Source organism: Schistocerca nitens, chromosome 5 (genome assembly GCF_023898315.1).
Source record: "Schistocerca nitens isolate TAMUIC-IGC-003100 chromosome 5, iqSchNite1.1, whole genome shotgun sequence".
In the NCBI taxonomy this organism is placed as follows: Eukaryota; Metazoa; Arthropoda; class Insecta; order Orthoptera; family Acrididae; genus Schistocerca; species Schistocerca nitens.
In genome coordinates, this window is record NC_064618.1 from 249,313,143 (window position 1) to 249,385,231 (window position 72,089).

Below are 72,089 nucleotides of genomic sequence, written 5' to 3' on the forward strand. Positions count from 1 at the left end.
TTGCATGTTACCTGGCGTATGTCTGCACAACTTCAGTGAAACAGAGTGTTTATAATTTGCTTCTCGAGGTCACCACAAATTATCTCAATTATGTAACAGAACGATTCTCCTATCATCTCATATATTCATAAAACTTGTCTGGTTATTCCGATAAATGAGGAGAGAATGTATAGTACTTGCCAGGTTCTTTACGAGACAGGAAAGCTCATTCACATGCGTTCGGCATCTCTCTAATAGCAAAAGCTGCTATGCAACACTTGTATGCAGGCACAGAAGCATTTTGGTATCCACCCCACCCTAAGACGTTAAAATCTAAACTGCTTCTACATCTACAACTACATTTATACTCCGCAAGCCACCCAACGGCGTGTGGCGGAGGGCACTTTACGTGCCACTGTCATTACCTCCCTTTTCTGTTCCAGTCGCGTATGGTTTGCGGGAAGAAAGACTGTCTAAAAGTGTCCGTGCGCGCTCGAATCACTCTAATTTTACATTCGTGATCTCCTCGGGAGGTATAAGTAGGGGGAAGCAATATATTCGATACCTCATCCAGAAATGCACCCTCTCAAAACCTGGCGAGCAAGCTACACCGCGATGCAGAGCGCCTCTCTTGCAGAGTCTATCACTTGAGTTTGCTAAACATCTCCGTAACGCTATCACGGTTACCAAATAACCCTGTGACAAAACGCGCCGCTCTTCTTTGGATCTTCTCTATCTCTTCTGTCAACCCGATCTGGTACGGATCCCACACTGAAGAGCAATACTCAAGTATGAGTCGAACGACTGTTTTTTAAGCCACCTCCTTTGTTGATGGACTACATTTTCTAAGGACTCTCCCAATGAATCTCAACCTGGCACCCGCCATACCAACAATTAATTTTATATGATCATTCCACTTCAAATCGTTCCACACGCTTACTCCCAGATATTTTACAGAAGTAACTGCTCCCAGTGTTGTTCCGCTATCATGTAATCATACAATAAAGGATCCTTCTTTCTATGTATTCGCAATACATTACATTTGTCTATGTTAAGGGCCAGTTGCCACTCCCTGCACCAAGTGCCTATCCGCTGCATACATTGAATAGATTCTAACATAACCTTCTTGAACCTGCCAAAAACTGATGAAACAGATCGGACACACCATGACCACACTGTCAGCCAATGTTATCAGTTGACCTCTGGCAATAGTGCCAGACGACTCTTGTCAGTGCCACAGTGAACACAGCCTTATGCCGTTGTCGCACAGACACTGCATCCGAATATTGAGCATTGAGCGTGCCAAGTTTCTGACATTATAATGTATAATGGTGTGATGGGAAGTCCTTCTGAACGTGCAAAGCAATATCTAGCACATACGATCTTGAACGCGCAATTGAATGTTGACCAATGAGACGGCAGAACGTCACATGCATGCCATCTCCCTTCAGTGCAAAGTTCTGAGGCACCGTATTGGCTTGCAGTTGAGGCCCATATGTATATATGCCATTTCGGAGCACCAGCAACTGGGTAGCTCTCAAACACACTCCTTTAATTGTATGATTCATTGTAATAAAATGACAAGAAACATCATATTCGTGGGAAAAGTGTTATTGTAACTAGTGTATTTTGAGAGTAGGCCATTTGAAATCAACAGCATGTTGGGGATCCATTAAAAATGCATTGTTCTTGATACAATTTGCTATAATTAAATTTCAATTAGTAATATAGCTATAATAAAACTTTCAAGGTATAGTAATAAGCTAGAAAGCTGGATATGGTACTTTAACAGCCATGGTTGCGGTAGTGTTGGTGGTTCGCATCCCACGACAACTAAATATATGTTTTCTTGTGACCTTCACTTTTTTAATAGGTTCTGATACTTTCTTATCAGTTTAATATACATACTTACTATAATATTCGATGCTATGTAAATATAAGGGTGCTCTTTTTGAGAGATAAGTTTGTTCAATTTGCTTAATCTATAAGCCACTTTGCATTACTTGCAGTAAGACATTTTGCCCTTTTTCCTTATAAGTTTTGTAATTCACGTGTAAAGATCCTGCTACTGTGTAGAAACAGTGATCAAATAAGAATGACCTAAAGGTTTTGCTAAAACGGGAGAATGATGAAATAATTGTTATCTTACGTTGAGAACTACTGGAAATTGGTATAGGACTATTTATAATGGAACTTTTATAAGCTGATCTCCTTACTGATTGGACACGTTACTTTCCTTTTTGCCTTATTTTCGCAGCTATTTAAATTTTTATTTATATCTACTATAGACAGAACAACTTGACTAGCATATGGACATGGGAGAAAACAGTTTATTAGATTAATATGGGAATCTTAACGCCCGCCCATTTCCTAAACAATATTATTTATGAGCCAGATACGGCCGACAACTGCCACTGGAGCGCACTGCAATCGTGTATACCATGTTGGGGCCCATGCACTGTATGTAAAGTCGCTTTCTTTCTGAGCGTTCAGCAGCACGTTGAACTCGACACGCTCAACGTTTATGTTTGACAGCACTGTCTATGTGACGACAGCTTTAGGCTGTGGTCACAATGGCACCAATATCGGTGGATTCAGCCAACAACCATCATCCGAAGACAACCAGTCTTTTCAAATCAGTAGAGCGCTACAAGCGCGGTCACAATGTAGCCTATCTTGTCGCCTGAAAATACAGATTTCACATGACAGTTGGCAAAATTCAAATCAGTATTTTTTTTTCCCCCAATTGTAACAGCTGACAGAATCATGAAAGAAGGTTGTATACATGGAAGAACCCTGGAGATACTAGAAGATATCAGATAGATTATGCCCTGTTTCAGAGGATGATTCTCAGCCTTCAAGGTCCAGGCAATCACAGAGGGTGGGCTTATTGGTAGTTGGGAGCTCCAATGTTAGGTGCATAATGGGGCCCTTAGGGATATGGTGGCTAAGGGGGGGAAGAAATCCAGTGTGCACTCCGTGTGCATTCCGGGTGGAGTCATTCTTGATGTGGAAAGGGTCCTTCCGGATGCCATGAAGAGCACAGGGTGCAGCCAGCTTCAGGTGGTGGCACATGTCGGCACTAATGACGTGTGTCGCTTTGGATCTGAGGAAATTCTCTCTGGATTCCAGCGGCTATCTGATTTGGTGAAGGCTGCCGGTCTTGCTTACGAGATGAAGGCAGAGCTCATCATCTGCAGCATCGTTGACAGAACCGACTGCGGACCTTTGGTGCAGAGCCGGGTGGAGGGTCTGAATCAGAGGCTCAGACGGTTTCACGACCGTATTGGCTGCAGATTCCTTGACTTGCGCCATAGGGTGGTGGGGTTTCAGGTTCCGCTGAATAGGTCACGAGTTCACTATACTCAGCTGGCGGCTACACGGGTAGCGGAGGCTGTGTTGCGTGGACTGGGCGGTTTTTTAGGTTAGAAGGCCTTGGGAAAGTACGGGGTGGCCTGCAATCTCAAAGGGTGCATGGCAAATACAGGACGTGCTTGGATCAAGGAACAGTCGGAATTGTAGTTGTAAATTGTTGTAGTTGTGCTGGGAAAGTCCCTGAGCTTCAAGCGCTAATAGATAGCACAGAAGCTGAAATCGTTATAGGTACAGAAAGCTGGCTAAAGCCTGAAATAAGTTCTGCAGAAATTTTTACGAAGTCTCAGACGGTGTTCAGGAAACATAGATTAGGCAGATTTGGTGGTGGAGTGTTTGTGTCTGTCAGTAATGGTTTATACGTAACAGCCGAACTAAGTTAATAATTGGCTCCTTCTACCGACCCCCAGACTCCGATGATATAGTTGCTGAACAGTTCAGAGAAAATTTGAGTCTCGTAACAAATAACTACCCCACTCATACAGTTATAGTTGGTGGGGACTTCAACCTTCCCTCGATATGTTGGCAAAAATACTTGTTCAAAACCGGTGGTAGGCAGAAAACGTCTTCCGAGATTGTCCTAAATACTTTCTCCGAAAATTATTTCGAGCAGTTAGTCCACGAACCCACGCGAATTGTAAATGGTTGCGAAAACACATTTGACCTCTTAGCCACAAACAATCCAGAGCTGATAGAGAGCATCATGACTGATACAGGGATTAGTGATCACAAGGTCATTGTAGCTAGGCTCAATACCGTTTCTTCCAAATCCACAAGAAACAAACGCAAAATAATTTTATTTAAAAAAGCAGATGAAGTGTCACTAGAAGCCTTCCTAAGAGACAATCTCCATTCCTTCCGAACTGACTATGCAAATGTAGATGAGATGTGGCTCAAATTCAAAGATATAGTAGCAACAGCAATTGAGAGATTCATACCTCATAAATTGGTAAGAGATGGAACTGATCCCCCATGGTACACAAAAACAGGTCCGAACGCTGTTGCAGAGGCAACAGGAAAAGCATGCGAAGTTCAGAAGAACACGAAATCCCGAAGATTGGCTAAAATTTACAGACGCGAGGAATTTGGCACAGACTTCAATGCGAGATGACTTTAATAGGTTCCACAACGAAACATTGTCTCGAAATTTGGTAGAAAATCTGAAGAAATTCTGGTCGTATGTAAAGTACACAAGCGGCAAGACGCAGTCAATACGTTCACTGCACAGTGCTGATGGTACTGTTACCGACGACTGTGCCGCTAAAGCGGAGTTATTGAATGCAGTTTTCCGAAATTCCTTCGCCAGGGAAGACGAATGGAATATTCCAGAATTTGAAACACGAACAGCTGCTAGCATGAGTTTCTTAGAAGTAGATACCTTAGGGGTTGCGAAACAACTCGAATTGCTTGATACGGGCAAGTATACCGATTAGGTTCCTTTCAGATTACGCTGATACAATAGCTCCCTACTTAGCAATCATATACAACCGCTCGCTCACTGATAGATCTGTACCTACAGATTGGAAAATTGCGCAGGTCGCACCAGTGTTTAAGAAGGGTATTAAGAGTAATCCATCGAACTACAGACCTATATCATTGACATCAGTTTGCAGTAGGGTTTTGGAGCATATACTGTATTCAAACATTGTGCATCACCTCGAAGGGAACGATCTATTGATACGTAATCAGCATGGTTTCAGAAAACATCGTTCTTGTGCAACGCAGCTAGCTCTTTATTCGCACGAAGTAATGGCCGCTATCGACAGGGGATCTCAAGTTGATTCCGTATTTCTAGATTTCCGGAAAGCTTTGGACACCGTTCCTCACAAGCGACTTGTAATCATGCTGCGGGCCTATGGTGTATCGTCTCAGTTGTGCGACTGGATTCATGATTTCCTGTCAGGAAGGTCACAGTTCGTAGTAATAGACGGCAAATCATCGAGTAAAACTGAAGTGATATCAGGTGTTCCCCACGGAAGTGTCCTGGGACCTCTGCTGTTCCTGATCTATATAAATGACCTGGGTGACAATCTGAGCAGTTCTCTTAGGTTGTTCGCAGATGATGCTGTAATTTACGGTCTAGTAAGGTCATCTGAAGACCAGTATCAGTTGCAAAGTGATTTAGAAAAGATTGCTGTATGGTGTGGCAGGTGGCAGTTGAGGCTAAATAACGAAAAGTGTGAGGTGATCCACATGAGTTCTAAAAGAAATCCGTTGGAATTCGATTACTCGATAAATAGTACAATTCTCAAGGCTGTCAATTCAACAAAGTACCTGGGTGTTAAAATTACGAACAACTTCAGTTGGAAAGACCACATAGATAATATTGTGGGGGAGGCGAGCCAAAGGTTGTGTTTCATTGGCAGGACACTTATAAGATGCAACAAGTCCACTAAAGAGACAGCTTACACTACACTCGTTTGTCCTCTGTTAGAATATTGCTGTGCGGTGTGGGATCCTTACCAGGTGGGATTGACGGAGGACATCGACAGGGTGCAAAAAAGGGCAGCTCGTTTTGTATTATCACGTAATAGGGGAGAGAGTGTGGCAGATATGATACCCGAGTTGGGATGGAAATCATTAAAGCAAAGACGTTTTTCGTCGCGGCGAGATCTATTTACGAAATTTCAGTCACCAACTTTCTCTTCCGAATGCAAAAATATTTTGTTGAGCCCAACCTACATAGGTAGGAATGATCATCAAAATAAAATAAGAGAAATCAGAGCTCGAACAGAAAGGTTTAGGTGTTCGTTTTTCCCGCGCGCTGTTTGGGAGTGGAATGGTAGAGAGATAGTATGATTGTGGTTCGATGAACCCTCTGCCAAGCACTTAAATGTGAATTGCAGAGTAGTCATGTAGATGTAGATGTAGATAATGGTAAGACAGAGATTTAGGAACCAGGTTTTAAATTGTAAGACATTTCCAGGGGCAGATGTGGACTCTGGCCACAATCTATTGGTTATGAACTGTAGATTAAAACTGAAGAAACTGCAAAAAGGTGGGAATTTAAGGAGATGGGACCTGGATAAACTGAAAGAACCAGAGGTTGCACAGGGTTTCAGGGAGAGCATAAGGGAACAATTGACAGGAATGGGGGAAAGAAATACAGTAGAAGAAGAATGGGTAGCTCTGAGGGATGAAGTAGTGAAGGCAGCAGAGGATCAAGTAGGTAAAAAGACGAGGGCTAGTAGAAACCCTTGGGTAACAGAAGAAATATTGAATTTAATTGATGAAAGGAGAAAATATAAAAATGCAGTAAATGAAGCAGACAAAAAGGAATACAAATGTCTCAAAAATGAGATCGACAGGAAGTGCAAAATGGCTAAGCAGGGATGGCTAGAGGACAAATATAAGGATTTAGAGGCTTATCTTGCTAGGGGCAAGATAGATACTGCCTACAGGAAAATTAAAGAGACCTTTGGAGAAAGGAGTACCACTTGCATGAATATCAAGAGATGTGATGGAAACCCAGTTCTAAGCAAAGGAGGGAAGGCAGAAAGGTGGAAGGAGTATATACAGGGTCTATACAAGGGCGATGTACTTCAGGACAATATTATGGAAATGGAAGAGGATGTAGATGAAGATTAAATGGGAGATATGATACTGCATGAAGAGTTTGACAGAGCACTGAAAGACCTGAGTCGAAACAAGGCCCCCTGAGTAGACAACATTCCATTAGAACTACTGACAGCCTTGGGAGAGCCAGTCCTGACAAAACTCTACCATCTAGTGAGCAAGATGTATGAGACAGGTGAAATACCCTCAGACTTCAAGAAAAATAAAAGAATTCCCATCCCAAATAAAGCAGGCGTTGACAGATGTGAAAATTACCGAACTATCAGTTTAATAAATCACAGCTGCAAAATACTAACGCAAATTCTTTACAGACGAATGGAAAAACGGATAGAAGCCAACCTCGGGGAAGATCAGTTTGGATTCCATAGAAATGTTGGAACACATGAGGCAATACTGACCCTCCGACTTATCTTAGAAGAAAGATTAAGGAAAGGCAAACCTACATTTTTAGCATTTGTAGACTTAGAGAAAGCTTTTGACAATGTTGATTGGAATACTCTCTTTCAAATTCTGAAGGTGGCAGGGGTAAAATACAGGGAGCGAAAGGCTATTTACAATTTGTACTGAAAGCAGATGGCAGTTATAAGTGTCGAGGGGTATGAAAGGGAAGCAGTGGTTGGGAAGGGAGTGAGACAGGGTTGTAGCCTCTCCCCGATGTTATTCAATCTGTATATTGAGCAAGCAGTAAAGGAAACAAAAGAAAAATTCGGAGTAGGTATTAAAATCCATAGAGAAGAAATAAAAACTTTGAGGTTTGCCGATGACATTGTAATTCTGTCAGAGACAGCAAAGGACTTGGAAGAGCAGGTGAACGGAATGGACAGTGTCTTGAACGGAGGGTATAAGATGAACATCAACAAAAGCAAAACGACGATAATGGAATGTAGTCGAATTAAGTTGGGTAATGCTGAGGGAATTAGATTAGGAAATGAGACACTTAAAGTAGTAAAGGAGTTTTGCTATTTGGGGAGCAAAATAACTGATGATGGTCGAAGTAGAGAGGATATAAAATGTAGACTGGCAATGGCAAGGAAAGCGTTTCTGAAGAAGAAAAATTTGTTAACATCGAGCATTGATTTAAGTGTCAGGAAGTCGTTTCTGAAAGTATTTGTATGGAGTGTAGCCGTGTATGGAAGTGAAACATGGACCTCAAATAGTTAAGAGAAGAAGAGAATAGAAGCTTTCGAAATGTGGTGCTACAGAAGAATGCTGAAGATTAGATGGGTAGATCACATAACTAATGAGGTGGTATTGAATAGAATTGGGGAGAAGAGGAGCTTGTGGCACAACTTGACTAGAAGAAGGGATCGGTTGGTAGGACATGTTCTGAGACATCGAGGGATCACCAATTTAGTATTGGAGGGCAGCGTGGAGGGTAAAAATCGTAGAGGGAGATCAAGAGATGAATACACTAAGCAGATTCAGAAGGATGTAGGGTGCAGTAGGTACTGGTAGATGAAGAAGCTTGCACAGGATAGAGCAGCATGGAGTGCCGCATCAAACCAGTCTCAGGACCACAACAACAACAACAACAACTGACATGACAAAGCATGGACTGGGAAACTGATACGTTTAGTCAAAGAAACAGTTTGTGGCATCCTGAGGATGAAAAATATTATAATCAGGATACAACTCTGAATATTTGGATTGAAATTTCAGGTTTAATGGAAGCCACAAGTAGGCAAAATTTTAGGTTTAGATTATAATGGTGTATCTTATGACTAAAGGTATTGTAGTGGATCTTATTGGGTTGTGGTAGGTGGGCATTAGTTGTCTGGCGTTTTTTATGCCAGAACTCTGGTAATTCTGTTCCATGAAATGGTTTGCAAATGTAGTGCACATATTTTTTTCTACTTTACAGTGCTTCAAGTGTACAGAGTACCTTATTCCATACTTTTGTCTTTCACAAGTACGGTTTGCTGAATAGCAGTCATTGAAGGTTAACTGACAAATTTCTGCAGAACTTCAAATAAATTCAGCAAAACAGATTTCTAGTGCTTGCCTAGAGGTGTGATTTGAGCCCTTTTAAGAAATCCGATACTCACATTAAAGATGCAATTCTGCAGATCATGTCTTTCCAATGATTAGGTCTTTAATGTGTTCTAAAACGCACAGTTTCAAAGTTTTTTGTGATATGTTGGATGTTATTTACCATGCTCTAAATAATAATTTGAAAGTTAATATTTTCAAATCTTGAACCTCAAATATGATATTTTGACACTATGCTTCATACAATCCCTAAAAGACACTGTAATATAGTTGAGTTTCCTTATTAAAAGTAAAACTCAATCTGAAATAACCACCAGTAATCTTGTTTCATCCTTTCTCAAATCCAGTGGGCAAGTGGTTAAAGGGCAGTGACATTTCCAGTACTAGAATCTGATTATCTGAATACCATATTTACTCGAATCTAAGCCGTACCTGAAATTTGAGACTCGAAATTCAAGGGAAGAGAAAAGTTTTAGGCCACACCTCCAAATCGAAACAAACACAATTTAGGTAGAATAAATGACGATACAGCTACAGTGGTTTGGTTTGAGTTGTAAGCTTAGCAATTAAGCTTTACCAGGTAGCCATTGCTATGCGTCAGGCGTGCTTCGTCTGGTTTGAATCTGTTGCTTATTTTTCTTTGATCTGATAAGTGTCGTTCTCTTTGTTATAGGTGTTTACGTCACTATAGGCTGAAAATGTATTATTGTACTGTGTCATGCATTGTTTGTTGCATTCTGATAATAAGTGTTTAAGACCTGTCGCCGCTCGCGGCATGGCTTGCTTTTGTGCGTGCTACCGCCGCTTTAAAAAAAAAAAAAGAGAGAAGAAGAAGAAGAAGAAGGAGGAGGAGAAGGGGGGGGGGGAACTGTCTTATTAGCGAAACAATGGCAAGAGACTGCTATTTGTTGTTACTTACATTGCTGCTTTCTTTGATAATGATCAACAAGAACCAAATAATAGATGTTCTGAACGAGAGTTTAGCTAAAAAATTTCTCCGTTTGAAAATCTTTGCAGACACCTCTTTTGTACATTAAATTCTGCACAGAAATTAGAGTCATCTTAGATTTAAAAATCTAGTCAATTGCCGTGCTTCATTTCTGACTGTATCATTAACATGCATAAGAATAATACGAATATAAACATGACATGATATGTATATTCTTCCGCATTTGCTGCTGTCTCACACTAGTTTCGTAGGTTATTAGGCAGATGGGATTTAAATGAGATAGCAGCAAATGCATGGCAAAATGTTTATATTTGTATTATTCTTATGTTGAAGAGAATACTGCATGTGATTCGCAATTCATAAAAGTTCCTATTAGCAACCATCTCTTCTCACAGGTAGGAAAATATTCAGAATGTGCAGTTGGCCATATTGACAAACATCCCAAATAGTCTTGCCAGTCAGATTTTCGTAGTACATTGAAATGTTGCCACATTCGAAGATGAACAACACGGAATTTGTATTTACTTTGTTGGATAATGTATGAAAATGCAGTGGTCGAAACTTGGGGCGGAGAAAAAAGCTCGTCTTACACCTTTTTTTTTTTTTTTAATTTATTTACTGACGCAGAGGTTTTGGCGCCAGTATTTATCTTTGTGCCTGCAAAGCATGCCTGTGTAGCACTACATATATACGATGCAGCAGTTAGTTCTGGTGGCACCTGCCAACATTTTTCAGAACTTCCGCTTACTTTGCACTTGATTCTAAACCGCAGGCGGTTTTTTGGATTACAAAAACCTGAAAAAAAATGCGGCTTAGATTCGAGTAAATACGGTATACCTACTACCAGTACTGCATTAATATAAACCGTTTTTAGAATAAAGTGAGCTGCTGTGAAATCACAAACCTATTTTTCATTAATGATTACTTACATACAAATTTAGTCCAGTCATCGTATACAAGGAACGGCTATTTTCACAAAGTAAATTAAGGATTATGTGCACATAACATCATTGGCAAAACCTTTATACACCGAAGTCACCACTGTAGCATAATATATCACATTCTGAACAACTTATTTTGGAGAGATCCTTACTGTGATGTATCATTGAAATCACATATTTTCGTAATACGTGAGTATTTCATAAAACTTCTCTAATAACTGAAGACAGAGCATACAGTACTCAAAACATTCTTTTCGAGCCACATATAGCTCATTAGTCATCTTTTTAATAGCAAACGCCGCATTACAGCACTCTTCTCCAAGCATAGTATCCATCTCACCTTTTGGAAGTTTCAATTTAACTTACTTCATACATAGACTAGATTCTAGCCTCACCTAACCTGCTCAACCCAGCCAAAAACTGACAAATGAGATCGGATGCACCATGACCAAGCTGTCACCCAATACAGACGACCTCTGGTGATGGCACCTGACGACTATTGTCTGTACCACTGTAAATGCAGCCTTAAACTGAGTGACCTAATAATTAATGTAAAGAGGGATGATAATATACAGGGTGAACCAGAACTCCACAGGCAAACTTGAGGAGGCGGTAGTATGGACAAAAACGTGAAAAAAGTCTAGTAAAAATGCAATCTTATGTTTATATATTAGGAGCTATAAACACTTGTTCTTCTTCGTTAGTGTGAAACATCTCTTCTAGTGAATAAGTACACACAGCTCTTAAGGTATGCACTTTCAAGCCCATATTTACTAGACTTTTTTTATTGTTCTGATTCATACCAGCAACTTAAGTTTATCTGTGGGGTTCTGGTTCACCTTGTATAACAGAAAACTAGACATTTCTCAGAGTGCAATTCACTGTCTGGTTTTAAGAACAGCCGTTCAACTGATCATGCAATAATGCCACATAATGGACGGTAATCATAAAAATGGCTGCCACTAGGTACCTTCATAACAGAACAGAAGCTGCTTCTATGAGATTTGGGGTAAGGAATACAATTAATTTCAGTTTTAACTGGAGGAAGCAAAATACATCTTTACACTGTTGTATAACAGAAAATGAGTAATGGGACAGTAATGTGTGGTGTTCTGCAGCATTCCATGTTAGCAGCATATCTTTAAAGATACATTAACAACTGTATCACATTATTTTACAGACTTTTGGTTGTAGATCGTACAACTATAATTGTTAGAGACTGAGCGGAAAATGTGTAATACAATGAATTATGTGCTTTGGAGAAGCTACAGCAATAAAACACAGTACATCCTGTTCTTTACACACAATTCTGTATGTAAGAAATTTGTGGCAATTACTGATGTAAAAGAAACCACATTTTTGGCACTGGGGAAAGATGGTAAGCTTTGTAAAATGCAGATATTCTCAGTCTCTTGCTGAAACTGAATGCAAAGTAACTTTACAATAAAAATAAAAATCTGCAGTTAATGCTACTAAAACTGAATCTTATATACTTCACATATTTTCATTTCTTAATTCCCTACAACATAATACTTTTAGGCTATGAAGGATTCATTCTGATAAATGGTGGTATTAAGCTAAAGGGGCCTATTTAACAAGCTAGCGACTTAACTGAATATGCTTACATTTCCAAAATTTGAAGGCAACAGCAGGAATTTGAACTTTTGTGGAAGTTAAGACTGTATGCCACGCTGCAACCCAAATCAGGATCCCTAGATTTTGTGGACAGTGTGCTATTGATTAAGCCATCCAGGCATACCCTATGGATAAACTCAGCCTTAGCGAATTACTGCACTAAATTGGACAAGGGCTCCTCTGATGGTGTAGGATTAGCACCCTTGGGAAAACGTATATAAAGGACAATTCAACTAAATCAGATACATGCAAATGTTACCGAGATATTTTTACACTTAATGCAGCTTTGTGGATCACCCTCTGCGAAGTTTAGAGGAGAGATGTGATGGTGATCTGAGTCCATTCTTTAGGTTTGCTTGGTTTTTGTACTGGTAGCACATAGTTTTAACTTGTCATCAATTTTCAGTATTACGCCCGGATTTCTTTTAACAAGTGAAAGGTACCTTGATGAAGTTTCAAGTTTCACAACCTATTGCGATTTTTGCTTGATTTTCTACATACTGCACAAAGTACAATCAATAAGTTGTCCTAAAAATAACATTTTATATACTGCAGAGAAAGCAGATTACGATGCATGGATCTGAACTTGACAAAATAATAAGTTTCCTATTATGAACTCGCCAAAATGTCAAAGGATAGAGAAATAGTCTTTTTACAGAAAATCAATGCAAAATGTATTCAACAAAGAAATATTCATATAATTTGTTCACAACTGTTTCTCACACAAACTTTACTGGTTTCTTTTCTTTTTTTCCAATATGTGATAGTGCAATATCATGCTATAAAATTACAAATCAAAGCACACAGAAGTGTCACAGCATGTTTTTCAATAGAGTCTGTTCCGCAAAAAGAATTTTTCCGTTAAATGGTTCCATAAAGTGCCACGTAATTACAAAATCTTTTCTAAACAAAATATTACTGGACTCTATTATAAATAAGAGGAAGACTGTTTTACACAGGAAGTTATGATGATCTCACTCAAAATTTGATAGGACGATTCAGTTTGTCTCAAAAAAAACCTAAAAAATAATTTATTGTATCTGCTACACAAAAATCCAGTTTGAATATTTGTAAATGTAGTTCAATGAGAAATGAATACTTCCTCCATTCCCGAAAATTTCAAGTGGTAACTTGTTGGAATACACATATAGGGCTGTCTCTGCACTAATAGCACAGCACAATGTTTCCAAGAAAGTTGGACTGTTATTAAACTTTTATTTAGTTGTACAACAAAAACATCCCACTGCAGGGGGTTTTTAAATTTCGTTATATGGCAGGTAAAATTTTGCACAACATGGTTTTATTTTTCTATGATGTGATACATTCTGGAGAAAGCAATCACAATCTGCTAGAAGTACTGTTATGTGGAAATGCTACTTACTGGTAATTACACAAAATTAATTGAGAAATGAGATATTCATACCCAAATTAAAGTGTGTTTAACACACAGCCAGAACAATACTGACAGATAATTTATTCTTTTATGTACACAAAAAGGGAATGTTATTACATCTGAAATTGACGATATGTATCAGTGTCTGGATGCACAGTTATACGAGCATCAGGAGATGATTACAATTTACAATACGTTTGTAATACCGGTCTTTGCACTTGCAGTTAAATCTTTCCATTATAACTGATGGAACTCACATAAAACACTGGAAAATTCACTAAGAGAAACAGATTGTATAAAACATTAGCACAAAATATGCTTCTTTATATCCGCTCATCACAGATCATAAAAATGTTGAGCTTATGACTGTGCATATAACAAGTAAGTACCTGATTACACCACTTAGCAATCATATGTAGCAGCAGTGACTCCACAGCCACTACGAAAATCTCAAGCAGGACTGCACATATTTACATGATAGAAACATGAATATGTGTCAATAGTGAGAAATGTTCAACACTCCAAAGGAATGTCAAAATTAACACTCCCAAGAACACTCAGGAAGGCAAGCATTTTCAAGTGTCATTGTGAACGGCTTCACATTGTGTTACACCACTGCTTCACCGTTATTCAATGACGACACCGTGCATCACACAAAAACCTCCACACATTATCACACAAAACTTCCCACACTTTCAATGTGCTGCACATTGCAAGTTGCTCACTGCAAAGTTAGTCTTGCTGTCAAACCATTGTCCTTGAGGAGTCTCCTGCCAGCTTGTCAATAATCTGGAAAAATGATGCAAAATCATCAGTATGATTAAAATATATAAGCAACAACTACAATTTTAATGTTCAACACTTTTATTTTCAAAGGACATATTTTGGCCACAGAATGATTCACTCTTAAAATTTGTTTGCATAAAGTATTTATCTAAATTGATTAACAAAAAGTTTTCAGCATGATGAAAGTGTTGCACATCATCATGACATACATTAATAATTTGTTTCAGTAAACCAAAATGAAAACATAGAACAGTTCTTCCTGAAAACATTTAGTTCTATCTTTAATCAGTGATGTGTACAAGTGAGCAAGATCAATGAACTTGCTATTTTAAAATGTTCTGTGTAAGATATAACATTATTCCGCTCTGCAACTTCTCATGTAAACTACTCATAGCATTCCTTAAGTAATTCTAAAGGGAATACAGTTCCAGCAACCAGTTTGAGTGTTAATTGAGGGGCAAAACTAACAACAAAGAAGAATGTATATCATGAGATGACTAAATATGCTTAAGTTGTGATCCTTATTTTCTATTTCCCTCTTTCTTTTCAGTGCATGTGTAAAGAAAGACCTGAGAATTTAATCCATGACTTTCTTGTTGCAGTAATTACATTTATGTCTAACACAGCCAGTGTCTTGTCTTTGGCACACCAATAACAGCGTAAACTGTAACAGTGTTCATACACAATGAATGAGTATTAATATTGAAAATACTATTTTGTAAGGACCAAATATAAAAAAGTAAAATTTTACGACCTCCCTGAAAATGAAAAATCATGTACTTTTAATACAACAATAATTCTTTTTTAAATAGGTAGTTGTCATGAGTATGTTCTATGCTTTATGAATTCTTTTACACAGTAGACAATGGTTATTTTGGTTTTTAATTGCAGCCACAATCCCAATAATATTTTAAAAATTAAATTTTCCATCTGTACTGTTTTGAAAGCAAAGTAAAAAATGTTGTCTTTTTATAAGAAAAAGTTACCCCAATGATATCTGAATGCACAACCATTCATCATAAAGGAGAAAGTATAAAAATAAATACATACATAAACAAAGTGTTTGACCCTGTGGTTCAGTTTTTGAGCTGGACGAACACAGGAATTTTTATACCAAACCAAGTGTCAAAAAATGCCAATGAACCTTTTTTAATGCTGTCTGGAGAGAATGTACTTTCAATATTCCTCGCATAAGAATTTTTTTATGTCCAAGTGTTAAGTCCCACGACTACTGAAACTCAACATTTGGATGCTGTGCATTTACTTGTAACACAAGTACCCACTTATGCCAGGTCAATGACACCATCCTGGGGTAAATTAACGAAACCACAAAAAAGTGACTGATCAGATAAATGTTCCTCTAGGCATGTGCTCAACATTTTGGTGCTTCATAGTTTGCTAATAAATTTTCTGTTATATCCACTATCATCGACACTACATAAAAGTAAGATTACGTACCAACACATTTTCAACAATATTTAAAATTTCACACACATTTTTAATCTTAAAGATTAAAGCACAACAGATGTTAAATAAAGAGAAACAACGTGATTATTCAGCTCCACATACCCCTCTAATTCCAGGTAGATTTAATACTGTTCCAAGAACTGGTACCCTTCGTAGGAAATTGATTGCAACAGGAAAGAAGCCACTGAAAAAAAAACAGAAGAAAGTGAACACTATAAAATAACATGTAAAAACTTTGTTTTATCCTTTTGTAATACTTTGAAATGAAACTAACACAAATATGTAATGATAGCTCACCTAAAAGAATAAGCACTCAATAGCAAACAAAAATAACTTGCGCGACTTCTTAGCCAGGAAGTGCAACAAACTGCTCACATTGCTGACAAATAAGTTATCAGTTAAATTACTTGGTTAGTGTTAGTAACAAAGAGAGAAAAAATTAAAGGAAGTAATGGGGGTGGATAGCCAAGACTAGTTGCTCCTGCCCAAGGGTGAGATGAGGAGCACCTATCTCTATGGGGCAGTGTTGGAACAGCCAGGTATATAGGATAATCAAACATACGCAAGGAGAATTTGCCATGCAACAATTTCTCTGTTTCCTTGGTGGGATGTGGGAGTACATTATCACATATGACACCAAATTCCTGCAAAGATTTGCTTCTGTAGTTGTTCCAAATGGTACGCCAAAAATTATGAAGTGCGATAATGCATGATGTGTTGTGGTGAAATGAAGTCAATGAATATAATCCTTTAATTACAACAGAAGACAAGTATCATTAGCTTTGAAATGAGGAATTTTGTTTGTTGGTCGCAGCACTTAAACTTTCAATCACTGTTCCTTTGTTTGCATCTCAAATGTTTTCTCTGTCACGATTTCATGTTATAAAGGACAGAAGATAGGATTTAACACACTATCTATGAGGTGATCATTTGAGATTAACAACAATATTAGGTTGGGTAACAGAAACTGTCACATTCCATTCAAATGGAAAATCTTGGAATTTGTTTCGAGCAATTTTAGGGAAATTGTGGAAGACTTAAATCTGAATGGCTGTGTAATGATTTTAAATTACATGCTCTCAAATAAGGATCAAGTATGTTAACCATTATGCAACATCATTCACTTTCATGTCAGTAAGATGACAGTCAGTATGCAGACATACATGGAAGTATTCACTCAATAATTACTGTGAAGTCATCAAAAACAACATCATGAGTAACTCTTTCCAAATACATTGCTGTAAGTGTTACATATTTGTACTATCAACCAACACAGTTTAGCAGAATTCACTGAAACAACAGTGTGACATGTAGCTTTTATCCACAACTGCAACTCAACATTTAATATTTAACGTAAGAAGTAAACATCTCATAATAAACAGAGCATACCCAAATGCAAATCCTATCCCCAAAAACTAATATTATGGATTCTGTACTGTCACTTAAAAATAATATATAAAGCTAATCTTTCAGGGCTACCACCACCCGCATAGTACTGTAGAACACTAAGACACATCTGACAAACAGAACAATGGAACTATGTGATGAAGGGAATAGATAAATGCTGACAAAGAAAAGACTGTTCACATTTTTGTGGAACTATTTGTTATCTCATGTATGGGCACAACTGTTTTTCTACTCTTGAATTGTGTCCTATCACTACGACAAGTTTCATCAAATGGGGATATTTCAAAGCAGTTAAATAGTTTTCTTTAAAACACATTCTTATCTTATGCCAGAAAGCAGAAATTATGGTGTCCCTGCAAAGCCTCGAGAGAAACAATATGCAGAAATTTAAAATGTATCCTACATAAGGATATTTAAAGTATCAGTCACAATAGTTCAGTGTTCTCTTAAAAGATATTTTATGCCGGTGCACCAATTTCACTGGAAATTAACAAGTTACGCTTAGTAACAATGTTATTGTCGTTAACGCAGTGCTTAGGACCCAATTACAGTGAACCATTATTTGAGAACAATTGCTAGTGAAGTGAAACTCTCGCCTAGTGACTACATTTTATTGTGTTCAAGACCATTAAAATTTACAACTACTAGTCCAATAGACTGTAATTAAATTTACAATAGCATAAGGGCAACAGAGAAACAGATGCACATTAATACCTCATGTTAAATAGTTACTGTCAAAAATCAGATTAAAATGTCATGATTGCAAAATATAAATTACTTACAGAAAAATGGAATGACTTACAGAACTTGATTTCAGACAAGACTGGTCTGGGTTCAGGATAAATGTAAGAACAAGTGAGGCAGTACTGACATTACAACTCAAAGTAGAAGACAAGTCAAAGAACCATAAATTGACATTTACAGCATCTGATTTAGAAAAAGCTTTTGGTAATGTTGACTAGAAAGTACTCTGAGATTCTGAAGTTATCGGGGAGTAAAAATTCCCTCCCAAAACACACACACACACACACACACACACACACACACACACACACACACACTCTCCAAAGGTTTTCCAGCATGATGGAAACCTGTTCAATACAGAAACAGCCACAGTTGCAAGTTTCACTTCTTATTTCACTGGAGACTAGGAAACCCAAAACTAGTCATCAATTAAATAAAAAGTGCATCTTGCAACTTCAGCTGTTTCTATACCTAAATGTCCCAATGTTAGGCCATCTGTACATAGAGCAAGTAACAACAGAAAGTTTTTTTTTTTTTTTTCCCCGTCCTATGTCCTCAATTATTTGTTGGATATAATCCAACCTCTGTCTTCCCAACAATTTTTACCATCTACAGCTCCCACTAGTACCATGGGGGTTATTCCCCGATGCCTTAACACATGTCCTGTCATCCTGTTCCTTCATGTGGTCATTGTTTTCCACACATTACTTATTTCACTGATTCCTTGGAGAATCTCCTCATTCCCTACGTTATCAGTCCACCTAATTTTCAACAGCCTTTTAGAATGCCTCACCTCAAATGCTTTGATTCTCTTCTTCTTAAGTTCTCCCACAGTACATGATTCACTATCCTACAATGCTGTGCTCCAAACATACATTTCTAGAAATTTGTTCCTCAAATGAAGGCAAATGTTTGATCCAGCTGACTTCTTTTTGCCAGAAGCACCCTCTTTGCCTGTGCTAATCTGCTTTTTATGTCCTTTTTTATCCATCCATCATGTGTTATTTTGTTTGAATGGTACCAGTATTCCTGAACTTTGTCTATTTCATGGTCCCTACTGTTTTGTTAGGTTTATCAATAATCTTATTTCTGCTATTCCTCATTACTTTTGTCTTTCTATGGTTTACTCTCTACCCATATTCTCTGCTTATTACAGCTGTTCATTCCATTCAACATGTCCTATAATTTTTCTTTACTTTCAGTGCGGACAGCAATATAATCAGCGAATCTTATAAATGATATCCTTTCCCACTGAATTTGAATCTCACTCCTGAATCTTTCTTTTAGTTCCATCACTGTTTCTTCAATATATAGACTGGAAAGTAGTGGCAAAAGACCACAGCCCTATCTTTCACCCTTTTTAAGCTGAGCACTTTATTATTTATCTTCCATTCTTATGTTCTTGATCTTCCATTCTTGTTGTTCTGTCATTGATTCTTTCATAAATACAATATTACCCCACTTTCCCTATGGCTTTGTGCTAGTTTTCTCAGAATTTCAAACATCTTACAGCATTTTACATTGTCCAACATTTTTTCCAAGTAGACTAATCCTATTAACATGTCCTGAATTTTTTTTTTTTAATTTAAGTTTTGTTTCCACTATTAAGCACAATGTAAGAACTGCCTCTTTGGTGCTCCTACCCTTTCGAAAGCTGACACAATCTTAATATAAAGGATCCTCACTTCTCTATTACATTCTTCTTGATATTATTCTTGCCAGTACTTTGAAGTATGAGCCTTTAGGCTGATTGTGTAACATTCATCACACTTGCCTGCCCTTGCTGTCTTTGGGATTGTGTGAATGACATTTTTCCAAAATGTCTGACAGTATATCTTTAGGCTTAGATTTTACACAACAACTCAAATGGTAGCTTTGGTTGCCAATCCCCCCCCCCCCCCCCCCCCCTCCTCCCAACAATGGTTTTAGGGATTCAAAGCAATGTTATCTATCTCTTCTGCCTTATTAGATCACACGTCTTCCAAACTTCTATTCAATTCTGAGAGTAATAATGGATCCCCTGTGTCTTCCATATATACTCCCATTTCTACCTCTATCACATAATCAAACAAGTTCTCCCCTTGTAGTGCAGTTCAATGCACTGTTTCCACCTATCCCCTCCCCACTGTATTCTTAATATTGCCACCCCTGGATTTTATTTGACTAAATGTTGTTTTGAGTTTTGTATATGCTGAATCAGTCCTTCCAATAACCATTTCCTTTTTAATGTCTTTACTTTTTATTCCTGCAGCCATTTTGCTTTAGCTTTCCTGTAATTCCTATATATTTCATTCCTAAGTGACTTACATTGCTATATTCTGGAATTCCCTCTGAACATTTTTGTCCTCACTTCCTTTTGTCAATAAGTTTGATTTTTTCTATTAATTAAGGTTTTTTCACAGTTACCCTATTTGTACCTACATTTGTCTGTACACTTTCTGTGATGGCCCTTTTCAGATCCATCTATCTCTCTTCAACTGAACTACCTACTGCAATATTCATTATTTGAGTAGCTATAGCCTCAGAGAACTTCAGACCCATCTCATTCCTCAGTACTTCAGCATCCCATTTCTTTGCACAATGAATCTTCTGGCTGAGTCTCCTAAACTTCATCATTACTAAACTGTAGTCAGAGTCTGTATCTGTTTCCGGATACACTTACAATCCAATATGTTACTTCAAAGTTTGTCTGAGCACGATGTGATCCAGCTGGAATATTTACGCATCACCAGGCCTGTTCCAAGTATACCTCCTCCTATCGTGATTTTTGAAGAGAGTATTCACTATTACTAGCTGAAATCTATTGCAGAACTCAATTTTCCGCTCCTATTCTTACTACAAAGTCCATATTATCCCATAACTACTGCGTCTATTCCTTTCCTTACTATCATGTTCGAATCACCCACGACTATAAGATCATCATCCCCCTTTACACACTGAATTATACATTGAATATCTTCACATATTTTCTCAACCCATTCAGCTTCTGCTTGTGACACATGCATGTATACCTGAGATATTGTTGTTGGCATTGATTTGCTGTCAATTCTGATGACAGCTGTGTCAATGAACTGTTCACAGTTACCCACTATCTGCCCAGCTCTCCTATTCAAATGGAGCTTTGCTTTGTTATACTATTTTCTGTTGCTGTTGAGATTACCCTATATCCATCTGGTCAGAAATTCTTACCCTTTTCCATTTCACTTCACTGACCCCCACTATATCTAGACTATGCCTCTGCATTTCCCATTTCTGATTTTTTTGGCTTCCCAAGTTGTAAAAGAAATTAGATCATGGAGCACACATACAAACAAAGATTTGGTAATGACATAATTCTATCAGAGACAGCAAAATACTTCAGAGATCGGTTGGAAGAAAAAAAAGGTTATAAGATTAACATAAAAAAGCAAAACAAATGGTAATAGAGTGTAACTGAAGAATAGAGTGTAATTGAATCCTGAGCAAGAACATAGGCTACTTTAGCAAGTCTACATTACAAGATACTGATTTGGAAACTATTACCCAACTAGGGAAATTATTTACTCTTTGAAAACACTATTTATTTTCAGCTTTTGGTCTATCATATATGTGAAAATGCTTTTATTGGTTGACATATGCTACCTGATATTATTCAAAGCAATGAATACAGTACTTATAAATCTTCAATGTTTTTCAACCATAATTCCACACTATGTGTTATATAATGTGTAGCAGGTGTTCCCTGACAGAACACTGAGAATGCTGGTACTTTGATGGACAGCTTGTTTATATTGAAGGTAAATATTGTTAAATTAAAAAAAAATGAAATTTGTTCTGCTTGGTAATTACCTTAATAACTAATGACACGAAAATCATAAAAAAACTTTAAAAAATTAAAAACATTATGAGGGACGATCAATAAGTTTCAATCTGAGGGCACTGCTGCAGCACTTATGGAATGTAATGTGACTCTGATGCAGGTATATAAGCAGCGACATGTACGCAAGGGATATGTGTGTCTTTCCAATGTGCATGCAGTAAATGCAGAAACAATAGACTATGACAACATTATTACCAAATGTGTCCAAACAGGACCAATGTCCTGTTATTATTCTTTTTTTTTGTGCAGAGAACTTATTCATTTCCTGCAGAATGCTAGTGTTCTGTGTGACACAATTTGGGAAACCCTGATGTATGGCTACTTCAACAGCACAATGCACAGAAGCACCTGCCCATGCCCCTCTGGATGCGCTGCTTGGCAGAAATGCTGCACATGACGAATCTTGCTTTGAGACAGCTTGGGATGGGGGAGAGCGAGCCACAGATCAAACTATGTTCTTGTGAAAAACTGGCAGACATTTGAGGGCAGCTGATGCAATCTCTCTCTCTCTCTCTCTCTCTCTCTCTCTCTCACACACACACACACACACACACAGTAGCTTGTTTGCTCGCCATCGATCATGACAACAAAGCTACTGACATGCGAGCATAGCCGTGGGTAACAACTAGTGTGATGATGATGATGATGATGACGATTATGATTTTATTTGATTTGGTTATCACATTAACTTACTGCCAATTGAAGATCTAAGACTAAGATCTGTTCAATGACTGAGTAACCTGTTACCTACAGAAACCTCAGTGTGAGGATGCACAGGCATGAGCCTGTGATGATTGTTTTCATATGAGAATATTGATATTCACAGTTCAGAGAATAGTTCTGTGTCATGTATACAACTCTGTGGAATCAGTATTCCACAGTGTACAATGATACAAGACTGCACCACAGACAAAAGTCTCCCACATGCAGTGATGTGAAACAGTGGGTCCCACAGCAGCCGTGGTATTAATTTCAACTATCGAGAGGGTAGCACCGAAATCTCATCGCCATGTGATACTGTCCATATTCGACAGTCTTAATGACCCAAGTGGATGGAGTCAGTCAAAAAAATTGGTAGGTAACCCCCAAAATCCAGGTATTATCAAATACCATTTGTATATCACAGAACACAGCAAACAGGTGTTAGCAACAGTACAAGATATTTTCAAACTGCAGATTCCAGCCAAATCAAATCGCCTGTAATGGAACAGATTTCTCAAAAGTAGCTTGAAATCTGGGAACTGTCTGCTAGCTTCCAGGTACTAACACAGTTGTTAACTAACAATTGTGTCAAACAATATACGTATTCCATTCAATAACCATATCGGTCTGCAGTTATTCCTGGATTCAGGATAGAAATGATAATACTCTTCTTTACTCTGATTGAAATTTTCCTTTTCACCAAATATAATTATAAAATCTTAAGTATGTCATCTTTCAGAATTATTGCTAAAGTCATTTGTGGATTTTTATCATATTTGGGAAATGTGGGTATACGCTGCTGGAGCAACAAGGAGTTCGCAGTCATCAAATGGGCCTTATATGGTACCAGGTACTGCATATGGAATGGTTCTCTCTCTCTCTCTCTCTCTCTCTAAGTGTTTAAGAGTCAATGAAGTTTATCAACTGTACAACAGGAAGTTCAGAATCACAAAATGATCAGTGCTACTGCCACCATTGCAGCAGAGCTTTGTCAACACTTTGGACGATGTTGTGCACACTTTTACTGCTCCCCCCACAGGGAGGATTGTGGTCACTGGAGGACCCCAGCAAAAGTGAAGGCATGGATATTTATTCCACCAGGTTACTTCTTTACCTGGACAAATATAAATGTTGCATACCACCATCATTAAAGACAGACAAATACTGACAGTTAATGCTTCTAATGAGATGTTTAGGGGTACTAAGTCACTGAAGGGATCTTCAGGAGTTGTGATATTTTGTGACAATTAGGAGTTATTTTCTAAAAACCTCACATTTTGTACTGCCACCATGAAACACAGTGTTCCACAAATTGGCAAAGCTCAGACAGGCGACCGTGGTAATCACTACAATACCACTAAATTTCAGGTTTGTGTCTGAAAAAGCAGCAAGGGGGAAAGGAGGTAAAGGTACTTGCGAGTGTAGTAAAATATCAGTGTTTGTACACTCAAATTTATGTGGAGTGTGATGGGGTCATATAAACTGTAATACAGTGTGGGTTCAATGGTCTGTTTCACTGAGAGAGGGTAATTCCATAGCAGATTTCTTTCTCCCTGGTGGTACCAGAGGAAAGTGAGACTACTCTGGCTGTACCAGTGTAGGCTACCAGTAGGATGATGTGTTTGGTGAGACAATGAGGATGAAGTACTTTTCTCTCAACAGGAAAGTTAGCATACAGGTGGAGCTGAGGTTGTGAGTTTAAGAGTTTTAGAGACCTTGTCGCCATTGTATCAGGTTTGAGTTTTGTTACTGTCTTAGTGAATGTGATGTCTTACTGATACAGTGTATCCTGTCATATTTCTTTCCGGCATCATTAGCCGTTTGGCAGTCAAGTGTTTCACATAAGTGAATATTTTTCTCTTTCATGAATATGATCAGTAAACAAAGGAGAGGTGGTGCAATGTTAACTGGGTAGTTTATACATATAGGGAGTAGTCTCATGATATGCCACTCTGCAGTCCCCCTGCAGTAGTTGCATTAATGCAAAAGAAGGGCATACATCTGCACCTGAGGCATCTAAAGAAGAACATGATGCAAACCCTTATACCACTTCCTGTGGAAAGTGGTATAAGTGTTGGCACTGTGCCTGTATATCATAGTCTTAAACTTGTTAGGGAAAACATAACCTTTGATATACAGAATAAAATCACTACTATCAACCTGTTATCTTTTGATCCTCTCTGATAACAACAAACAAATTGGTTTTGCACTGCTCCAGGTTAATGCACAGTACTTTGCAGTTTTTAGTGTGAAGTCTAGGATTAGACCTAGGGCAAAATTTGCTATGACGAGTGATCAAGAATCATATAACATATAGTTTATAACTGGTCTGGAGTGGCAGTAATTGATCAGCATTCAATACTTTCATCGATTAACAACGGCTTCATTATAGCAGAAGATTTTCTATTTGCTCTTGAGCACATGAGGTACTTTGAGGACTGATTCCATTTATTCTTGCCAGACTACCATTCCAGTGAAGTCAAATATGGCAACACTATTATGTTGTAATTCTCAGCATTAAATTTTTGATGAGATGGTCATCTCAACATGGGTACTGGGGTTTGGGTATCTGAACCATTTCATTGCAGATCACAAACCCTGATTCCACCCAACAATAGCAATAGGTACTTGGCACAGTAGCCAGTATCTGGAGTCAGTGCACCAGACTGGTCATGCATCTACTACTCATTGTCAGCAGTTTGACCTCTGAACAGTTGGGGGGACAACTACGATTATGTGGGTACATGACATCTCTGTTTAATGGAAGGATTACAAGGCTGTTTTAAGCATCCACTACATGTAGACCTAACATGTCAGTAGAGAAAAAGATAAATGGTGACTAAAAGAATACCAATGCCTCTCCTTCAAACAGCTTTGTTTCATCATATGTGTGCTGGTGATATCAAGAGGCATGAAAAGTACCACCTAGTCAGTTTTATTTCAAGTTGTTTAAGTGTAACTGTGACCAGATAAAGAGGTCGTTCAAAATGTTGATAGTTATGTTACCTGTATCACAAAAATTAATTTCTTTGTCACAATATTTTAATGTCTGTTAAATATTATCACCAAAAACCTGTTTTACATTACTATTACTCAGTACACACAATTTCCTGCTGTGCACTAATTATTCCAACACAAATTTTTCAGGACAAAGTAGTGATAGTTTTCAAATATTTTTTTCCAATTAACTGAGAGCCAGTTTCATAAAGGTAAAAGAGGGTTCACATTTTTTTCTCACCTACAAATATAAAGTGGCACAAAAGAATACATAATATACAGCCTATCATACTGTAGGCTAATCCCATTAATTATGATCAGGGCAAAATATAAAGCCTTCAAGCCTGACAATTAAATACAATGCTTTTGAAGTTAAAAATGCGTCTATTTTTTGAGCTGCCTACATGTGTATGGCATTGTTGGCTAGGAGCCTCCTTTCGTGGAGATCAGCTGCCGGGTGAAGTCTTTATTTGACACCACTTTGGCATCATGTGTGTTGTTGTTGATGATGATGATGATGTTGATGATGATGATGATGATGATGATGACAACACAAGACCCAGTCCCTAAGTGGAGAAAAATCTCTGACCTGGTCAGAAATCGAACCCAGGCCCATGCATGAGCAATATTCTAGACTGAGTTGCAAGAGTGAGTTGTAAGAAATCTTTGTGGATTGACTGCACTCCCCCAGCATTCTACCAATAAACCAAACTCTACCATCTGCTTTACTGCCAACTGAACCTATGTGATCATTCCATTTCATATCCCTACAAAGTGTTGCACCCAGGAATTTGTATGAGTTGGCTGATTCCAACAGTGACTCATTGATATTATAATCACATCAAACTACATTTTTTGTCTTGTAAGTGCATATGTTTACATTTGTGAATATTTAAAGCAAGTTTCCAATCTTTGCACCACTTTGAAATCTTATCATCGAGGTCTGACTTAATATTTATGCAGGTTCCTTCCGGTAGTGCTTCATTATTGATAACTGCATCATCTGCAAAAAGCCTGTGGTTACTATTAATATTGCCTGCAAGGTCATTAATATACAATATGAACAGTAAGGGTCCCAACACACCCAAAGTTACATCTACATCTGACTATGGCTCTCCATCCAAGATAACACTTGCCCTCCTTATCAAAAAGTCCTCAGTCCAGTCAGAAATTTCACTTGATAACCACATACAATTGTACTTTTGACAGTAAGCGTAGGTGTGGTACTGATTCAAATGCTTTTTGGAAATCAAGAATTATAGCATCTACCTGACTGCCTTGATCCAAAGCTTGCAGTATGTCATGTGAGAAAAGTGTGAGTTGGGTTTCACATGATCAATGTTTCTGAAATCCATTCTAGATGGCATTGAAGATGTCAATCTGTTCAAGATACCTCATTATATTTAAGCTCACAATATGTTCCAAGAATCTACAACAAATCAATCTCTAGGATATTGGATGGAAGTTTTGTGGATCGCTTCTGCTATCCTTCTTGTAGACTAGTGTGACCTGTGCCTTTTTCCAAGAACTAGGCATATCTTTATCAGCAGTGCAGCTCAGTCTCTCATGGTGCACTTTTTCTAACGTGTTTTATTCTTGTTCTCTGTATTTTATAATAGGCCTTTAGGACGATTTAAATTGTGCTGTTATTCTGGACCAAATGTTTATTGGACTTTCTCACGTAGTTTTACTTCTGGGTTGACACTAGTTTTGTGCCACAATAATAATTTGTTTCACTAATCGTGGTCTGTTTGCTGGTGAGCAAATTCTGTCTGCACTAAGAAATTATTGTCGTCTTGCAAACTTCTAACACTACCAAACTCTTACTGCTCATTAAACAACTGCAGGTGTGAGTCATTCTCTCACAAACCTAACAACCACAAATTAATTTAATTCTACTATACGAGGTGCATTCAAGTTCTAAGGCCTCCGATTTTTTTTCTCCGGACTGGAAAGAGATAGAAACATGCACATTGTTTTAAAATGAGGTCGCGTTCATTGTCAATACGTCCCAGAGATGGCAGCACCGTACGGCAGATGGAATTTTACCGCCAGTGGCGAGAATGAGAACTGTTTTAAATACTTAAAATGGCGACGTTTTCCTTACTTGAACAGCGTGCAATCATTCGTTTTCTGAATTTGCGTGGTGTGAAACCAATTGAAACTCATCAACAGTTGAAGGAGACATGTGGTGATGGAGTTATGGATGTGTCCAAAGTGCGTTCGTGGGTGCGACAGTTTAATGAAGGCAGAACATCGTGTGACAACAAACCGAAACAACCTTGGGCTCGCACAAGCCGGTCTGACGACATGATCGAGAAAGTGGGGAGAATTGTTTTGAGGGATCGCCGAATGACTGTTGAACATATCGCCTCCAGAGTTTGCATTTCTGTGGGTTCTGTGCACACAATCCTGCATGACGACCTGAAAATGTGGAAAGTGTCATCCAGGTGGGTGCCACGAATGCTGACGGACAACCACATGGCTGCCCGTGTGGCATGTTGCCAAGCAATGTTGACGCGCAACGACAGCATGAATGGGAGTTTCTTTTCGTCGGTTGTGACAATGGATGAGACGTGGATGCCATTTTTCAATCCAGAAACAAAGCGCCAGTCAGCTCAATGGAAGCACACACATTCACCGCCACCAAAAAAATTTCGGGTAACCGCCAGTGCTGAAAAAATGATGGTGTCCACGTCCTGGGACAGCGAGGGCGTAATCCTTACCCATTGCGTTCCAAAGGGCACTACGGTAACAGGTGCATCCTACGAAAATGTTTTGAAGAACAAATTCCTTCCTGCACTGCAACAAAAATGTCCGGGTAGGGCTGCGCGTGTGCTGTTTCAGCAAGACAACGCACCCACACATCGAGCTAATGTTACGCAACAGTTTCTTCGTGATAACAACTTTGAAGTGATTCCTCATGCTCCCTATTCACCTGACCTGGCTCCTAGTGACTTTTGGCTTTTTCCAACAATGAAAGACACTCTCCGTGGCCGCACATTCACCAGCCGTGCTGCTATTGCCTCAGCGATTTTCCAGTGGTCAAAACAGACTCCTAAAGAAGCCTTCGCCGCTGCCATGGAATCATGGCGTCAGCATTGTGAAAAATGTGTACGTCTGCAGGGCAATTACGTCGAGAAGTAACACTAGTTTCATCGATTTCGGGTGAGTAGTTAATTAGAAAAAAATCGGAGGCCTTAGAACTTGAATGCACCTTGTATAGTACCGTTTCAAGAAAAAGAGATTGTTTTTACTCTGTGTCATCATGTTAACAGTTAAAAAAAAAATAGACCTACGATTTGATCTGTGGACAACTCGTTGTTCAATTAACAATCTGATTGCCCTTTGTTACATCTGTGTTAAGACACCTTGCATATGTCTTCTAAAAGTTCCCGGCTCTTGCAGTACATGACCAGTGTGTGCTGTGGCATGTCCAGACTAGTGGGTCTGTATGTCACCGGAGGGCATGCCTATTGTTCTCGAGAAGCACCTGGTCTTTGTAACTGCATTGTCGAATAATTACTCTGTCTATTTATCGCACCAGTGGGAGTTCAAATAAACTGTGTTTTTTGCTATGAATGATGTTCCATTTCCCATCATTGCCTAGTCCTTCCACTGCCCAAGTAACCATTGACAGCTGGCCACATATCAGGTACTTTTGTCTGACTTAAAGATCAGCAACCTTAGCCCAAACTACTGGTAGTATTTGTTTGTTATTTTTTGAAGGTAGCTAGCTATTAAACAAGAATCTGTTTTGCATTCCAGGAAATATTAATCATAATCTTTCTAAGAAAAAGGATACCTATTTTCTTACTCGTATAAGGTGGTAGGCCAAAATCTTGTTGACAGCAACAGTTAATACAAAAAATCATCTGGAAACATTGCAAACATTTGTGAGATTCTGGCGAAAAGCCAATTAAAAACAATTGTGGCTTCCACTTGCAAGAAGCTGTCTCACTGTTATCCCTCCATTCAAACAGTACTGTAATTTTTCTTCCATTACACCCAGTAACTACAGCTATTTTCTGCACCTCTGGTATCCCTGGTGGATATCAAAATGGGCTCCAACAATGAAGAACTCGAAAAGCTACAGAAGATGTCACCAGCATCTGGTGGCAATCTCCAATGTAAGAGTCAACAGCAGTGGGTGGTGTGCAAATCACCACTGGAGATGGCTCATGCTTTCAAGCACTGCCTAACACTTCAGGTGTACTGCAAGTAGTGATCACACCCCATATTCTGAAATTGGGCTTTGATTCTCTCCCAGCTTTATGTTTTTTGACTGTCGATTGCCTACTGAAAGACTTCACATTTCTTTCAGTTATTGCTTGGCTCAAAATTTGCACTGCCTTACTTACAATAAGCCTCTGTACTGTGAGTAGTGATCACACCCCATATTCTGAAATTGGGCTTTGATTCTCTCCCAGCTTTATGTTTTTTGACTGTCAATTGCCTACTGAAAGACTTCACATTTCTTTCAGTTATTGCTTGGCTCAAAATTTGCACTGCCTTACTTACAATAACTTGGTTTGAAATTTAATTCTAGATCATGTACTCCACACTAGAGGTATCTCTTATTCAAGTTTCTGTTGGCAACGATACAAAATACATCTTTAATCACAGATTGTCCAACAACACATTAGTAATTTCTCGATTTTTCCACTGAGATTGAATATCTGTAATGTCTATCACACAGATCTTCTTTAAAAGAAATTTGACGTGAATTTTATAACTGTTAAAAATGAAGCAGCAGACTCATTAATATTGGCATTCTTTCCAAAGGGTATAATCTTTACAAAAAAAGAATTTTATCATAGCATCCCAGTTCATCAGTTTGAACAAAACACACACTATGGGACAACATTCAAAGTCATATAAACTGTTCCACAGATAAAATTGATAGTTATAATGTCATTAAACTACCTCGCAACCTTTGGCAGTTTGGCCCAGTGGACGGAACATGCGATTGTTGCCCAGCTAACAACAACGAGCCAGCTTCTCCGATGCCACCAATAGCTCAGCAGCTGTCGCAAAACCTGTTGCCATCTCATTGGTAAATGGTAGCATGTTGTGTTGAGCAATTGTTTCCAAGTTTCTCATTTCTCATAATAAAGTATAATTTAATAAAGTATTGAAGAGTTTCACATTTTGTCACATGCTGTTATGAGAGAGTTTATATAACAGCATTGTTTTAGTAGCAGTGTGAAATATCTCAACATGAGTTTTGGTGTAGTATTGCAAGCTGAATGGAAAATTCCAACCCACAGACACAAGTCACATACACATTACATTTCTTTCTAATGTAAGAAAGGAGAGTTATTTAACAGGGCATCAGTCAGATCTTCAAAACTGTCATCGTGAGTTGGATTCTGGAATGAAAAATTTTCTATGTCTAGAAGTTGATCACCAACATAACTAACATATCAGCAAGAGGATGCCAGTACAGACATCTGTATGCAATGAGGAGCATTTTGTTCAAAAACAAGTTGGTGCTTGCCAAGACCTACATCAATGTGTGTCACGCACTGACAATGGCTGCGTTCATTACACCTGAATGATTAACCATAGCCCCCTACTATGCTCTAACAGCCTCAGCACTTTCCAGGATCATATAGCAGTGAGCTATTCAGAGTATGCAACTTTTTCCCCCCACATCTGACGCCACTTGCCAACAATACCTCAGGCAGTCCTTGATTAAGGAACTGTTAATGTTGAAATCACGTGTGCTTGTGTAGGCTGTGAATAGTGAACATGTAATATATGATTTGCTGGATTTATTTGTTTGGAGATTATCACCTAATTGCTGTCATCTTTAAATGAAAGTAAGCAATACAGAAAGCCTATAATGTTGAAATCATTGTTGTAATATTTGCATTCATGTTACGTGTGTGTGTGTGTGTGTGTGTGTGTTGCAGATTGTGCTTAATATCTGCACTGAAAGTAAGTTGATACTATGTAAGTTGATAGTATGTTTCTGTAACATATAAAATCTGAAATATACTCATTATTTATTACAGCTGCCTTACTGCTGTATGCCGCTGTGTAAGAATGAGAAAGAAAAATCCAGATGCATCAGTTACTGCAAATTTCCAGTTGATAATGACCAAAGAAATACTTGGTAAAGTGTGATCTCTTGAGAAAACTTCATGCCAAATACAGTGTAAAATTCATCAGTAGTTTGCAGTCAACATTATTGGTTGTTATAAGTTTATCCCCACGAGAAAGATTCAGGAAACAGTCAGCATTACCAGCAGATTTCCTAACTGTATTTTCTTAGAAACGTAGAATTTAAATTTCCCATAAGTAAATCACTTTTAAATAAACTTAAGAATCAATCAATTAGACATAACAAAATTTTAAACTAAGCATCCTCATGGAAGATTTTGTACATTTTTTCAGATACACAGCTTAATATTGTTAAGCTTTCTTCATCAGTCTAAGTGGATAGGTCTTAATAAAAGTACTGAAGGAAATACCCTCTTAAACATGCAAACATCTGATTTCAACCAATGTATATAAATCTCAATCAATGGATTTGATACATTCCCATGACATCACGTTAATTCAAGAATTTGCAAAACATAGTGTCAAATTTTGTGGCAAGCACTCTCCCACACTTGCGAATTTGTGATGTAAGAGAACAGTTGGAAATACACATATCACTAGAACTAGAAAAAGCAGCTTGTCTTTTTTTCTTTCTTTCTTTCTTTTTATTTTAAATGCAACAGTGGGGAAAACCATCTCATACTGCTTAGTGCTTTTGTGTGTAAAATTTCCCATCAGATGTAATGAAGCAGACAGCTTCCTTTGCTACAGGAGCTCACAAAAAATTGAATGTTTTGAACTCCAGACCACTGAATTGAAAGGTGATGCATGTTTAACACCATAAACTCTCCATCCGGTATCATGTAGTAACAATCGACAGTCAGTGTTCTGCAGCAACTGGCTGAACTTCATGTCATAACAAGTGCTGGTAAGGAGTTTTGAGGCTGCTAGAGCATGTTAGCAAGCTATGGAATAACAAGAGCACCAACAGGGAAAAGTGGCAGGACAGAAGCTATAGTCCACTGTTGCACACGGTTCTTCCCCAGTTGAGTCATAACAAGAATGTACTTTCGTAAACACGGATCCAAGAGACATTGCTGGAAGAACAGATTGAAGTGAAGCTCATTTCTATCTGCTCCATGCATAGTTCCTGGTCTGTGGAACAGAACAGTGATTCTTCTGCTGGAGGCATGCCCCTTACATCATAATATTGTAGCATTTTCAAAATTTTCACTGATGGCCAATTAACAACCACATGCTGAAAGTAGGCAAGGTGTGCACAGTGCAAGCTAACAATGCACCTCCTCTCTTCCTGCTTTGCATAGAACTGTCAAAAGTCACAAGTTATTTTAATTGCACAATAACTTGCGTTGTTTCACACATTCAGCAACATAATAAAAACAAGATGATATTGTTACCAATGCTCAGCCAAGAACATTTCATCTTGCACTATGTACCAAATAACAGTTAATCTCGTCTTCCCCAAACCCAGTCTTCTCTCTTTGCTTCTTAAGAACCTCATATAACATGTTACAGTAAAAACTAATGTTCCAAAATAATACGAGAAATTTCATAACTTATTCCAACAAATAAAAAAAATAGTTCAAATGGCTCTGAGCACTATGGAACTAAACATTTGAGGTCATCAGTCCCCTAGAACTTAGAACTACTTAAACCTAATTAACGTAAGGACATCACACACATCCATGCCCAAGGCAGGATTCGACCCTGCGACCATAGCAGTCGCGCAGTTCTAGACTGAAGTGCCTAGAACTGCTTGGCCACACTGGCCGGCTTCCAACAAATAGACATATTTAGTCAATAACAGCCCCTATGCAATATTTAATCAATACCAAGTTTCAATTTTAAATGGCACCATACTTAGCATTTACTTACAAGTTAATTCAAATCCTTTTATGACAGACAAAGTACAGAAATTACAGTTTTAATGCATGTAAGTTTTAATGCATGTAGACATGTCTAAATTTAAGTGTTATTTCCTTGATTGTAGCCTTCAAATAACAGGACAACAATAAAAATTTAAAGATTTACAAATTCACGCAAAATTTCAAACCTTTAAGTAGAAACAATTAGGAGTAAATTCAATCACATCACATAAACTTTCTAGGATTACAAACCTGAACAACAACACAAATCCATACGTCTCTATCAGCATACCCACTAATGGCCAACCAAATAAAACAACAAGAATGCCTGCAAAGAAGGCAACAGACGCTCGAACTTTGTGTCTCTGGAAGAAGAATCTGAACGTCCGTTCTAATCCAATCACACATGCTAATCCTGAGATGAAAAGTATCTGTAACAAATGGAGGGATAATTGCAAAATGTTATACCAGAAAGTTTTAGACAGCAGTAAAAAACATATTAAAGGAAAATTTAGTAATAACGAAGTTCATTGCAGTCAGTTTCACACAGAATGTATCAAGGTTGCATCATAATACGTTGAAAGAAATTATTTGTGAAAAAGTAAACTGAACTTCATAAAACTGCAAACAGCTGTTAAGCTGTTTAAGGCTTTTCCCAGTAGAGTGCTAGGAGAAACATACAAATGGTGAGTCAGCATACTTCACTGCAGCCTTAGACAAAGAATTAATCATGAGCTCTTGAAATTATTTATGCAAGTATTTGATTGCAATAAACTTTGTTGTCAAACAGGGTGGCAACTTTGTTGCATTAAGAGAGTTCCCAGTTTTTCCAGGTTGAAATTCTCAACTCCCTCTGATCTGATTTTTGTTGTATGTAGGACCAAATTTTACTTCACTAATTTTCAGAGCAAATTATATTTTTTTAACTACCATGTCACTTGTTAGCGATTATGACGATTTCAGCTAGGATTTACAGTTTCATCATTAACTCTGTAAGTTAGAGGCTCTTCCTGCCTCTGGAAAATTCATTGTTATAGTTTTCTGTCACCATTCCATGCCATGCTGTGTCACTGTATGAAAGCCTCAAGGCTATGAGAAAGCCTCACAGCAACATGCTTCAAACTGTTGTAGCTGGAATGTACCTATAGACACCGATAGCAAAGATGTATCATGTTTCAGACTGGACACTTTTCACATTATAGTCACAGTTAACCTTCAGCATGTCATTGCAAGAAAGCAGGTAAAGTACTACTTTGCACTGAAATTAGTAAAAAAAGAACTGAAGCCTAAATGTTTAATGTGAGCTACAATATGTGTGTTCAAATATAGATCCATTTTTATATCTTATATAGAATTAGGAAAAAGCCTTTGCATTTGTGGGAATGACAAATTCACTGCTACATGATAGATTCTCACGCACACCTTACACACTGTCACACCCACAATCACGCAATGCGTAACTGACCTGGAGCCCGACAAGCCAGGAACAATAATGATGATTCCTGAATTGACAAGTGATAAACACAATATTTCAATGCTCTTCTCAGACTTTCCTTACACAATTCACAACAGATTACTTCTGAACCAGAATCTTCAAGCAATTCAAAACAAATTTCCTCTGAACTCTTCTTTCCATCAACAAACCGTTCAACTCCCCCTAGGGGAATTTCCAGTAATTCAGTTTCCCTGAGAATTCACAATTTTCCGTATTTTTTCAGAAAAGTCACTACCCTGTCAAAAGAAATGTGCTCGCTGATAGTATCTGCTAGTAACATGGCGAACACCGGTGTTTTGCTTTTCATCAACATCAATGTAAAAGCTGTCCATTACAATAGTTACAAGTAATTTGAGGCAATATAAAAATGAAAAATTCATATCACTAATAATAAATTTCCATTAAAATTTTAGTCTCAAAAAACTGCAAGAAATGCCAAGTAAAGCAGCACATTAATAAAATGCACTACTTCTTTTCATTATTTACACTCATTCATATTATGATTACTTTGCCTCTCTTTTCTTCTTCTTCTTCTTCCCAAGAATTTCCCAGGCAATATTTTGTGGACAGTGTAGAATAACAAGATGATAGGAGTTATTTTGAATATATCATCATTATAGTATAAACTATACAAAACTAAATGAAGACATCATTCTCTACTCCCTACAATCATTTTATTTTTGGAGAGTACCGAGTTTTCCTTTCCCTTATATTACACACGAGGAAAAAAAAAAAAAATTAGTTCATCCTTTTAGAGGTTTCCATTTCACTCAATATTTCTTGCTGCAACATTGCATAAGGTACACATGAAATGATTACATTTCGACATCACTAGCACATGCGATTCTGAGGTAGCACCCATGCTGAAACACCCATATTAGTACGTGACGTAGCCTGCACGAGTGGCAATACAGGTACTGACTAGCATCCAGTTTATCGTAGATACGGCCAATACTGTCCTGGGAGGCATTATACCATGCCTGTTCAACTGGTTCTCTTAGTTCTGTAAGACATGCCTGCTCAACCTGTCCACTTAGTTCGGTAACGGTGTACGAATGTTTGATTGGAGACAAGTCTGGAGATTGTGCTGGCGAGGCAAGTTGCTGCTTGTCTTGCAGAGCACACCAAGTTTCAGGGGCAGTGTGTAGGTGAGCATTATCCTGTTGGAACACCACATTACCTTCCTCTTGCAAGAACAGCAAAAAAGAATGGGTCTAAAAACATTCTGTATGTACTTAGCACTGGTTAGCATCCCGCCAGGAACATCAAAGATGAACGAGAGCTGTGGCTTATCGCAACCTAGACCACGAGGCCTGAGGTGGGGCCAGTGTGACTGACGAATGCACTCTATGAGACAGTGCTTGCAGGAAGAATCTGCTTTCATTGCTTAAGGCCACGGCACACCATTCCATCAGCCAAATGATCCTCTGATGGCACCAGTCACGCCGCGTACGTCGGTGTTGTGGCACGAGTGGAAGACGGACTAGAGGTGTGCATGCCTGGAGTCCACTGCTAGTAAGCAGTTCGCAATAGTTCACGTTGACATGCCTGGGCTCACAAGCCCTCTTATATGTGTTGCAGCTGTACGATCTGCCACTGCTGCGCTTACAATATAGGCACCTGTGCTGTGTGGATGATCAGAACCTCATCTGCAAGTGTGAGAATGTTCACCTGACCACTGATACCAGCACCATTGCACAACTGATCCAGCACATCCAACTTGTGTGGCAATTCTCCAAAAGGACCATCTCATTACTCAGAAGACCATAATTTGACTGCTTTCAAACTTTCTCAGTTGGCTGTAGGAAGCAGAGTGTGGCTTGATCGCTTCACATGTTTGTACCACACTGGTTCTTCTAGCTGTTACCATTCCCTATCTAAGGCTGGCACAGATGATGCTGTGGTGCTATGCCAATATGCTATCTTTTGATGGACGATAAACTATTATCAGTATATCTACTATCTGCAGGTGGCATATGCTGTCATCAGATAAGAATCTGATGTCGTTTGTCCAGGTGGCCTAATTTTTTCTGATAGTGTATTTGCTTTCTGTATTTTTTTCCTTTTTCTGAAGAACAAAGTAGTCGTTTTAAAACCTCTTTGATCTCACTGTTAGGTCTGCTATGTGTCATAATTTCAGTAACACTGATGCTATCGGTATTTGAAGTATCCATTTCCTACAGGGCCTATATAATATTTCACCGTATGCAATAATGCTAAGAACAATTAAAACCATAGCTCAAACAACAAAACCAAAGGAAGCAGGTGCACAGGTTTCAAACTTCGCTTAAAATCATCCAAAAATCATTAACTCAACTAAATTTCTCTGTGTGGTAATGCTGTCTAGAACGTATGTTATCAAATTAAATACTTGATTCGTCTTCTTTGCACTTTCATTTCCAAATTAGTTACAGTGGAAAAAATGAAAAGATCATATTTGCATCACGTGAGGAAAGAAGAAAACAATATTAACACTATTAGTATTTGTGGGATCATTGCAGAATGACTCACCTACCCATACCACAAAATTACGCATAGAAACCCAGCTGATTCCAGAAGTAACAGGGGTGTCATTATCTCTTATTTGAATCATACCACTGAAAATGAAAGACGAAAATCTCTAAAAATGTGATTTAGGAACATCACACTTGCTTGGGGCACAGATAACTAGGGCAGTAAAAACAATCCGCAATATCATGCTGTGGAAAAAATATAACCACATAGGCCTAGTTTAAGATTATACTGAACCTATAACAACTGCTTTTAAGTCACTGAATAGGGTATGTCGTTTTGAGCACCATAATATGCTGGTCCATTTTTAACACACCAGAGTGGTTTTGACATGCATAACACACACAGCTAAATTTCAGCTAGATCACACTGTGAGCCTGAGGGAGAGTACATAATCCATCTGAAGAATTTCACCGTAAAGTGGATATAACTTCAGCTGTGTTAAGGCCTGTGGAATCCAGGGAATTTACAAGTTCACCAATTCCATGTCAGATGACAGTAGCAAAAATTATGATCAATGCTGCACCCAGAGTGACAACCAAGAAAAGTAGTCTGGAAGGAGGACAAAGAGCAAGAACACCGCTTGCCAAGCTTCCTTTTACATCTTGGCATTTTGCAGAAAGCATCTGATGGTGTGAACATTGGAGGGGTGTCTGGTGCAGGAAGTGACCTTTTTTATAAAGTAAGCAGATTTTGCCTTCAAGTCCACAATCATCAGCTACCACAACAGTATTGAAAAGTTAATGAGGCTGTGGCATACAGAGACCTCAGATATAAAAATTGTGTGGGGAACTGAACACCACAATCAATAAAAAATAGTTGCAGGAACTATGAACAGTGCCTATTCTTTCATAACCTACCTACTCTGTTGCTATTTTGCAATATCAGAGGTGTTTTCCAGTAATACACATAGCCTGTGTAGTCTTCTCATATTACCCTGCAATCTAAGATAATAAATTGCCCTGGCTGTCTTGTGCACCACATGTGACCACATCTGGCTAAATACATTAGTGTGAAGATCCTTCCAACAGCTTTGACAACAGATGGTGGATAAGAAAAACTTCTCAAGACAAATTCTCTATGCTTGATGAAATGACACTGCAGGTAGGAAGTACCTACAAAACTAAGTTATCTACAAAAATCTGTTCAGAGTTCCACAGCAGTGTTTGCCCTTCTTCAGAGGGTTTTTGCCTTAGTTTCCTTGTGTGTTTTCTTCTTTTAACTACACTTCTCTAAGCAGATGACTAGGCAGCAGGGCAGAAATAGCTGTTTCTGGGCCGAGACTCTCAATGGCGTTGCTGGTTTGTAGGGGGCTGTAGCATAAAAACATATCTGTTTTTGATAACTTTCCATACCACACAATGTTGCAGTGAAAGAAGGGGCAAATTCCAGAGATAACAGTGGCTTTAAAGTTTTGTAAGTATCAACATACAAATTTCTCATTATCCTGTAACTCTGAATTCTTTATTCATCAGCATCTCTGCTCCCCACGTTATGACTGGCTATGCAATTAACACCAGTAAGAAGCTGAATTAGTTGGTACTGTTTCACCTATCACTGAGCCGCAGTTATTAATGTAGCTTCACCACTGTATGAAACAGGACTTATTTGATACACAACACATGTTCCAAACAACCAAGTCTTCCAGTCAGTTCTAAGACACTGAGCAATAAGACCCATCCTGTATCTATAAGCTATTCTGTACACAATTGTCGACAAACATACGGGGAAACCAAGGTGCACAGATGCCTTAGGTATTGCACATTAACAAGAGAACACATTTTATTTATATGATATTTTGGAGCCTGTCTTGTTCCAGTATGATGCAAAGTTTCTTCAGACATGCATGCATTCTGGTTGAAACCTGAAATGGATAGCAGTGAGATTTTTGGGGAAAATTTTAGTGTTTATCAAAAGGATAGGCTAATGGGAAATCGAGGTGATGTATTAGTCACACTACACAAGAAACCCAAATCCATCAAGATAGAAATTGAAGCTACATGTAACAATGTTTGGACAAAAATCAATATCAGCAGTGAACATAAATTGGCAATTGGATCCTCCTATTGCCCACCAGAGTCATCTCTGGATGTTAGCAAAAACTTGACAGAAAACCTCCATTCATTTGTACATAAGTTCCCCAATCATAATCTAATCATCAGGAGACTTCAAACATCCTGTTTACTAAACGCATTCTCTGCACTACCTAAAACAGATGGTTGGGAACCCCACTCATGATGGAAACATATTGGACCAAATGGTAACAAATAGACGACACCTCTTTGAGCATGTCCATATCAAAACTGCTATCAGTGATCATGTTGTGGCTGTGGCAACAATGATCGCCAAAGTACAAAGGAAAACTAAAACAAGCAGAAAGAGTCGAGTAGTGGCACCTCTCAATGAGGAGTTTGAAACCTCCAGCACAGAGCAGGAGCAAGCAGACGAACTATGGCTCAAGTTTAAAAGAATAGTTGACCAAGCACTGTGTGTGTGTGTGTGTGTGTGTGTGTGTGTGTGTGTGTGTGTGTGTGCGTGTGTGTGCCCAGCAGAACAGTCCATAACGGGAGGGAACCTCCATGGTATACAGTCACTGTAAAGGAACTTCTAAAGAAACAAAGATTACTGAATAATAGATGAAAAGCAAAGTTTAGGACTACAGACAGAGAGATGCTGCATGAAATGTGTTTCACTGTCAAGAGAGCAATGTGTGATGCCATCAATGACCACTACAGCAAAATATTGTCAATGATCTTTCACAGAACCCAAAGAAATTCTGTTGTACGAAAAGGCTGTTAATGACATCAAAGCTAGCATCCAGTTGCCTAGCGAATGAGACAAGAACTGAAGCAGAGGGTAGCAAAGCAACAGCTGAAATGCATAACCCTCTATTCAAAGGTTTCTTTACAAAAGAAAACCCAGAAGAATTGTCCCAATTTGATCCTCATACAACTGGAAAGATGAATGAAACATGCCAACTAGCATCAATTCCGAAAATACTGATCATGTGAAACCCAACTCGCACTTTTCTCACGACATACTGAAAACTTTGGATAAGGCAGTCAGGTAGATGCAGTATTTATTGATTTCCGAAAAGCATTTGACCCACTACCACACTTATGCTTATTGTCGAAAGTTCCACCACATGGAATATCAAGTGAAATATGTGACTAGATTAAGCACTTTGTGGTAGGGAGGGCACACCAGATTGTTTTAGATGGAGAGTCATCGTCAAATGTAGAATTAACTCCAGATGTGCCCCACCGAAATTTGTTGGGACACTTGCTCTTCATTTTGTATATTAACATCCTTGTAGACAGTGTCAACAGTAACCTCAGACTTTTTCCAGATGATGCAGTTATCTTTAACAAAGTACTATATAAAAGAAGCTGTACAAATATTCAATCAGTTCTTGATAAGATTTCAAAGTGGTGCAAAGATTGGCAACTTGCTTTAAATGTTCATAAATGTACTAGGTCTACAACTTTGCTTCCGCCATTTTTTTCTCGAAGTTCGGGGGTTTATTGTGATAAACTTACAAAAAAATTATTATTCATAGCATTGCCCATTACTGGCCACTACATTCTCCCATCTTGAGGATAGCATACGAATCCTGTAGCGGAAGAACTGGGCATCTTTTGTGGGGATCCATGAATCAATTCAATTTTGCATTTGTCCATATGATCGGAATTGCTGGTCAACCAGACTGTATGCCACTGATTGAAAAAGGTGGTAGTCAGAGAGAGCAACATATGGAGAATACGGCGGGAGGGATAGGACTTCTCATTTCAACATCTACATGTATATTCTGACAGGTTCTGCTACAAGGATCGAGCACTGACCTGCTGCAAAATTATCTTTACGTGTCTATCGCTGTATTGTGGCCGTTTGTGTTTCAGTGCTGGGCTCGAATGCATCAATTGCTTTTGATAATGATGTCCTGTGACTGTCTCCGTTTGTTTCAGTAGCTACGAAAACTTTCTATCTTCCATTGCCACGCCAATCTTCGACATCAAAATCACCGTTCTTAAGGCGTTGAAAACATTCTCTGCATGTTCTTCCACTAATAGTTCCCTCACCATTGGTCTTGCCCAGCATTTTAAGAGCCACAGCCACAGATTTCTTCATGTTTAGGCAGAAAATTAAAACTTCCCGCAAATGGCAAGAAATGGGTTCGTAAGCTGACTTACTTAATTGAGAATAACCTTATGATGCCATCACAAATCAACTAATATTTTTATGGCATTATGTTTACAGATGCCTAAGCTTATTGTATTACACCTATGACCAACCACTTGAACCCCACTTGCCGCTACTGCTGTCTATTGCAAAACGGCGGAAGCAAAGTTGTAGACCTAATAAAACTATGCACTTCATGAAACGAAAGAATGTAGTATCCTATGACAATAATATCAAAAAGTCACTATAGGAATAGGCCAATTCAAACGGATACCTGGGTGCAACGCTTTGTAGGGATATGAAATGGAATAATCATATAGGTTCAGTTGTGGGTAAATCAGGTAATAAACGTCGGTTTATTGGTAGAATACTGGGGAACTTCAATCAATCTACGAAGGAGATAACTTACAAACCACTCTTGTGACCCATTCTAGAATATTACTGAAGAGTGTGGGATCTGTACCAAATACAAATAACAGGTGACATTTAACATATACAGAGGAGAGCAGTACGAATTGTCACAGGTTTGTTTGATTCGTGGGAGAGTGTGATGATGAAAAAAATTAAGTGGCAGACTAAGACAGACATGAACTAACCCAAGAAAGTCTACTAAAATAGATTCAAGAACCAGCCTTAAATAATGATTCTAGGTTTATACTAAAACCCCATAAGTATCACTCACACAGGGATCATGAGAACAAGATTAGAATAATTACAGCACGCACAGAGGCATTCTAATAATCATTCTTCCCATACTTTATATGTGAGTGGAACGGCAAGGAACCCAATAACTAGTATGACAGTATTCTCTGCCATAAACTTCGCAGTGAGTTGCAGAGTATGGATGTGGATGTAGCTGTAGCTGATGTAGGGGCAGACATTGTCATGACAACAGTCATTATGAAATACATGAAATGTATTCACATTTGCAAATATGGACTACCATCAGCTGTATAATGGAATGACAGTAACAAAAATTTGTGCTGGACCAGGACTCTGACCCAGATTTCCCACTTATCATGAGCTATCTGAGCACGACTCACAGCCAGACCCAAACTTCTGTATGTCAACAACTATGTCTCTACAACCTGCACTGGTAAATTCGCTATGTATAGTCCCATATAGGCGAGACATCTGAATTTAAAGCCATCTGCCTGGTGTCGTGATTCCATTAGCAGATGGTTGCCCATATTCACAAGTGCTAATACATTTCGTGCATTTCATTTATATTTTATTTTCACATGCTGGGCACTGTTCACATCCTCTACTTACCATAGTTGAAAATATGATTTTCTTTTTCAAACTATCATGGACAGACAGGTAATATGCACTGTAGTCAACAGAATCATAAATAGGCTATTGCTTCTCTAGTTTAATTGATAGGGGACTGCTTGATTGTTCATTACCAGTACCCAAATAATTAAGGTGGGGAAAACACACTACAGCTGAACTGTGTCTTTTCCAAAGTCTACTGTTACATTTATTTTTCACAATGAACACTAGGATGGTTAAGTCCTCTACTTGACCCCCTTGCATTTTACATCATTTATGTATGAAATAGGTACATTATAAGCACCAAATAATTGTTTGAGACTTGTCCATATTATATTTGAACCCTCAACCTCTCTAGAAGTTTGTTTTTCTACAGCAAAAAAAATGTGTTAAATATAGTAAAGCATGTCAAATATGAAGCAAAAGAGGACATCAAGCTTTGCTAGAGATTAAACTGTTTATCACCATCTATTCTGCATTCACATTCATTGGCTTAATCAAGTCACAACCAAATAATCACCTTTAAATGTAATCCAGACAGTTAAGTGGGCTATATATCAGTGTCAACACAATCGGTTTTTCTGAGAGATCACAATCACACTCAACACTGAGATTTGTGTTGTTACAAAACATCTTCAGAGCAATTTATTTCAAGTCCTGGACCCGTTGTTGTTGTTGTGGTCCTCAGTCCTGAGACTGGTTTGATGCAGCTCTCCATGCTACTCTATCCTGTGCAAGCTTCTTCATCTCCCAGTACCTACTGCAACTTACATCCTTCTGAATCTGCTTAGTGTATTGATCTCTTGGTCTCCCTCTACGATTTTTACCCTCCACGCTGCCCTCCAATCCTAAATTTGTGATCCCTTGATGCCTCAAAACATGTCCTACCAACCGATCCCTTCTTCTAGTCAAGTTGTGCCACAAACTTCTCTTCTCCCCAATCCTATTCAATACCTCCTCATTAGTTACGTGATCTACCCACCTTATCTTCAGCATTCTTCTGTAGCACCACATTTCGAAAGCTTCTATTCTCTTCTTGTCCAAACTGGTTATCGTCCATGTTTCACTTCCATACATGGCTACACTCCATACAAATACTTTCAGAAACGACTTCCTGACACTTAAATCTACACTCAATGTTAACAAATTTCTCTTCTTCAGAAAAGATTTCCTTGCCATTGCCAGTCTACATTTTATATCCTCTCTACTTCGACCATCATCAGTTATTTTACTCCCTAAATAGCAAAACTCCTTTACTACTTTAAGTGTCTCATTTCCTAATCTAATCCCCTCAGCATCACCCGATTTAATTTGACTACATTCCATTATCCTCGTTTTGCTTTTGTTGATGTTCATCTTATACCCTCCGTTCAAGACACTGTCCATTCCGTTCACCTGCTCTTCCAAGTCCTTTGCTGTCTCTGACAGAATTACAATGTCATCGGCGAACCTCAAAGTTTTTACTTCTTCTCCATGAATTTTAATACCTACTCCCAATTTTTGTTTCCTTTACTGCTTGCTCAATAACATCGGGGAGAGGCTACAACCCTGTCTCACTCCTTTCCCAACCACTGCTTCCCTTTCATGCCCCCTCGACTCATAACTTTTTTTTTTTTTTTTTGTTTGTGGTTTTAGGGCGCAAAACTGCTATGGTCATTAGCGCCCGGTCCGTGACTGAGGAAATAATAAAAACCGAAAATGGAAAACAGCAAAAAGGGAACGAAACTCAAAGAATTGGAGACACTAAAAGCAGAAACAAGGCTTAAAAGACTCTTATAACTGCCATCTGGTTTCTGTACAAATTGTAAATACCCTTTCGCTCCTTGTATTTTACCCCTGCCACCTTCAGAATTTGAAAGAGAGTATTCCAGTTAACGTTGTCAAAAGCTTTCTCTAAGTCTACAAATGCTAGAAACGTAGGTTTGCCTTTTCTTAATCTTTCTTCTAAGATAAGTCGTAAGGTTAGTATTGCCTCACGTGTTCCAACATTTCTACAGAATCCAAACTGATCTTCCCTGAGGTCCGCTTCTACCAGTTTTTCCATCCGTCTGTAAAGAATTCGCATTAGTATTTTGCAGCTGTGACTTATTAAACTGATAGTTCGGTAATTTTCACATCTGTCAAAGCCTGCTTTCTTTGGGATTGGAATTATTATATTCTTCTTGAAGTCTGTGGGTATTTCGCCAGTCTCATACATCTTGCTCACCAGATGGTAGAGTTTTGTCATGACTGGCTCTCCCAAGGCCATCAGTAGTTCTAATGGAATGTTGTCTACTCCCGGGGCCTTGTTTCGACTCGGGTCTTTCAGTGCTCTGTCAAACTCTTCACGCAGTATCTTATCTCCCATTTCGTCTTCATCTACATCCTCTTCCATTTCCATAATATTGTCCTCAAGTACATCGCCCTTGTATAAACCCTCTATATACTCCTTCCACCTTTCTGCCTTCCCTTCTTTGCTTAGAACTGGGTTGCCATCTGAGCTCTTGATATTCATACAAGTGGTTCTCTTCTCTCCAAAGGTCTCTTATTTTCCTGTAGGCAGTATCTATCTTACCCCTAGTGAGACAAGCCTCTACATCCTTACATTTGTCCTCTAGCCATCCCTGCTTAGCCATTTAGCACTTTCTGTCGACCTCATTTTTGAGACGTTTCTATTCCCTTTTGCCTGCTTCATTTACTGCATTTTTATATTTTCTCCTTTCATCAATTAAATTCAATATTTCTTCTGTTACCCAAGGATTTCTATTAGCCCTCGTCTTTTTACCTACTTGATCCTCTGCTGCCTTCACTACTTCATCCCTCAGAGCTACCCATTCTTCTTCTACTGTATTTCTTTCCCCCATTCCTGTCAATTGTTCCCTTATGCTCTCCCTGAAACTCTCTACAACCTCTGGTTCTTTCAGTTTATCCAGGTCCCATCTCCTTAAATTCCCACCTTTTTGCAGTTTCTTCAGTTTCAATCTGCAGTTCATAACCAATAGATTGTGGTCAGAATCCACATCTGCCCCTGGAAATGTCTTACAATTTAAAACCTGGTTTCTAAATTTCTGTCTTACCATTATATAATCTATCTGCTACCTTTTAGTATCTCCAGGATTCTTCCATGTATACAACCTTCTTTTATGATTCTTGAACCAAGTGTTAGCTATCATTAAGTTATGCTCTGTGCAAAATTCTACCAGGCGGCTTCCTCTTTCATTTCTTACCCCCAATCCATATTCAACTACTATGTTTCCTTCTCTCCCTTTTCCTACTGACGAATTCCAGTCACCCATGACTATTAAATTTTCGTCTCCCTTCACTACCTGAATAATTTCTTTTATCTCGTCATACATTTCATCTATTTCTTCATCATCTGCAGAGCTAGTTGGCATATAAACTTGTACTACTGTAGTAGGCATGGGCTTTGTGTCTATCTTGGCCACAATAATGCGTTCACTATGCTGTTTGTAGTAGCTAACCTGCACTCCTATTTTTTTATTCATTATTAAACCTACTCCTGCATTACCCCTATTTGATTTTGTATTTATAACCCTGTAATCACCTGACCAAAAGTCTTGTTCCTCCTGCCACCGAACTTCACTAATTCCCACTATATCTAACTTTAACCTATCCATTTCCCTTTTTAAATTTTCTAACCTACCTGCCCGATTAAGGGATCTGACATTCCACGCTCCGATCCGTAGAATGCCAGTTTTCTTTCTCCTGATAACGACGTCCTCCTGAGTAGTCCCCGCCCGGAGATCCGAATGGGGGACTATTTTACCTCCGGAATATTTTACCCAAGAGGACGCCATCATCATTTAATCATACAGTAAAGCTGCAGGTCCTCGGGAAAAATTACGGCTGTAGTTTCCCCTTGATTTCAGCCGTTCGCAGTACCAGCACAGCAAGGCCATTTTGGTTAATGTTACAAGGCCAGATCAGTCAATCATCCAGACTGTTGCCCCTGCAACTACTGAAAAGGCTGCTGCCCCCCTTCAGGAACCACATGTTTGTCTGGCCTCTCAACAGATACCCCTCCGTTGTGGTTGCACCTACGGTACGGCCATCTGTATCGCTGAGGCACGCAAGCCTCCCCACCAACGGCAAGGTCCATGGTTCATGATCAATGTAAAAGGAGTCTATACAATCCTAACAGTTAATGATTTTGTCAATCTAAGATATTCCTTAAACACTTGATCAAAATTATACAATGACTCAACAAATCAATTCCTAAATATTCTTACACACACACACACACACACACACACACACACACACACACAAATCAGCAACAGAGAAACATGGAAAGTCTGCAAATAAAGTAGTGTGACAATGTTTTACAGTTATAGACGCAAATACTCACATTTCCAAGGGCTAACAGGCCCTTGTCAAATAGGAGCAGCACGCCAAGGAACAGAAATGCTATCCCGAAACCAGCCAAACCAACACCAATTTCTGAAAATGAACAATATTTCATACGAAAATTGAATTCACAGCAGAGCATAATATCCCATTTCACCAGCTTTGCAACATGTAGCTATTAACACCTCATATTATTAATAAAAAATTTAATAAAAACTGGGCCGAAACTTTTCAAAAAATGGTTCAAATGGCTCTCAGCACTATGGGACTCAACATCTGTGGTCATAAGTCCCCTAGAACATAGAACTACTTAAACCTAACTAACCTAAGGACATCACACACATCCATGCCCGAGGCAGGATTCGAACCTGCGACCGTAGCAGTCGCGCGGGTCCTGACTGAGCGCCTAGAACCGCTAGACCACAGCGGCCGGCGAAACTTTTCAGAATAGTAAATTAAAGAAAGAACAAATTAGGCCTAGTAATATTCTGATGTGTCACTTTTCGTAGAACATTATTCGATAAATAGGGGTAACCTGTTGCTTCCAATTGAAAAAATGCAATATAGTAAGTTATTCCAAAAACATTAAGCGAAATTAACAAACTGGACCGCAAGCTATGTCTTTTTCCATTTTAAAGTATGCAAGTCTATTAACTGTTAATTTCTGACGATAAACGCGCTGAAAATGTTCGTATACATGTAACACCCATATAACATATTAGCAGTTACAGTTTACTATAATGTATTCGAATATTTCGACATCTCGTAACAACTTATGAAGGAAGTTAGTATTACATTTAAATGTTCTGGATTTGTGTTATGCTTTCTGACATTCTCCAGAACCACGAGAATCGTATCATTTTTTAGGCCTAGGGAACCAAAACTGAATATAATCTGATCTTTATTGACCCATTTCATATGTAGCACTCTTATGCCGAATAACATCTACAAACTACTGTTGAAGATGGGATGAAGCAAATTACTTTTTCTAATATTGTCCAAATAATTCGGCTCTGAAAGAATTCCAAGCTATCATGGTGTATTTATAAAATATAACACAATGTCATATATTTGTCTAGAGAAAATTTAGTGCGGATCACTTACTTTGAACATCCGTGATTTCGAACATTTTCTATTTCTATACGTGTATTCTGCAGTGAAAACACTTCTCACAAATCCAGACGGCGTCTACACCTCCACGTCATCCGCGCATTGTCGGCGTCTCGCAAACTCCGAATTTCGGATAACAGCGAGCAAACTACAGTTGTGCATCACCCGTATTTATTCACAGCGGCTAGTGTTGATAGACCCATTTATCACACAAATATCATAAACACTATTCATCACTTATATGTCAGAGATGTGCCAAAATTTCAACTACATTTCGCGCACTGCGCAAAGAGTACCAAACATCACATAGGACCGCGAGAGAAAAACTTTCGCTGGAATGCGCGAAGTGACGATAAAAAAGTACCTTTTATTAATGGATTTCTGCAATCCGAGTAGGTACTAGTTAATCAAATGCCAGGATTATTGCATTTATCTTAAGTTTACTGACACTTCCCGAACGATTTCAGTGCCATTACTCCTGACATACGAACAGTAGCTTTATTTTGAAAAGTGCTGAACTATTGGATTAAGAGGTGGACGAAATATCCATTTAATAGAAGCAACGACACTAGAGGTATGTTCCCTTTGTACAAAATTAAAATCTACTTTTAACAACGTGTCTTTTTCAATAAACAGTTCTTAAAAAAGTTTGTTTTCATAAATAAAAATAAAGGTACAGAATTTGCTGAAGGGCAGACCATAAAAGCAGTTTAAAGGTAGTAGATAAAGAATAATGTGTAACATGTCTCTTATAGCGTATCGCCAAAGTGTCTGCGCAAGTAAAGCATGCAAGAACGTTGAGACCAACAGGATACCTTGGGATTAAGCGTCCCCTAGATAGTCAACAATATTGCGCAGGAATATCGTGATTTGAAATGTTAGGCAGACGCTCCAGACCGATACTGCTGCAAGCAGAAAACAATGTGGATAAAAAATTGGTTCGAAGAGCGTATAAGATCACTCATGTAAATTTGTCAAGAGAACTGAATTGAAATTGAACGAAAAAAAGATTGATTTTTATATGTTGATGGTCCAACATCTAACACACTACTGGAAATGCTTGTGCCCCTATATAGACGCACCTCCCGCACCGGACTCATTAGCAGATGTATATTGGAGTCATTGAGGCATTTTATATAGAAATAATCGAAAAAAAATCAAAAGCTCCAATTTTTAGATAAAGAAGAAGGCGACTACGCGTGCGTAAAATGACATTTTTAAATATAAATAACCGCATAAATGCAATTTACACACTCACCCCGCCCCATAAGCGCATATAAGATAGCTGAAATTATACTTTTAACTATTTTCGAAGTATAAAGAATATAAATTACAGGTATAAATTTAATAAAGTAGCTGAAATTTTACTTTCAGCTAGTTTCGAAGTAAAGTAATGCACAGTCAGATTCAGAGTAAAAATTCCACTCATTAAATTCAATATCATTATTTATAAGCTTCTTCATTCCTTTATATCTCAATCTAATACTACCATAATCAAAAAACTGAAATTCCCAACCAGTACTCAATTTATAGTACCTATCTGGGAAAATTATCTTACACACATTATTAAGCTCCATACAAATTTTCTCCTCTATCTAGTTTCTAAATATTCACAACCTGTAATGTAATACAATTCATTTACTTTTAGCTCGCTAATCTTTTGAAACAAATTGGAGTCGCTTGCATTCTTAAGTTTCTTCAGTAGAGTATCCATTTATATAGATTAAAAATGTAATAAGTTTATAAACTTTTAATCTTATAAATATGACTGATGAGTAGGATGAATTTCCAACTTCGAAAGCAGATGAAAGTATAATGTCAACTACCTTATTAAATTTGTTGTTTGTTGTTGTGGTCTTCAGTCCAGAGACTGGTTTGATGCAACTCTCCATGCTTCTCTATCCTGTGCAAGCTTCTTCATCTCCCAGAACCTACTGCAACCTACATGCTTCTGAATCTGTTTAGTGTATTCATCTCTTGGTCTCCCTCTACGATTTTTACCCTCTGTGCTGCCCTCCAATACTAAATTGGTGATCCCTTGATGCCTCAGAATATGTCCTACCAACCGATCCCTTCTTCTAGTCAAGTTGTGCCACCAATTTCTCTTCTCCTCAATTCTAGCCAACACCTTCTCATTAGTTATGTGATCTACCCATCTAATCTTCAGCATTCTTCTGTAGCACCAGATTTCGAAAGCTTCTATTTTCTTTTTGTGTAAACTATTTATTGTCCACATTTCACTTCCATACATGCCTACACTCCATGCAAATACTTTCAGAAACGACTTCCTGACACTTAAATCAATACTCTACGTTAACAAATTTCTCTTCTTCAGAAACGCTTTCCTTGCCATTGCCAGTCTACATTTTATATCCTCTCTACTTCGACCATCATAAGTTATTTTGCTCCTCAAATAGCAAAACTCATTTACTACTTTAAGTGTCTCATTTCCTAATCTAATACCCTCTGCATCACCAGATTTAATTCGACTACAATCCATTATCCTCGTTTTGCTTTTGTTGATGTTCATGTTATATCCTCCTTTCAATACACTGTCCATTCTGTTCCACTGCTCTTCCAGGTTTTTTGCTGTCTCTGACAGAATTACAATGTCTTTGGCAAACTTCAGAGTTTTTATTTCTTCTCCCTTATTAAATTTATACTTGTAATTTATATTCTTTACACTTCAAAAGTGCTGAAAGTATGATTTCAGCAACCTTATTAAATTTATGCCTGCCAGTTTTCGCTCATAGGGTGGGATGGGTGTGTAAATTGAACTTTTGCATTTATTTATACATAAAAATGTCGTTTTATGTGCACATAATTGCCTTCTTTTTTATCTAAAAAATTGTTGCTTTTGATTTTTATAGGCATTTGTGTGTATAATGCCCCAATTTGTAAATGTGTGCCTGTGACCTCAATATATATCTACTCTCATTCCTTTTTGGAATATGGAGTACAGAGCTTTATGCATTATAAAATTATCATATACTTCTAGAAGTTATTTCCCATAATTCCACTAAGTCTTTCGTTTAGACAAATTTATCACTACATGGAAGTCACAGTGAGACAATACTATGGCTTTAGCAGTTGTGGCGTAGTTGTTTGTTTGTTGGCTGAATTATCAAAGTAATGTACCTATGACAAATATAGAGTAGATAACCATCAGAGAGAAATTTGTTAACATCGAGTATAGATTTAAGTGTCAGGAAGTCGTTTCTGAAAGTATTTGTATGGAGTGTAGCCATGTATGGAAGTGAAACATGGACGATAAACTTTTTGGACAAGAAGAGAATAGAAGCTTTCGAAATGTGGTGCTACAGAAGAATGCTGAAGATTAGATGGGTAGATCACGTAACTAATGAGGAGCTATTGAATAGGATTGGGGAGAAGAGAAGTTTGTGGCACAACTTGACTAGAAGAAGGGATTGGTTGGTAGGACATGTTTTGAGGCATCAAGGGATCACAAATTTAGCATTGGAGGGCAGCGTGGTGGGTAAAAATCGTAGAGGGAGACCAAGAGATCAATACACTAAGCAGATTCGGAAGGATGTAGGTTGCAGTAGGTACTGGGAGATGAAGAAGCTTGCACAGGATAGAGTAGCATGGAGAGCTGCATCAAACCAGTCTCAGGACTGAAGACCACAACAACAACAACAACAACCATCAGTTCTCAGGAGTATAATGAGTTTTTGTGTCACCTGTAAACTTTAGTTTATCTGGCGTAACCCACCTCGAAACCGACCAATTCATTTGTATAAAAAAATAACAGTTAAACGTCTTGCCCCCCTCCCCCAGCCCCAAAATGGATAAGTTTCTACAGGCATCCATATTCTTGTAATAAAAAAACAAAGTACCTCAATAATGATAGACTCAGTTGTGCCAAATAAGCGCTTATTTGTTATGCTACAACACCTTGCTGCTGACAGTTCCTTTGAAGACTTGAAATTTAAAAGTGCAGTTTCATCTTAAAGTATTCGAGACATAGTTATTCATAGCTAGCAGCAGAGCTGCCTACATACATAAATTAAGTGTCTATAGAACCCTCAGAGCACGAGTCCTACTCGCACTTGGCCAATTTTTGTGATATAATTATTCGGTTATTGATTTTTCACTTTTCTGTATTCTTTAATTGCTTTGCTTGAACATGCTATGCAATAAATGTTGCAATAAAATTAATTTCTTATGTCTTGAAACACAGATTTAGAAAGATGTGTACACCCAGTGAAGTGAAGTGGTATCTGGGAACCTGGGAGGATGATTTTTTTCTTTATTTAGAAAGGCGACATTTCTAAGACAGAACTCGGACTATAGCTATCCTTCTTACGGGGACCATGTACACTTGTGGTAGTTTTGTCATTCAGTCGATCAGCAGCTTCATATATTTTTATTATAATTTATTATTAAAACCTGGAGTTTGTTGACATGTAATCTTTCTTTTCTTATGAGCTACAAATGTTTCAGAAGATCTAAAATCCTGTGCATCCTGGCCATAGAAATGTAAATTTAATTTTGCGATGTAAGTACCACACTCTATTTAATTTTTCAAGGATGACGATTTCATTCTGTACATGTTTGTGGTTAATAGTCATTTATAACACAATATTTCATTCTTTAATGTGGGAAAGAACTAACAATGCATGAGCCTCTAGGAAAAATTCAACAATTTTGCTATAGGATATATTTGTATACATTGAAAGTAAATTGATGGTTCATCTGCTTAATGTCTTGATAAACAAGGCCAATTCACACTGGCCGTCACATGATGTGACGTCATGACACCTCACATCACATCAAAACATTTCACAATGTAGCATTCACACAGACTGTCAACGTCACGTCAAGGCTTCTTGTGAAGAATGTTTTGACAGCCATGTCGTCAGCTAAGTTAACCTATTTTCGCCGTGCTCATGCATGTCATAGTAGTGAATTTTGTATATTTTTGTTTATTCAATCCGTATTATATTATTCTGCTTTGTTTTTGTGGCAAATTGCAAATGTTTCATGGTGACTTGGACTTTTTCTTCCTTTGAGTGTTCTTCCACAACTGGGGGCAGACATATCAAATAAAAAAAAAAATCATTTAGGTTTTGCAGCAATAGAATGGAGCTGACGCCCACACTGTATACTCGTAAATAAGAATATGACTTGATAAGGCAATTTTCACTACATTACATTTTCCCTGATAAAAACAACAGCTCTGATGAACGAGAAAAACACAGTCGTTTATGACGTTATTAATTATGTAACGGAAAAAGACAAAGTGGATAATATAAACAGTCTCTATTTATTCTACTGTAAGTATTGTTTGATGTATTTGTATGTAGATATTTTCACTAGCAAATAAATCTCGATGTTTAGAAATATTGTTTCATTTCTCAGCACTTTACTATTCAAAATTGATCAGGAACGCACATTATTATGTATGCTTTGCTCATTCATAGATTTTATCACTGCAAGTTCCTCAAATATGGCACTATATTCCGACTTGGAATATGGACAATAAATCATCACTTCATTTGCAACGTTGAGTACTGGACTGAGTGAACTGACGTGATGTGACGTGATGAACAGTGTGAACACATCCTAATGTGATAGTGCTATGACACAATGTGGCGTGATGGCCAGTTTGGATTGAACTTTACTGTTGTTAACTTGTATTAGGTATGGGCACTGAAACAAAAATATCGATATTTCGATATATTTTAGCGCTATTGTACCAAACATAAATCTGTGTTTCCACAGGCATAAATTTCATACAAATACTCTCCGCCCCCCCCTCCCACCCACTACCACTACCATTAAATGTGCATTGGAAATGCTACTTACCTGACTTTCAAGATGGTGACAAGTGAATTTATTCATACAGGGTTACACAACTTTTAGCAGAAGAGTTCATATTGACACTGATGAAAAAAAATTTGACACAATAGATGTTAAATATTGGAATGAGAATCTCATAGGAATCATTTGCGAACACCAAATACGCTCCTAAACAAGTATGTGTTTGCAGTGAGAATGATGTCAGATGTAGGAGCTATAAGTAATAAAAATATTGCTTATTTTGCTTACTTTGGCTCTATTATGTCATATGGGATTATGTTCTGGGGTAACTTGTCAAACTAAGCAAAAGCTTTCAGCGTGCAAAAGCATGTAATGAGAATCATTTGTGGCGTAAATTCAAGAACATCATGTAGGAACCTGTCCATGGAACTTTGTATTCTAGTCACTGCTTCTCAGGCTATATTTACTTCTTAATGAAATTTGTTGCAAGTAATATATCTCTATCTCCAACCAAAAGCTAAATACATAGTATCAATATCAGGAATAAGAACAATCTACATAAAGACCTAAAATCACTTATCTTTGTCGAAAAAGGGGTCCAATATTCGGAAACACACATTTTCTATAAATTGCCAGCGACCATTAAAAACTTCGTTCTGATAAAGCAATTTGAAAAGAATCTAAAAGACTTTTTGATGGGCATCTCCTTCTACTCTATAAATGAATATCTTAGCAGGGCCTGTTAGACCAACTTCAGTAAAAATGCCTGTTACATTTCAGTTTTGACAGTACTTGATTACAAAAGTCAAGATCAAATATTTTATGTATAATAAATTCATTAAAATGCATAACTATATTTCATTCTGACAGTATATTAATTCTGTAACTGTCAGCAGTTACCGTTCACAGTAATGTATTCACCTACTTCGATAGTCTGCTGACTAACAGTCAGGGTAGTGAGTATTATATTCAAATGTTTTATGATTTTTGTGTTATACTTTCTGACTTGTTGCACACCCACAAGAAACATCTCATTTTTTGGTCTATGCAGCGAAAACTGAAGCTCATCTAATAAGGGAGTTATCTGATGACTGAAATCAACTTCTAAATCTTTTTGAGACATATTTCCGGCTCTGTAAAAAAGTCTAATTCAAATTTGGAAGATAACACCCCAGCTCGCATTAAATTACCAGTAACATTGAAATATCTGGCATGTGGAGTCAATGTAATGTACGTATTGCATTCCAAAGAGCACTGTTTCTAAATTTTTATGTTATTTCCAATAGCCTGAAGTGACATCAGAGAGTAAGGTTTTTGTCTAGACAGTTCAGTTTTTTTTTTAGAATTAGTCAAAATTCTGATAGGTTACACGTGCTATAACTATGTATTTGTTATCATGGTATCATACATCAGCAAACATTGTACTACCATACAGAATAGTCATTATTTAATGATAGCACCAAAAAGAACAATGCCATATTTACATAAGATTTTAATGTGAGTCAAGAATTGTTTTAAATTTTAAGTCACAAATAATTTTCTATTTCATGGTAATATTTACCCCCAAGCACAAAAACAAAAAATTGTTATTATTGTACAGAACTAAAAAATATATTTACAGTATTGCTTGTTCTGCAGTAATATGAACCTCAGCAAGTTCACAGTCTCAGTTCAATACTTTTTAATCCTTTTCGTCACTTCAAAGGATGGTGTGTTACTGTGTTGCAAATAAGTGTTCATAAGGAGTTGCTTAATGCTAGAATGATATTCCTATCACAGTGTTTAAGAACATTTTGCCATTTTAGGAAATGTTTATTTACTTAGTTGAAGATTACGCCCCTCATTTTTGCAGACATTATTTTCCTACATACACAAATAAAAGATTCTAGATCTGTTCTGTCAAGGAATATAGAGCAGAATGAGACCAGATCCACCTATCAGCAGCTGCTCAAGATCATACAAGATAGTGGGAGATGTGACATTGTGCAGGAAAGTAGAACGCCTTTCAACTTTAACTTATGCATAAGTTGACGTGAAAGTGCACAAGTTGGATGTTTTCACTTGTAAGTTCTACTTGTAAGTTGACATATGGAAGTGATGGTGAAACATGCCCATGTAAGAAATTCATGCCTGTGGAAACCCAGCTTAATGTCCATCTGTGAAATATCGATATTCATATACCGATATCTAAATCTGTTTCTGAAACTAAAGAAAATGTCAGAGTACACATTACAGTTATTTTGGCAGATGTTGAACGATTTTATGACTGGAAGCACATGTTGTCAGAGAACAGCCTTTCCCTCACTTTCAGGAACCTCTGTGTGCTGACTGTCATACACTGCAGTAACTCTAAGATAGTTATGCAATAAGAATCATATGTCTTAAAAAATATCTTCTCTTCAAGGGAAACACAGAGATTTTAAATTAATTATTCTTTTCGTAATTTCAGTTACAACCTCAACTAAAAACTATATTGGAGTAACTGTGTCGTTAAGAACAACGATGTAATGTTATCCTTGCTTGCATGTCTGAAGGAACACAGTGTTATTCTTCCCAACAACACAGGCACTGCAGTATCATATTTATACGCTGATAAAAGGCAGCGACTTTCAATTAAAATATCCTCCCCCATAAAGGAATTACACAATGCATGTATGGGTACAGATTGTCACACAGGAACGATGAGATATGGAAATTTGGGTCTGGTAATGAGTCATGCATGGATAGCCAAAGAGGTTAAGGTGACTGCTCACATAAGGAGGGGAAATCTGGGTCTGGATCCTGGTCGGGCAAAAAGTTTCATAGTTGTTCCCTTAGACAGCTGATTGTTGTTCGTATGTGTAAGTGTGAATACATTTCATGTCCTCCAATAAAGTTTTCCATGAATATAGATCATATTTTAACACACTATACATATTTTTACATCATTTTTACGTCCTATTATCGATTTTTTATTTACTTATAACTTGGCAGATATTTTAGGTCATAAGAATCTGATCTCTGCTGTTACAGGTCCTTTTTATATTCATAAGTGAAATGAATTCTTACTGGGGACAACTACTCCCTCTGACTCCCATTCCCCACCCCCTGTGGGCGCCGCTGTACTAATATGTAGTAAAGTTGTTTTTCCAGATCGTGAGTCTACCATGTGCCCCAAATTACTTCTTTAGATCTGCCCCACATATAATTTCCGCTCCTGAGGTGCACGGAGCTTAAATTATAATATTTTGTGCTAGTAGGGGTTGATGTCATATACCGCACTTTGAAGGAGGAAGGTTTGGTGCACCTGGACATCTGGTATTGCGCACTGCTGGTTGTACCATGTAGTTTGGAATCTGATGAAAACTCTGCATCGTTATGTGTTCCATTGAATGGTCTTCAGCGTAATATCATTTCAGCAAATAAATTACTTTTTATATTGTCTTGCAGTCACTGATTCTCAGTTCACACCACTTCTCAGCAAGCACATGGGCTATGCTGAGCACTTATTAAGTGTACTATGGTGCCACTAGTTCTAGAACATATCCCTATCTCTTTTGCTTATTACTGGAAGGAATTAAAAAGTCAAATCACTGAGGTGGAATTTTCGACCAGACAGCAACCTCATGCCACATATACATTTAAGGAAATTTATGTAACAGTTGGCTGGAGTTTAACTTGTATACAGGCCCATGTGGTGGACATCCTATGTCATTGAGTGCACACATTCACATTGCACTTGGCCAGATTGAGTGCACATACACAAATCAAGCAAAGGTCAGTGTATGGATATGATACATGTATAATTGTTTATCTTGTGACAAAAGTGACAATAGGAGTAACAGCATATGTGTTTTATGTGATAGTTCTAACTAATTTTGCAATTGGCTTAGTAGTTTGGATGCTGGACTTGTATTAAATCCACTGTCTGTCAGCTGTATTTAGTTCTAACGTGGTTTCTCTAAATGTATTAAAATGAATATCAGGGTGGTTCCTTTGGAAATATCACAATTATTATCCTTTCCCATTATTACTATATCAGAGACTATGATTGCCTCTAATGATCTCTTCATCAGTGAAGCACTAACCATAATCATACTTCTTTCCTTTTCTTCTTGCAGTTAGTTTTTGACACTAGTTTTAATTGAACTTCGAGTACCCTTACCTATAAAGCTTTTTGATATGTAATATACTAAAAATGATAGAAAGCTCTATTCTGTTGGATGTGAGTGTTACTTAAAACTTAGTATGAGAGAAAACATGTAGTAGACTTGCTGGAATGCTTATGTACATTTACTTTGGCCAGTGTTTGAGATGTAAACGTAAGTACTCTAATATACACTGATGGAAAAGACTTGCAACACCAAGAAGGAATTGAGCGACAGAAATGGAAGTTGATAGGTGTGTTTCTATAGCTGAAAGATGATATTTATTCGAATTTCGTACTATTCCTGTAGGAGTGGCGCTAGCAGCACCACTGTGAGGATGCAAATCAGGTTTGCTTTAAATACACGCTCTTAACATCGTGAGCACTAGTCACCTTTGAGACTGGACATGTTGAGCTGATGTTTGTCGAGAGTACCTTTAATGTGACAAATACGCCATCATTAACACCTCACTGAATTTATATGAGGTGGTGTAATAGGTCTATGAGAAGCTAGATGTTCCCTCTGCGATATTGTAGAAAGACTGGACAGAACTGTAGCCACTGTACATGATTGATTGCAACGGTGGTCATGGAAAGTACGGCCCCAAGAAGAGTGAGCTCTGGACAGTCACATGGCACGACTGAGAGGGAAGACCAGCATGCTCGGTGTATGCCCCTGGTGCACCATACAGCTTCTGCAGCTGCAATTTGAGCAGCAGTTGGCACCACAGTTACACAACAAACTGTTACAAATCGGTTACCTCAAGGACATCTCTGAACCAAATGTCCTGTAGTGTGCTTTCCACTGACCCCAAACCACTGCCACTTGCAGCTTCAGTGGCATCAAGTGAGAACACATTGGAAGGCAGGGTTGTGTTTTCTGATATAAGCTGGTTCTGCCTCAGTACCAGAGTTGGCTGTGTGTTGGTTAGTAGGAGGCCGTTTGAGGGCCTGCAAACAACCTGTCTGCATGCTAGACGCACTGGACCTACGGCTATCGTCTGGTGTAAATTCTTGTAGGACAGCAGGTGCATTCTCGTGATTATCCCACACACCATGAGCGACAATGTGTACGTCAGTCTGGTGATTCGACCTGTTGTGCTTCCATTCATGATCACCATCCCAGGGAGTGTTTCGCAACAGGTTAAAACTCGCCCACATACCGCTGTTGTAATCCAATATGCTCTACGAAATTTGGACATTCTGCCTTCGCCTGCTCGATCACCATTTATGTCTCCAATCATTGGGTGACAACTCCAGCGTCATCCTTACCCAGAATTAACCGTCCCTGTATTGACTGACCAAGTGCAGCAGGCAAGGAAAGCCATCCCACAAACGGACATCCTGCACCCATACAACACAATACATTCACATTTGCATCTTGGATCAACACTGCAGCTGTTAGACTCGTTATTACTGTACCAGCATTTCACATTTACAATGGCTTGTCTTGTGCTTACATTCACCTGTGATCTTGTAGTGTTAATCACTTACATATGTCACTTAGACGAATGTATTCGAGAGATTTCATTACTCTACATTTATTAATTTTGACTGTAGCGACTTTTTTCCATCAGTATATTTTCTTTCACTAATGTTGTAAAGGATAATAATTTCGAATATCACCTGCCTTGGGCAAAAAGTAAGAGTGTTTAATGGTTAATACAGTGTTTGTATCTTCTCTTGGTGAACATGATGGCAATAACTAAAATGAATTTTACCGTTTGTTACAGCTTATTTATACCTGTTAGGCTGCCTTACTAGACCTATGTTGCTGCACTGTGAATCAGTATCTAGTTAAATTGGACTGGGAATAGTAAACATCGCCAGGAAATAACGCAGACGAATATGAAAATATTTTATAAAGTCACCATTTTATTTATTTGCTCACTACTATTTCACAAATGTTATAGGCTACTGCTTTTAATGATGTCAGACTTCTTGCCAGTGCTGACCAACCCAAGAGAGATTCAGTTATATTCAACATTTTCACATGGCAACATCTTCCTCTTTTCATGACATATTAAACTGAGATGGTAGCATGGGCATAAATTCTCAAGCGAAGCGCTTAATCAGTATCAAAATATGTGAGGTGAAAAAAATATACTGGTGTGCAAAACTTGGAAGAAAGTAAGTTTAGCGTATATGTCACTGCCAAGAAAGATACCTCGATGAAACTAGGACCACACAAAGAAGTATAATGCAGAAAGTAACTGAAAGAAATACCCACTGAGACGAACACAAAATGATACTTCTACTCAAAAACAATAATTACACTGAAGTCGCTACAATTAATGATAGTCTCCTGGATATTACAAAAAGGAGAACACGGTTCTTAATGTGGTGTGTGAACACAACAGACAGCAGTGCATCCTCTGCAATGGGCTCCCAAACTGACCACTTGGTTGGCATGGAGTTCTTGTGGTAGGGCAATCCATTCCTCCATCAGTGCGGTAGACTACTGCTGGATGGTCGATGGTGCATGTGGACAGGCTGCAATACATTTCCCTATTACATGCTACACAGGCTGAATAGGATTTAAGTTGGGAGAATGGGCAGGCCAGTCCATTCACTGATTATCTTCTCATTCCAAGCCCTCTTCCACCTGCACTCTTTGATGCGGTCACACATTCTCATCCACAAAACTGAAGTTAGGGTTGAATGCACTTCTGAAAAGATACACATGGGGAGGGAGTGCAGAGTCATGATAACATTGACCGATTGGTGTACTGTGTTCAAATTTTTGGAGGTCAGTATGCCCATGCAATAGCATGTCACCCCGCATCATAACACCTGGAACATGGACCACCAAAACGATCATGTTCGACAATGTTCCTGGGCGATTAACATGTTCCCATCTCTCGCCATTTAGGGGTATGTCCAGCACAATATCATTTTAATGTATGACAATGCCGACCGCATCAATCTGTGCTCGTGGAAGAGTTTTTGGAACGAGAGAATATTAGGCGAATTGACTGGCCTGGCCGTTCCCCCCGACTTAAATCCCATTAGGCGTGTGTGGAATGCAGTGGGGCGATGTATTGCAGCGCATCCACATTCACCATTGACCGTCCAACAGTTGTCAACTGTGCTGGTGCAGGAACGGAACGCCCTAACGTAAGAACTGCTTATCAACTTTTTGGCCAGCATGGAAGCACACTGCGGAACAAGCATTGCCGTCCATGGTGACCACACACCCTATTAAGAACCATGTACAATCTTTTGTAATATCCACGCGACCATTGCAAATCACAGTGGCTTTAGTGTAATTATTGCATTTGAATGAAAGTGTTATTTCTGTTCGTCTCATAGCGTATCTCTTTCAGTCATCTTCTGTATTATGCTGAAGCAGTTCTTTTATGTATAGTCTAAGGTTCGTTGAGCTGTGTTACTTAGCATGGACACCACTTTCTAAAGTTATGTTCGTCCTTATTTTCCACAGCAGTGTATACGCAATACTGTAAACCAAGAACATAAATGGATTAATTTACATCACAGTCAGGGCAGGTGTAATGTGATAATAACAGAAAATACGAGTAATTATACTAATGTATGAGATTCATACCGTTGAGCCTTCAAGGCCTGTTCAGATAGTGTTTTTTAGTTTAGTTTTATGAGATTCATTAATATAGGCACGTTTTTCAGCAGTGAAACTATTCAAAAATTAATTTCATGAATGTACACTTAGTGAGGTGTACAGCTGGCACATATTTGTGTCCTCAATTTCTTCCACAGTTTCAAAGGTACATCAAGTAACAAACCAATAAATTGGTTAATTATGTTAATGTGACTAACAGTTGCAACATATTATTCTTTACTTCAAGACCGTTTCTTTTCTTTCATACCATCCCTGGCTGTGACATTGATCAGTTTAGTTTCGTAATTTACAGTAAAGTCTGTGCTTTTGTCTTGACGTATTTTGTTACTGATTAGGAAGAAGTGCACACATGAAAATAAGGGGAATAATTGAACCCTACATGGGTTAGAATCCGTACAGGCAGGAAGTCCAACACCATTGTAAACTAACGTTTGTGAGTTAAGAAAACCTTTGTACTCTCGTATATTATTTTACGACAACAATTAACACTCTCACTCCATTTTATGTAGATCCAATTGCAGAGTACAGCGACACAGGATTAGTGTGGCTGCCTATTGGAAATGAAGTGATGCTACGTTAAAAGAAGAGGCAAAACTTACTCTTTTACATTAACTGGAAAGGAGGAAATAAATTGCAAATGAGGGAGAACTATAATGTAGCTAGATGCGGATTTCCACTTCAGACAATAAGTATATATATGCAATAGCGACAGTAAGTATTTTCACAGACATTTTCATAAGAAAAACAACTTATTCAAAGGAAAATCTTTATAAATGTTACGTCACATGATAAACAGCTCTAACATCACATAACAAGGTATATTGTGTTCTTCCATAACTGACAATATCACACATAGTTTTACAAAACTACTGTAGTTTGACAAAAGTCATGTTACAGCTTAAAAGGGTTGTAAAACTTGAATCACTGTTCATAGCCATTAGTACATGGTTGCATGACCTTTTGCCTCAATTATGGCAGCACAGCATGTTGACATGGGATCAACGAGGGCAGCCAAACGTTGCAAGGGGATTTTCTGCCATTCTTTAACCACAGATCGCAATAATTGGTCGCAGCTGGAGAATTTTCGTCACGTTAGCCTTCGATCGAGTTCCATTCACAGGTGTTCAATCGGACTGAGTTTTGGGTTTTGGCTAGGCCACTTAAGCATCTTTACTCATTTCCTTCTCAAAGGTCTGTGACATGAGCAGAGGTGGTGAGGATCTCTGTCTTGCTGAAATTCCCAGTTTCGTCTCATTCTATTTTTGGCATGAGGTAACATTTGAATTTTCAAGTTTCGCGATATTTGAAACGATCCATAATGCCTTCAATAGGCATCAGGGGGTCGACACATGGACTGGAGAAACATCCCCAAACCACAACGTTCGGACCACTGTGCTTAGCAGTAGTTACTTGGTAGCAGACATTGTTCCTTTCATTGACCGGCCCTCGAACATATTGAATTCAACCGGAAGAAAAAAAATTAAACCTACTTTCATCGCTCCAGAGCACACACGACCATAGTTGCGGTTTCAGTCGTTACGTGTTCTAGCATATTCAAATCAGGCTTTTCTGTTCATCTGCGGTACTAATGGCTTTTTGTTTGGGCGCCGGCCATGAAGATTGGACTGTGAGAGGATCCAGATTACGGTACTGTTCGCTATTTCCACACTGTGGAATTCACGCAGATCTCTGTTTATGTCAACAGCTGTCTCCTTTGGATCCTTAAGAAATTCTTTGTTTGGTGTGTGGCGTGCTGCGCCTACCTGTTCTTCGTTTGTTACCTGTGGTGTCAGTTAATCAGTTTCTTCTTATTCCAAACACTCACATTTTTCCTGGACAAACCATGAAATCCGAGCTACATCTGCCTGAGACTTGCCTTGCCGTAGGGCACCGATTACCTCATTTTAGAGGTCTGCTGACTACTGTTTGGCCTTTGGCATGATGCGAGCTCATAAAAAAAACAGAAGCTAATGTGAACCAAAAGTATTCGACTTAATACTGGTGCAACAATAAACTATAGTGTCAAAATACTTTTGGACCAACCACAACAACATTGTCTGTATTATACTTACCACCACTGAGCTTAATCTTGATGCATGTGTTTACATGGATGCATGTTACTGCAATGTGAGCCAAGATGGGATGGTTAGGCAGGGAAGCAAACGACACACACCAAGTGGCGAAAATGTGTTTGTCAAAATGGTTATTGTCGCAATTGTATACACATACATGTATCACGAAATCTTAAAAAACACATATGTTTGGTTTGAATTAATGTAACTCAAATTTCAAATAATTATATTGTTTGTTCACAGTCAAATATGAGCATCATTTGTGCTATCATGTTGTTGGGTAATAAAGTACCGAAAGAACATGAAAAATGTACTTTACAGAACTAACTGTGATTCAACATTTTGGTGTTCTTGGTTGTTAAACTACATGTGTTACTCGAATAAATTCATTACAGGTGACACAAAGTCTACAAGAACCCCAAATGACAGTACTTACTGATGACTTGAAGCTCATCTGGTATTTGATCAGTATGAAAACGGCTCATATTTATCTCAGGCCAGGCGATTGGTCCATGCATGACAGTGCGCAGTACCAATACGTTCCAAAAAGTCATGTGCGAAAATGCGGTTTTTCAATGAGTCATACGTGGTGCTCTCTTGATCACAGAGGTGAGGGATCAAGTGTTTTGGATAGCCCTTGGCGTAGTGACCATTTGTGTAACTATCAGAAGGAAGGTTATACAGTAGCTACCCTGCAATACAGGGTCAAAATTGAAACATTACACATTTCATTCTGCCCAGGAAAACTGAGCAAATCGGTTGGTTCTTTTACATTAGGAGTGGTCCAGGATGAACCAGAGAGGGCTGATAAAAGCTGTATTTTTCAAGGGTGGGTGCTGAGAAACCCTGAAAACCATGATGTTTGGGTACCAAAAGTACCAACTGAGGGGATGGCCACTTCTATAATTGCTGTTCAAATCGTAGAAATTTTTAACATGTGCCCATAAGATAATGTTCTTGGGGGACTGAAATATTTTTAGATATCATTACCGAGATCCAGAGGTTCAAAGTTACAGTACTTATGCACAAAAAATGTGCATGTAATATTCGACCTGAGTCGTAAATGTATTCTTAACTGACATAATGAACACATGACAAGGGTTCTCGAGTCACTGCAAGGGTTCTGAAATCGCTGAACTATGTTTTTAGTCGCCATTTCTCATCAATAAAGCTTTATGACGCGCTTTCTCTGTATAACGTCCATTTCACATCTATACAGGCTGTCTTGACCTTGAAACCTTGTTTTTGTTGTTGTTGTCTTCAGTCCAAAGACTGGTTTGATGCAGCTCTCCATGCTACTCTATCCTGTGCAATCCTCTTCATTTTCAAGTAAGTACTGTAACCTACAACTTTCTGAATCTGCTTACTGTATTCGTCTCTTGGTTTCCCTCTACGATTTTTAACCCCACCCCCAACCCCCATTCCCGCTTCCCTCAGTATTAAACTGGTGATCTCTTTATGCCTCAGAATGTGTCCTACCAACCGATCCTTTCTTTTAGTCAAACTGTGCCGCAAATTTCTCTTTTGCCCAATTCTGTTCAGTGCCTCTTCATTAGTTACTTGATCTACCCATCCAGTATTCAGCATTCTTCTGTAGTAACACATTCCAAAAGCTTCTTTTCTCTTCTTGCTTATCGTCCATGTTTCACGTCCACAAATGGCTCCACTCCAGACAAATATTTTCAGGAAAGACTTCCTGATACTTAAATCTACACTCGATGTTAACGAATTTCTCTTCTTCAGAAAAGCTTTTCTTGCCATTGCCAGTCTACGTTTTAGATCCTCTCTACTTCGACCATGATTAGTTATTTTGCTCCCATAATAGCAAAACCTGTCTACTACCTTAGGTGTCTCATTCCCTAATCTAATACAGTCACTTTCACCTTATTAAAGTCGACTACATTCCATTACACTCGTTTTGTTTTTGTTGATGTTCGTCTTTCAAGACAGTGTCCATTCCGTTGAACTGCTCTTCCAAGTACTTTGCTGTCTCTGACAGAATTACGATGTCATCAACAGACTTCAAAGCTTTTGTTTCTTCTCCCTGGACTTTCATTCCTACTTCAAATTTTTCTTTTGTTTCCTTTACTGCTTGCTCAATATACAGATTGAATAACATCGGAGATAGTCTACAACCCTTCTCACTCCTTTCTCAACCATTCCTTCCCTTTCGTGTCCCTCGACTCTTATAACTGCCATCTGGTTTTTGTACAAATGGTAAATAGCCTTTCGCTCCCTGTATTTTACCACTGCCACAACTATAATTTGAAAGAGAGTATTTCAGTCAACATTGTCAAAAGCTTTCTCTAAGTCTACAAATGCTAGAAACATATATTTGTCTTTCCTTAACCTATCTTCTATAAGAAGTCGTAAGGTCAGTACTGCCACACGTGCTCCTACGTTTCTCCGGAATCGAAACCTATCTTCCCCAAGGTGGCCTTCTACCAGCTTTTCCATTATTCTGTAAATAATTCGTATTAGTGTTTTGCGACCATGGCTTATTAAACTGAGAGTTTGGTACTTACCACACTTGTCAGTACCTACTTTCTTTGGAATTGGACAAAAATTATTTTGCCATACGAAAATCTTTGCACTTGCAAACCAAACACCGCTTTTTTTGGTATACTGTAGTTGTAGCCTAAAAATATGTATTTTTGTGAAGTATAGTTAAGTGAATGTGCACAGAATGGGAGAAGATTTTATGTTAGCCTTATATTATTCGTACTTATTTATTGTTAATATGTGGCAAAATATGTAAATGTTTCAAAGTGAGGAACCAGCTGCCTTAGCCCTCAATGTGCCTTCGTCACCAAAACTTATGGTGTGCGAACACAGTAGCGCTTTTTTGTGTTGAACTGTCTTACATATGTCTTAATTCCTTAAGAGTCACGTGTAAATGGTGTACTTACGAGCAGCCCGTATTGTATGACAAATGGACACGTACAAAACACTGCAATAATGGATCATTATGGATTTCTAATTGTCATAAAACCTCTTCAAGATACATTTGTATTCTTATTTGAGCGTTTTTAACCTCAAACAGTGAAGCTGTTTGAACATGTGAAACTTGCTGACAGATCATAACAGTGCGCTGGACCAAGATTCGACCTCGGGACATTTTATCTTTCGCAGACAAGTACTCAAGCGACTGAACTACCTAGCACGAATCGCAATCCCCAGCCCCCCCCCCCCCCTCCTTCCTACCCCAGGTTTTCTTCCGCCAGTACCTCAACTCCTATCTTCCAAACTTCACAGAAGCTCTCCTGCGAAACTAGCAGGTCTAGCACACCTAGAAGAAACCAGTTTTAATCTGCAAGGAAGTTTCATATCTGTGCACCCTCTACTACAGAGTGAATATTTCATTCTGGAAACATCTCCCCGGCTGTGGCTAAGCCATGTCTCCACTTGTCCTTTCTTCCAGCAGAGCTAGTTTTACAAATTTCGTAGAAGAGCTTCTGTGACGTTTGGAAGGTAGGAGATGGGGTACTGGAGGAAGTGGAATCGTGAGGACGGGTCTTGAGTCGTGCTTTGATAGCTCAGTTGGTTGAGCAGTTGCTAACTAACGGCAAAAGGATCCGAGTTTGGGTCTTCGTCCGTCATACAGTTTTAATCTGCCACGAAGTTTCATATCAGCGCACACTTCATTACACAGTGAAAATTCCATTCTCATTTGAACATGTTCTCGCTATAACCTACTTCAGATGTGGTGGGGATTGTATAATCAAGTCGTTGAAGGAACTTTAGGTATTATAGCACTAAACTGACCTAGAAAGAATCAGTGCACTAAGCGCTAATAGAAAACTCTGAAGTTCAGATCTTTATACATATTGAAAGTTGGCTAAAGCTGGAGGTAATTTCAGCTGACACTTTTATGAAGGATCTAACAGTGTTCAGAAACGATAGATTAAATCAATTGGTAGCACGTTTGTTGCTTTTAGAAGTAGTTTATCTTGCAGTGAAATTGAAGTTGGTAGTTTCTATGATTTAGTATGAGTAGAGATTATAATTGGCAACCGGAATATATTAGTAATTGGTTCCTTTTAACGATCACCTGACTCAGATAATGGAGCTGCTGAGCGGTTCAACGAACAGTTGAACATAATCTCAAATAGGTACTCCAATCCTACAATAATAGTTGGTGGTCAATTTGGTATACCTCCATGCGGAAATACATGAGCAGACAACTGGTACATATAAAACGTCGTCCGAAATTGTACTAAATGCTTTCTCCAAAAATTTTTTTAGCGTTTAATTCAGGAGCTCCCTCGAAATATAAATGGTTGTAAACATACTTGACATCTTAGCAATAAATAATCCCAATTAAGTAGGGAGCATAATGACGGATACAGAAATTAGTGACTACAAGGTTGTATTAGTGAGACGAAATTCGGTAAGATCCAAACACATTGAGAATAAACGCAAAATATATCTATTTAAAGAAGAAAATAAAATTCACTTGACCCCCTGCTAACAGAACGTTTACTTAACAGAACGTTTACTTTCCTTCTGAACTAACTATGTAGCATAGCTTAGATGTAGCTTAAATTCAAAGAAGTAGTATCGACAGCAATTAAGAGATGTATATCAAATAAACTAGTAAGAGACAGAGCAGATCCCCCTTGGTGCACAAAACAGATGAGAACACCGCTGCAAGAGGAATGACATAAATATGGAAAATTTAAAAGAACGCAGTATCAACACGAATAGCGAAATTTTACAGAAACTTTTAATAGTTCCACGACGAAACTCTGTCTCGAAATCTGGCAGTAAATCCAAAGAGATTCTGGTCGTATGTAAAGTACACCAGCGCAAGACACAGTCAATACTTTCATTGTTTTACAACGATGGTAATGTTACCAATGACAGTGCCACTAAAGCGGAGTTACTAAATTCGGTATTCCGAATTTCCTTCAGCAAAGAAGACGAAGTAAATGTTCCAGAATTCAAACTTGAGTAACTTAGAAGTAGATATCCTCATCGTAGCGAAGCAACTCATATCACTTAATAAAGGCACGACTTCCAGTCTAGACTGTATACCAATTAGAATCTTTTCAGAGTATGTTGATATGTAAGCTCCATACTTACGAGTCATGTATAACCTCACATTCAACAAAAGATCCGTACCTAAAGACTTTTTGCTGCACAGATCACACCAATACTCAAGGCAGGAAATAGGAATAATCCGCTGAATTATAGACCCATACAACTGGCGTCGTTTTCAAAAATGGCTCTGAGCACTATGGGAGTTAACTTCTGAGGTCATCAGTCCCCTAGCACTTAGAACTACTTAAACCTAACTAACCTAAGGACATCACACACATCCATGCCTGAGGCAGGATTGGAACCTGCGACTGTAGCGGTCGCGCGGTTCCAGATTGTAGCGCCTAGAACCGCTCGGCCACCCCGGAAGGCGCGTCGTTTTCCAGCATGATTTAGGAACATATACTGTGTTCGAGCATTAATAATTATCTCGAAGAAAACGATCTATTGGCAAATAGCATTGATTCAGAAAATATCGTTCTTGTGCATTATAACTAGCTCTTTATTTTTATGATGCAAGTAGATCTTTATTTTCCTGAAGCAATGAGTGCAGTTTACAGGGGATCTCAAGTTGATTCCATACTTCTAGATTTTCAGAACGCTATGCAGTACTGTTTCTCACAAGAGGTTTATAATCCAATTGGTGCTTATGGAGTATCGTCAGAGTTGTCGTGCGACTGGATTCGGTACTTTGTGTCAGAAAGATCACAGTTCTTAGTAATTGGCCTGAGGAAGTCGAGTAAAACAGAAGTGATATCTGGGGTTCTCCATGGAAGAGTTATAGGCTCTATGCTGTTTCTAATCTAATAAACGATTTAGAAGACAAACTGAGCAGCCATCTTAGATTGTTTGCGGATGATGTTGTCATTCAGTTTCTAGTAAAGTGATCAGAAGATCAAGACAAATCGCAATATGATTTAGAAAAAGTATGGTATGTTTATGGTGCGAAAAATGGCACAAAAAAGTGTGAGGTCATTCATGTGAGGATGAAAACAATCCTGCTAAATTTCCTTATGCAACAACTGAAACAATTTAAACATTGCCTGCACAAATAAATATCTAGGGATGACAGCGACAGGTGTGTGTGTAAATTTTCATTAAAATTTTTAATGATTTGGATGCTCAGAATAGGGCATGTAAGGTTTGAATTGCTTAGATACGCGCAAGCAGCCTTGTCAGAGAGGCTGAGCTGAGCAGAAATGAATTAGAGGTGATCTTTGCTCTGCAGAGATGTACACTAGATTTATCCGTTGATCAAAACGAGAGAAGAAGAGAGTTGAGCTTTGGTGTTACATGTGAACAGTCAAGTTTTGGTTTAGTAGCAGTAAGCAGCAATCATTTGAGATTTTTTGGGGATTATATCATGGATTGATGGAAGCTTTATTGTAGAGAGAAAAAGAATTTTTGTACATTGGTATGATTATATTCTTTGTGAGGAATTGTTACAGGTAATGATTAAAATTGTTTTATTTGTGGCATCAGTTTGATAATGCAGCATTCTTGGTTCATTATACATCCAGATCAGAAATCTTTCTGCTTTTCATTTATCGGACATTGTGAGAGAAATGCGTTTAAGAATTAGATTTCATAATTTGGTTTAAGGAAAGATTACAAATGCAAAGTTTAATTTTTATAACTCTCGGATTATAGTACATGATTTTAGAGAAAGTTTAATAGTTATTAAAGTTTCATTAAATGTTATTAAATCAAATCATATGAGACTGCTGTTGAGTTCATGTAACCCAGAGTCATTGTCCACATCCCAAGAATCAATTAATTTTCACTTTATTTAAAACCATTATCGAAAAATATGAAACAAGAATGGTAGCAACGTTTTTAGAGAACGCTTTGCAACTTTGCGTCTCTCAGTAGCTAGATTTTGCACCTCTGTTATTGAGACATGTTGTAGCTATGAGAGTATGTATATTGCACAGTGTTATCAAGTGTGACTCAGGTAAGCCAAATAGTGTAGAAAACAGATTCTCTCTTTAATTAAATTTCACAGTAACCAACTTTTGTTTCAAAGTAATCAGTTTTTTTTATAAAAGTTCATAGTCAGATTTTGTGATATCAATAAGTTTTACATAGGGTACGATTTTCTTAGAATTGTCTGTATGCATTCTTGCAGTTGAATTTTGTCACCAACAGTAAGCATTATGCAAACTAACAACTTTAAGATCTGGTATGTGTGTCATTCAAAACAGGAAACTCAAAGTTAAGCACCTAATAGACAATTTTAGCATCAATTAACAGTACAGATCCACTTTCACTAAAATATATTTAAATGTATAAACTTCGACAGTTACAAACTACATAAATAGTGCCATTACATAAAAAATGTTTTAGAGGGAGGGAGGGGGGTGGCGATCCAAATACTGAGATTTATTGGTAGTACACTTACAACATGCAGAAGATCAACTAATATACTGTGCTTGTCCGTTCTCTTCTGAAGCATTGCTGCATGATGTGGGACTGTTACCAGATAGGACTAATGAAGGACATTCAAAAAGTTCAAAGAAGACCAGCTCGTTTTCTATCGTACCGCAATGAAGAGACTGTCACGGATATGTTCTGCGAGTTGGGGTGACAATCATTAAAAAATGACCTTTCTCGTTGCGGAGCGATCTTTTCACGAAATTTCAATCTCCTACTCTCTCCTCCAAATGCGAAAATATTTTGTTGACAACAACTTACATAGGGAGAAATTATTGTTGTAATAAAGTAGGCGAAATCAGAGCTTACCAAAAAGATTTAAGTGTTCATTTTTGCTGTGTTCGAATGTGGAATGGTAGAGAAATAGTGTGAAAATCGTTTGATGAACCCTC

The 72,089-nt window shown here is 38.2% G+C and overlaps 1 protein-coding gene across 1 annotated transcript; it reads right to left on the reverse strand.

Moving 5' to 3' along the window:
* Nucleotides 1–13,462: 13,462 nt before the first annotated feature.
* LOC126259910 (vesicle transport protein GOT1B) lies at nucleotides 13,463–48,943 on the reverse strand. The gene is made up of 5 exons (XM_049957000.1): nucleotides 48,639–48,943; nucleotides 47,536–47,627; nucleotides 33,983–34,161; nucleotides 16,190–16,271; nucleotides 13,463–14,623 (listed from the first exon to the last, which is right to left on the reverse strand). Exons 1-5 carry the CDS (start codon nucleotides 48,661–48,663, stop codon nucleotides 14,579–14,581), a joined length of 423 nt encoding a protein of 140 aa, XP_049812957.1. The 5' UTR covers nucleotides 48,664–48,943; the 3' UTR covers nucleotides 13,463–14,578.
* Nucleotides 48,944–72,089: the final 23,146 nt, after the last annotated feature.

What these genes read in the sequence shown, in the direction of transcription:
- LOC126259910 (XM_049957000.1), bottom strand. Translation starts at nt 48,663, where the DNA reads ATGTTCGAAATCACGGATGTTCAAA. An exon ending in GCCTGTTAGCCCTTGGAAAT is followed by an intron (nt 34,162 to 47,535) that starts GTGAGTATTTGC and finishes CATTTGTTACAG; the next exon opens with ATACTTTTCATCTCAGGATT. An exon ending in ATCTACCTGGAATTAGAGGG is followed by an intron (nt 14,624 to 16,189) that starts GTATGTGGAGCT and finishes TCATTTTTCCAG; the next exon opens with ATTATTGACAAGCTGGCAGG.